Source organism: Schistocerca gregaria, chromosome 6 (genome assembly GCF_023897955.1).
Source record: "Schistocerca gregaria isolate iqSchGreg1 chromosome 6, iqSchGreg1.2, whole genome shotgun sequence".
Taxonomy (NCBI): domain Eukaryota; kingdom Metazoa; phylum Arthropoda; class Insecta; order Orthoptera; family Acrididae; genus Schistocerca; species Schistocerca gregaria.
The window spans coordinates 510,977,632-511,049,720 of record NC_064925.1 but is presented as its reverse complement, the minus strand read 5'-3'; positions in this window follow the sequence as shown (position 1 = coordinate 511,049,720).

Sequence of the window (72,089 nt, the reverse complement as noted above, 5' to 3'; positions counted from 1 at the left end):
GAAAAGCACGATCTGGAGGAAATCTGGTTGATCAATCCATTGTGGGAGCAACCACTAGCACAAAGTCATCGTTGGTGTAAAGTCAATCACAAGCATTGCATGGACTCGTTGTGGGCGATATCAGTGTAATTGTTGTTCTGGGAGTACTCGCCACACGCTACTATGTGCAGCGCTCATTCACGTGTAATACGACAAGAACTTTTAGTGCGGTCCGCTGCAATGTGTTCCATCACCTCCTCTTCAAAATCGCGTGTGCGATTGGTCCTCATGTTGCCAGGTCCCTTGTTTCTTCTTTCCAATGAACCAGTCTCCCGCATTCGTCAATCGAGAGATATAAACACCCGGTCGTGCCTGTCGTCCTTGCATGCCTTTCAGCTGCGAGAGCATTCCTGATATACAAGGTGCATGTCAGTGAGTTCTGCGAAACTGTACCGGTACTGCTCCACCGTTTGTTACTGTACGTCTCTAAATAGCACTTACTAATGAAAGCGTCTCTCGTAAATTCTTAGCACATACTGTCATAAGGCAATGTCAATACGATACAACAGAGCCAGCTTATACTAAACAGGCCATGAAGGCCCAACGGCGCCGACCGGCCGCCGTGCCATCCTCAGCCTGGATGCGTATATGGAGCATTTGGTCAGAACACCGCTCTCCCAGCCGTATGCCAGTTTACGAGGCCGGAGCCGCTACTTCTCAATCAAGCAGCACCTCAGTTTGCCTCACAAGGGCTGAGTGCACCCCGCTTGCCAACAGCGCTCGGCAGACCAGATGATCACCCATCCAAGTGCTAGCCCAGCCCGACAGCGCTGAACTCTGGTGATCTGACGGGAACTGGTGTTACCACTGCGGCAAGGCCATTAGCAGAGCCACCTTCTGGACAAGTACAATAAAAAAAAATCTGCATCATGAATTCCTAATTATCACGCTCGTCCTCCTTGTTTCCTTGAAGGAAATAAATAATGTACACGTAAATAAACAGCACAGTGCGTGTAAACTTGTACGTATGCTGGAAAACAGTAATCCCAGACAAAGCGGTAGACAAGTTTACTTCCATATCTCCTTAAGCTGGGTTCTCCCACCCCAGGTTCCCCACCACATTTTTTTCAGTGGAGCGTTCTCTGTGTCCTCTTCGATTTTTACACGCTCTTACGGAAACGACGTGTATGTTGTTCCTTTCGTTCCTAGGTATCGTGGCATATGTTCTAATTTTGCTAAAACCATCTTTCCACATTTCTGTCCATACCATTGTCTGCAGTACTTCACACATCCTTTATTTGTTCACTTAACTTTTTGCATGTTTCAAATATTTCACATTTTTTCTTGGCCTAACTTACGGTGGTGCACCTCTGACTGCCATAGAATTCTGTGCTGTAGACGTCCACATCCAGGAACTTCTTCCTCGTTTCCATACCAGTGTACGATAGCAGTAAAAATCTGTTACTGAAGAAAATTTTCTTCGCGTGTGACTATGTACTTCTGATATCTTCTTGACTTCGGCCGTCTTGTGTCATATTGTTTAATAGAATTCTTTGGAATCTTTCAATGAATTTATGTGAGCCAAGGCACTAAAATACACACACACACACACACACACACACACACTCACACACACACACACACACACACACACACACACACACACACACACACACACAAGCGCGCGCGCTCGCGCGCACGAGGTATTAAGTTAGGGAACTATGGATGGATAATTCAGGGAATGCATGTTATTTAGTGAATGTCTCTGTGTGATGACGGACGCGCGCGCTTGTGTCTGTGTGTGCGTATGTGTGTGTGTGCGCGCGCGCGCGTCACACAGATTAGCATGTCTCCCCTTCGGCAATCAGAGTTTTCCAGTCGTCATTTCAGTATTAACTCGAAACTGTGAGTATTTAGCTGTCCTCGTTCATATCCATAACTGTGTATGACAACCCATTAACGGAGATATATAGTTGGCCTGTCAGACTGCGGAAATGATTGGCTTCAAACACCGAGATTGCAGCTGTCGAACTTTCTGGCAGACTGCAAACGCACAATGCAATATTTTGTAGTCGAGAATTTCTGCTGATGAGTCATCCAATAGCGGAACACAAAAAAAAATTTGAGGTAAAGTCTACATACAAATCACGAGGGAGAGCTGCGTTTATTTTGCTACAGTTTTATACCCTCTCGGCCTCTATGGAAAGAAATAACGAACACTGTTGGTTACTCTTTTCCTCAGTTAACGAACCATAGCTATAATCCAAAAGCTGCGTGCACAAAATATGTGCGAAGTATGCAACACATATATTGTAACTCTCAGTGCAGAGTATGTAGCAAATTATTACTTAAAGGATGAGGTACTTAAGGCAAGCCATCCTAAATAATCCATATTTAGTAAATATATCGAACTGTGGGTTTCGCTAAGCCATAGTGGAAAAGACCAACTTTTTGACTTACGCAATTAATTTTTAACATTTATAGCTGCTGAATTATGAGACCGACCTTTTTTTTATAATAGGAACTTTATACATTCTCCCTGGCAAATGGGTCGTCTCCCTTACCCCTCCAGTATTAAAAATGGTTCAAATGGCTTTGAGCATTATGGGATTTAACATCTGAGGTCATCAGTCCCCAAGAACGTAGAACTACTTAAACCTAACTAATCTAAGGACATCACACACATCCGTGCCCGATGCAGGATTCGAACTTGCACCCAGAACCGCTAGGCCACCGCGGCCAGCCGTATTTAAAACAAGACACATCGGTTTACATCTATCGATCCATTGAGTTAGTGAGAGACAGAGAGAGAGAGAGAGAGAGAGAGAGAGAGAGAGAGAGAGAGAGAGAGAGAGAGTAACTGTCCAAATACTAAGCAACAAAGCACTATGGAGCATACGTACTGTACCAGGAAGGGGAAGATGATTTAGTTGATGGTTATGGCTTATCTCTTGGTGGTGCGTCCCAAAAATCTATTTACACATCCTCGACCTGTTAAACTTACCTGCAGTGCAAGTTGCCAGTATGCTGTGCCCCAACGTATAAACTCTGATGATGAATTAATGTAAGGCAACAGTACTATGGGCGATGTTGGTACAACCGTAGATGAACAGCTTACAGATCTGGTAAACTTTTTGCATATTGTTGAGAACCAGTGTGTCGCTTTCGAATTTATAAGTCTAAGCTGCCAGTGCACTTGTATAGTGTGCGGTATATATTTGATGCCCTCTTCCAAGCGGGATTTAAAACCACAATACCAGGATTGTTTCTGACCTGCTGACACTTTATGAACCACTATTCTCCATGACACAAAAATATCCAAGCTTGTTGTCATGACGGAGAAGTCATCAGAGACTATACAATTACAACACGGAAGCAGTAAAAAGCTAAAGAGAATGTAGCATTCCACTTGCTGACATGAGTTGGAGTGGTGACGTTTCGCAACGCATAAGCTTTGCTCAGTATCTCCAACCATCTAAGGCCCTGAAAATCGTCCCACACCAAAATACACTTTATCAACTCCAATCTAATTTACTGCCTACACGAATGTAGTTGATCAGACGTTGTCAACTGGACATGAGCAAAAACAAAGCTTATTACGCCACAAATGTGGGGCTGAGTACCGCAAATCTGACCTCTATCAACACCAGCCGTGTTCTTACTGCACAATGGGTTGCTTGCCACCCCCCACGGCTACTCTTCCTGGGCAACAGTGACGTCAGTCAACCAACTACGGGAATGTTAATCCTCCACACAATTTAATGATTCCTGGACTGCTGTTACTTCAGACCAGTAATTATAGGAATATTAATCCTCCACATAATTTAGCGGAGTGACTCTACAGTTGCAGAGGACGATACCTGATATAACATCTCTTATATCCTCTGGTGGAGTATTTTTCCTTTCCGCTTCTGCATTGCCATCGACTGTTGGGCCACATCGCAGCTGAAGGGTGTCCTTCAGAACGTACTATCTGTTCCGTGTTTTTACTTTTTGTTACTGTCACTAAACTTGCGCCAGACTTTCAGACTCACAGATGCCGTAGACAGAACATCCGTCATGCTGACTTGGGATTTTTGTGCGTGTCTTCGCCCTCCTGCTCAACAATGTCTTCTCGCGGAGGTTTTCAGCTACCGTGAATTCGGGGTATCATGATCTGTCAAACCTTAAATATCTGGTTATCCCAAGCTCGGTCACAATACAGTTTTCATCAATCTCAGTTTAGTGAAATTCCACCTGATTCCTTCTTTTCATCATTAATTTAATCCAACAACTTACGAGCTCTGAGATGAGTTTGCACAGTGAGAGAACATTCTACTGCCTCATCTCGCAAAGGCAAGAGCTTTCGAATGTACTTGAATAATAAAACATGTTTGGAATCTGATCAAAGAGTAACAAACCAAACGCACCGCAAACCACTGTTCCAGTCTGAGTTCAAGAGATTTCACAAACGTCATCCCTACAGTACCAAATGCAAGCAAACACGTAAGTCAGGTAGGGCTCGCGATTTTACTCCTGCCCTTGGAACCCATCAGTCTGTGCTCAGCTGTTGTAGCGATCAAGAAACTTGCTAGAGAGGTTATTCACACTTTAACCATACATATGACGTTGAAACCGTGGCGAATGTCACCGAAAGGTCAGAGCTGCTGTGCATTGTGTACTAAAACGTATCCTAATCTCACAGATTGAATGTGTTAATGTGATCAGCGAAAGGAAAGTTCTGCATAATTGAGATCAACAAGACAACCCCGACGATACTCGAACAACTATAGTGTAGTGGTGCGATTTACATCTACATCTACATGGTTACTCTGCAATTCACACTTAAATGCCTGGCAGAGGATTCATCGAACCATTTTCATACTACTTTTCTACCATTCCACTCTAGAATGGCGCGTGGGAAAAAGGAACACCTAAATCTTTCCGTTGGAGCTCTGATTTATCTTATTTTATTATGGTGATCATTTCTCCCTAAGTAAGTGGCTGTCTACAAAATATTTACGCATTCGGAAGAGAAAGTTGTGATTGAAATTTCATAAACAGATCTCGCCGCAAAGAAAACCGCCTTTGTTTCAGTGACTGCCACCCCAACTCGCGTATCATATCAGTGATACCCTCACCCTATTGCCCGTCGCGGTGGTCTCGCGGTTCCAGGCGCGCAGTCCGGAACCGTGCGACTGCTACGGTCGCAGGTTCGAATCCTGCCTCGGGCATGGATGTGTGTGATGTCCTTAGGTTAGTTAGGTTTAAGTAGTTCTAAGTTCTAGGGAACTGCCGACCACAGCTGTTAAGTCCCATAGTGCTCAGAGCCATTTGAACCATTTGAACCTCACCCTATTGCACGACAACAGGAAACGAGCTGCTTCTTTGCACTTTTCGATGACCTCCATCAACCAATATTCCAGTAGAGGACACACAAGCTACCGTATGTTACTGTCTGTCTAGAATGGTTTTATGGTATGTGCACTGTCCTGTCACATTAGTGAGACCACCTGTCAAAAGCCTAAATAGCCACCTTTGGCAGCCTGGACCGCTGCGAGACGTGCAAGTAGGTAGACAGTGAGGTTGTGAAATGTACTGACAGGGATGTGGAGCCATTCCGACTCCAGTACCATCTCTCGCTTGAGGATCCATGGCTCGAACGGCTCGATGGAGGTGGCAGCACAGATTCTGGATTGGACTGGTACAGTACAGAAAACTCATCCTGGTGCTCGTCGAACAACACACATACACTGCGAGCTATGTGACACGCCTTCATTAGACCATTTATGTCTACACATGCCACAAGACTATCTTGCATGTTAAAAAAGGGAGTCAGTTGTTGCTCTCTTCTGCGGGAGAATGAAATCTTAGTCTTAGCATTAGAAAACTCCAAATCTCTAATGAGATCACTTAATTCATCTTGAGACAGTTTTTGTGGATCAACAGTTGATGATATATTTGGAAGAAACTCTGGATCTAGTGATGTACATGGTTCAGGACATTCAGAATCCCCATCAGAAGTAATCTCGTACTTTGTCGGTGGTTCAGGTATTCGCAGCCCTTCCCGTGTAGAATTGGACATATGGCAAATGGAATGTTAGGATAGATTACTGCCCGCTTTTTCTTCTTAGATATTCGCTTCTTGGTAGGAGAAACCATACAAAAGTAGCAGTCACTGACATGGATAGTTGGCTTACGCCAGATCATGGGCACTGCAAATGGCATTGAACGTCCTTTCCCATGCATCCAGTACCTGAGGTTGCTGGCACAAGTGTTGCAGAACACATGTAGAGCCCAGAACATATCCTGATCACCTATTTTGCACCCAAAATAACAACTGTAACCTTTTTTAATCAGTGGAGTAATTTGCTGTTTTTGTGAGGCAAATTGCACTTCTCCCCGCACATAGCAAAATGTGTCAGCACTGTTAACAAAACCTTGAGGCATTTTTGTTCACCTCAGTAGCAGTCAACCTGAACAACTGGTAGTTAATCTGGAAACAAATGTGCAAACATTGCATTAATAAAGTCACAGAAGTTGAAGAGGAGGGAGACAATAAGATCACTAAAATTGGTAGGAAAATGTTTGTATCCAAATTATTGCACACAAGTAAGACCAGGGACAATAATATAATCCATTGTTGCTAGTTTGATTTTAAACTTAACTTGAAAATCCATATATAATTATCTCACGTAATAAAACAGTGTAAAATGAAAACTAGAGCTAATTTTGAATTGTCTTTGTAATATTCGCGATCAGCATATTATAGTTGATAGGAACTAAATATTTTCATTTGATTTCCATTTTCATTGTTGCGCAGTGTAGTTGGAGGGTTTTTCGACGTAGTGATCACACGACCTGATATCGTAGACAGCTCGTCGGTTTACAGTAGTTTTAAATAATAGAAAAGTAATTACATCCACTGAAATCACTAACGAAGCTAACACACAAGAAGAAACAGAATCGCATCTACATTCTCTGCTTAACTTTCTGCTACTGACTGTACAAGAAGTCACGAAGAAGTGAAGTCCTCTAACCACAGGGACAGAAGGAGCAAGGGAAGCTCACATCAGACCAGTGAGGAAGCTGATGACAACATCGTCATCTGGCCGAAGTAAATCTTCAGGCCATATGAGTTTATATGCCCAACATCACACCCGTTAAGGAAGTATTGGACCAGTTCGGAGTTGATCTATACTTAGTTTTCTAATTCGTTTGCTAGGTGAAATATAGTTTCGCAGATGGAATAGAAATACACCTGCAACAACCACTTCGAAGGTCAGGGTACAACAGAGAAGCGCTCGCGGTATAACAAGGATAAAGAAACTAAAGGAACGGTTGAAAGAGCAATGTAGACTTAACTGTTGATGAATGAGGAGATGTGCGTTTGCCCTTTTGGAATATTTTGTAAGAAACATGCATGTGACTGAGACGTGCTTTACGTTTAATTCTACTGTAGCACAATACTTTCTGATGTTCACCCATGCTCATAAATTGAGGATAATGCTGACACATGATTCAAATGGCTCTGAGCACTATGGGACTCAACTACTGTGGTCATTAGTCCCCTAGAACTTAGAACTACTTAAACCTAACTAACCTAAGGGCATCACATTCATCCATCGTGCGACTGCTACGGTTCCGGACTGCGCGCCTAGAACCGCGAGACCACCGCGGCCGGCGCTGATACATGGTGAAACACCGCTGTGATGGACAGTTTTCGGGTTTAAATCACCTCGGGGTATGACCATGCGGTGCATCTGACCTGCGGGCAACGCACGGTGGCGCTGGCAGCAGTCCACACACGCAGAGATTGGTTTATGTCACGGTACGGTGCAGCGAGCAAGTGTGCAGACGTTTTCAGACGTGCTAATGGTGACTGCGTGTTGAAAATTGCTCAAAGAACACATATAGATGACGTTAGGAGGGGTAGTATACTAGGGCGACTGGAGGCTGGTCAAACACTGCAGGTCGTAGCAAGGGCCCTCCGTGTGCCATAAAGTGTGATCTCAAGATAATGGCAAAGATTCCAGCAGACAGGAAACGTGTCCAGGCGCTACAGTACGGGACGTCTACAGTGTACAACACCACAAGAAGACCGATATCTCACCATCAGTGCCCGCAGACGGGCACGGAGTACTGCAGGTAGCCTTACTTGGGACCTTACTGCAACCACTGGAACAGTTGTCTCCATACACATAGTCTACAGACGACTGAACAGACATAATTTATTCGCTCGGAGACCTGCAAGGTGCATTCCACTGGTCACAGGAGAGCCCATAATAACTGGTTTCAAGAACACAGTACATGGTCATTGGAACAGTGGTCCCAGGCTATGCTCACGGACGAGTCCAGGTATAGTCTAAACAGTTATTCTCGCCGGATTTTCATCCGGCGTGAACCAGGAACCAGATATCAACCCCTTAATGTCCTTGAAAGGCACCTGTGTGGAAGTAATGGTTTGATGGTGTGGGGTGGGATTATGATTGGTGCACGTACACCCCTGCATGTCTATTGACAGAGAATCTGTAAAAGGTCAGATGTATCGGGACGTCATTTTGTACCAGTATGTCCACATTTTCAGTGGTTTAGTGGGACCCACCTTCCTCCTGATGGATGATAACGCACGGCCCCACCGATCTACCATCGGGGCGGAGTACCTTGAAACAGAATATATCAGGCGAATGGAGTAGCCTGCCTGTTATCCAGACCTAACCCCCATCGAGAACGTCTGGGATGCTCTCGGTCGACGAATCGGTGCACGTCTTCAAACCCCTACGTTACTTCAGGGCCTCCGACATTCACTAGTGCAAGAATGGGAGACTATACACCAGCCGCTGCTCGACCACCTGATCCAGAGTATGCCAACCCGTGGTGCGGCCTGTGTACATGTTCACAGTGATCATATGCCATATTGATGTCAGGGTTAATGCGCAGGAAACAGTGGCTTTTTGTAGCACATGTGTCTCGGGACGGTTTTCTCAACTTATCAACAATACCGTGGACTTACAGATCTGTGCCGTGTGTGTTCCCTATGTGCCTATGCTATTAGCACCAGTTTTGTGTAGTGCCACGTTGTGTGGCACCAAATTCTGAAATTATCCTTAAATTATGAGCGTGAGTGTAGCTTTACACTCAGTCGCAAAAGTATTCGGACAGCACGTAACGGCGCATAATTTTGCAGTTTGCCGCTTGAACAAAAAGAGAAACTGCACTTTGTAATGTATTTGGGACTCTGGGTACGATGCCGCAACGTGAAACACGCGTCAAATACGAAGAACTGTTGTTGGACATGTGTCTGTTACGTAATATTTCCTGAAAACGGCATGGGAAGGTGCAACAAAAGTATTCGGACAAAGGCGGACAACGTGAGAGAATAGTTCATTCCGAGACGCACAGAGGGTGAAGCGACTGCAGTGTGCCCGACATTTCCGCGAGACGATAGCGATGATTAGTAAACACGTATCGCGAGCCTGTGCAGGTCGACGATGCGAAGCAGAGGGAAGTGTTCTACGTTCGAGCAAAGGCAACTTGTCGTTTATCATCACGCGAAGGGGAAAACCTGCAGGGATATTGTCACAATAGTGAACATGAAGAAAAGTACAGTTCGCGACATTTTTAAACGGATCGAGAAAGAAGACCGACTGGAATTCTCTTGCAGTACAGGACGGCCACGGATATTTTCACAGAGAGATGAACGTGTGATTGTACGGAAGGTACAACAGAATCCGAAAATATCTGCCACACGAATTGCAAGTGAGGTGGAGGGAGACCTTGATGTAAAAGTTCAGCCCGGAGAGTACTACGACGATCGCAGTACCATGGTCAAGTGGCGCGGCGAAAGCCATTCATAAATGCAGTGAACCAGAAGAAACGTATGCAGTTTGCAAGGGAATACGCCGAATACGGTCAGGCTTGGTGCAATCGGGTGATGTTTTGCGACGAATGTAAATTTACATTATGGCAGAGCGACTGAAAGGCAAACGTGTGGCGAAAGACCAATGAAGAACAGAATCCCAACCAAACCAACAGTAAAGTTGGGAGCATCATGGTGTGGGGATGCATGTCGGGCAATGGTGTGGGTGGTTTAGTGCTCATTGAAGATACGATGAACAAGGAAGCGTACTTGAATTTACTGGGAGGACATTTGAAGCAGAGTGCACGAAATCTACGTATTACGAACATCTTTAATTTTTATCAGGATAATGATCCAAGTATACCGCGTATATTGTACAAATGTGGTTGCTCTTCAATTGCCCGAAAATATTGCACCCCCCTCCCCAATCACCACACCTTAACCTAATCGAACATTTGTGGGATAAATTGAAACGGACCCTCCACGCGGACAACATCTATACGAAGGAGACCTTGAAAGAGAAACTGCGCCATGAATGGGCAAATATAGGCCCAGATTTCACGAAAAAACTCGTGGAAAGTATGCCTAGTAGAAAGGTGGACCCACAAGGTATTGACATTTGCGTCGTACAACTTACGAACATTTATTGGACAGTGTCCGAATACTTTTGTAGCAGCAGGGTGTGCAGGATGTTTCATTTTTGTTGTTAATTTTTCTGTTATTTATGTTTTGGAAACGGAATAACACAATAGTTCTTCTGTAATTAATGTTGTTACTAAATATGTTAGGGTTTCATAGTCAGTGTTTCTCGAGTACTCATTGTGAAACTTCCCACTGTCCGAATACTTTTGCGACTGATTGTATGTCGTTTGGATCTGTAGGAAGGTACTCAGAACGTAAGCCAATGTGCTAATTAGTCACCAACGACCTGTAGTTATATGACTACATTCAAAACCTTCAGAGGGACGCGCGTACACACATTGCTCTGAAATCACAGCCTCGCTGCCGGCGCGGATTTCGGTATCATTTCGGCGGCATGGTCGCATCGTCAGACGCGGCAGGCGGTCGCCGCTGTCGGGCTGACTGATCTGAAGCCGGCCAAACAGCGGCTGTGTGTTCGCGGCGGCGCTGTGTAAACACGGCCTCTGACTCGCCGCCCCGCCGCGCCGTCTGGATTGTTGACAGCTTGCCAGCGGACAGCTGATTATACCGATGCTGAGTACACACTCTTGAAGGACGCGCGTCCCTGTTTGCCGCCACGCTTTTAGTGGCGATGCGCGGGTCGCCAGGGCAAACAGCAGCCAGTGTACGGTCCGCGATGGTGTCGCTACCGATAACCGGCCCCTCAGTCCCGTGGTACACGGGCCTGTCGGGCTGCACGAGGTCGTACGTGCGTGGTTTAAGGAGAACCGATCTAATATTGATACTAAAATACTGAGACAGAAGCTACTTAACAAAATAAATTACTATTTTAAAAGTGAAAAATGTGAAAGAATTAGCTCCACTCTAATGGTTACATGTCTAATTTAAAACAGCATGTTTCTATTGTAAATAAAAGTGTTTACAAACGTCAATATATCTCCTACTTTTGTATAGAATTTACTTATTTACAAATTATTTGTCATAATATCTCAAAAATGGCTATAAAACTAGCAAAAAGAGAAGCAAAAGCATTCCGGAGGACGACGGTTCAATCCCGCATCCGGCCATCCTGATTTAGGTTTTCCGTGCTTTCCTTATATCGCTCAAGGCAAATGCCGGGATGGTTCCTTTGAAAGGGCACGGTCGACTTCCTTCCCCGTCCTTCCCTAATCCGTTGAGAACTATGACCTCGCTGTCTGGTCTCTTCCCCAAAAGAACCCAACCCAACAACCCAACAAAAGCAAAACCAGGATAGTGGGATGTAGATGAGGGGGTTAGGGATGAGCTGAGGGAGTTAGTTTAGAAAATAAGACACTACAAATAGATAAGATGTTTTTGTGCTGAGTGCATAACACATGCTCTGAACTTGATATTGCAATTTTAAGTGATATCGTGTTACATAAAATAATCGTTTAACTATCTGATGGTGATCCACATGAGCCGGCCGCGGTGGTCTCGCGGTTCTAGGCGTGCAGTCCGGAACCGTGCGACTGCTACGGTCGCAGGTTCTAATCCTGCCTCGGGCATGGATGTGTGTGATGTCTTTAGGTTAGTTAGGTTTAAGTAGTTCTAAGTTCTAGGTGACTAATGACCACAGCAGTTGAGTCCCATAGTGCTCAGAGCCATTTGAACCATTTGATCCACATGAAACCAAGACGTAATCACAGATTTTACCTGATGAATGTAGCTCAAGGAAAGAAAAGGTGTCAACGTTCAAGTGAGTTTCAAAGACTTCAGATGACAAATATAAAATGACAGACCCTGAACTGAGCAGCATAACTGTGCTTACGAAATTTTGACGTAACCCAATTACAATCTTTCCCCCTGATGAAGCTAATATGAGTTTGCAGCTGTAATATAAATTATTGTAAATGGCGGTATGCCAAGGTTTAAGGCAGTGAACAGACTGCTAAAAAATATCAATAAATATGTAACTTCAATTTGGAACAATTTTGAAAATTTAAAAATACGAAAAAACGTCACCCACAGGCACACATCTCCGAAATGGTATATACTTAGAGGAACAGATTAACTCTATTAAAAGGCACATCAGTTCAATAGGACAGTTTAAAAAACAGTAATGGCAGCATGAAGAAAAAGAAGATATCTATTAGAAACTCTACCGTTCACAGAACTTGAATAGCAAATTAATAATTAATTAATAATTACAATTGACCAAATTAAACCACGATGAAACATTAAAAAATGAGAACAGTTTACTTCAGAGGGCGTTCGCAATGTGTTAAACAGAACAGAGAATTTGTTTAGAGATACGTGAAACTTTTTCTTTCACCACAAGCAACTCATATAAATATGCAAAGGGATACGCAGACGGCCGGGGTGGCGCTACAGTTTGGAACCACGAGACCTCTACGGTCGCAGGTTCGAATCCTGCCTCTGGCAGGGATGTGTGTGATGTCCTTCGGTTAGTTAGGTTTAAGTAGTTCTAAGTTCTAAGGGACTGATGACCTCAGAAGTTGAGTCCCATATTGCTCAGAGCCATTTGAACCAAAGGGATACGCTAAACGAGGATCGAATTGGAGGTATCTGTTACATACGATAGCCACTGATATAAAACGTAACAAAACGCGACCAACTTGAGGTCACGAGAGCGTGCAAAACTTGACTACAGTTGCACTACAGAAAGAACAATCGACTCAGAAACGGTTAGAGCCAGAAAGATACTGCGAATTGTACGAGACACTTAAATTATAGCAGCATGGATTTTAGACCAGTTAAGTAGGTATTATAACAGGTAGATAGGCTGTCGCCCTACTTATGCTTTAAGGTAGTAGTTCTTAAGAGACGACAACCCTGATTTATGATTTGAAACGTTATCACTTTATATTAAAATTGACCCTTATGTGAATTCAAGCAACCTGAACAACATTGTTTTTAAGTTTTGTAGTGCCAAGAAATTTCGGATAGCGAATTATTAAAGAGGGCTTTAACAAGAGTTACCTAAGACAAAACTGAAATTAGAGTTCTTGCTGCAGTCATCATGCCGTTACAAACTTTATTGTAACAATTATTAACAGTACGTGTAGAAGAACTCCATCTTATCGATGCAATTCGTGCATCGCAAAAGTTTTTGCAATATGTGCTCTACATCACCTGGTCGTACTCTGGAAACCATGAGCTACTGTGGTGGCAGAAATTATTTTCCTGCCTCCGACTCCTCTGGCTGGTGTCTCGAAATACAAGAGCAGCACAAACTTAACCGAATATCAGAAATTTTTATGTAATAAAACTAAAATCTTTGGTTAAAGTAGGATATTTCCGCACAGCTTCAAGCAAAATTCAAATTAATGTGGTAAGTTTGAGAAGGTGGTTTTTGAGTGAACTCATGTGAACATATGGAACATGTTGAGGTCAGTTTGAACAAAGACCATTAAGAGTGACAATAGGCAAGAAGAAATCCCTAATTATGATCGTCGTAATATAAGGACCAATATCTGAGTACGAAAGCACATACCTCATTTCCTGTTTAAATACGACTCACTGGAGCACGGGTCTTTATATATAAGCAAACTAAATCGCAACTTATTGGTATTAAATACTGAAACATCATTTTACGAGTGGAAAAGGAATGAGATTAGTCACTTGAGAATTGGATATTGATTCCCACGTGCTCTAAAGAAGTTTAACACGCAAACAAAGACCGATCGGAATGAAATTTTCACTCTGTAGCGACGTGTGGGCTGATATGAAACTTCTTGGCTGATTAAAGCAGAGTGTCGGATCGAGACTTGAACTAAGGACCTTTGGCTTTCGCGGACAAGTGCTCTACCATGGAGATGAGAGTCCGTCACTCAGTTTTAATCTGCCAAGAAGTTTCAACGATCTAACGTTTCCCATGTTAAACACGACTGCGAAATATCTCGAGGAAAGAAATCTAATGCTCCTAATATGAATAGCGACGTAACGTACGACCACCTAAATGCAGTGCAAATGTACCAGCAACAGTCTCATCATTATCCAGAACAAGGTTGGGTCAATGTTCTCACTATCATAAGACGAAACTTCAGTTCTACTACTTACATCAACACGTCGTTATCACGGCAGGAGGAAGAAGAGAACGTTTCTTTGTGTGCGGTCACGACTTCTCGTAAAAACGCCACCTAAGCTTTTCTAATGGTTGGCTTGCAACCCACCAAAGGAAAACTTGCAGTTTCCAACCAGAGATGAACCACTGCAACAGAGAGATATGTTGCTACAGATCTCTGACACAAACAAATGCCTATCGTCATGCGTACGAATACGCGACATGAAAGATATTTCGTGCAACAGCAGACGCCTTTCAAGATATGTGTACTTCAAACATTTGCTAAAGCTGCGTTGGTTGCTGTTATGAATGTTATAAGGATTTTTTTTAATTAGCTGCATGACGGCGGAGCGTCACAATTTGTTACTTATTGCAAAATAATTTTATTTTCGGTGACAACAATAAATAACTCTCAGATCAGTTAACTATTTGCACTGTTAAATGTTAGGGTAGCTAGCCCTCTTGATCCATCTGGGGTGTAATCTTGTGTAATATTCCTCAGGCTGAACATGAGATTGACTGTCAAACCTGTCAAGCAAGCCAGCAGGCACTTGTTTAATTTTGGAAATGTACCGCTTCGCAGTTGCTAGCTGAAACGTGTGTGTAGTGTTGTTATTTATTGATATTAGTACCAATTTCTAGATTATGTGTCAAACTGCTTTGTTCTAATGACCTGACAACAGACGAATCCTAAACCGTCTTACAACTGTAAGAAAATTACATTCATAGATAAAACCGTCAACTCAAATTGAAACGGTTCTCTCTTAATCTGAGGTCATATTGTATATCTATAAATTCAGTGTACTAACAAACCATATCTTCATTCGTAGGAAACGAAAGCTATTTAAATCTCATGTGATCACTTTTGACACGCTTCGGAATCGTTGACACTGAAATATGACAAAATGTAATTATAATCTAATAATACATTACGTCAAAAGTAGACTAAAAATTACAGTGTTCACACTAACAGTGTTAGCAGTTGGTTTCCATCTTCAGATGTAATTAATACGCCAAGAGCTTCGCCGAGACGAATAACAATTCCGGTTAAGCATTCTGAGCGTTGCGAAGGCATTTAAAGTATCTCAATGAATTGTACATCATATTGTCGCATATTAAAAGACACTGATCAAACTTCGTGATGTTCAGACTGCTGAATTGGTATTGTTGTAAGACTTGAAGAAGCTCTTAGAGGATTAATCACAGCTGAACATAGCAGTGAAGTCCTGAAACTGGTAATCACCGTTTTGTGTGTGTGTGTGTGTGTGTGTGTGTGTGTTGGTGTATATTGAGTAAAGTGTTATGAAGCAATGTGTATATAGTGTGTGCTGTGACTGATAACGAGATATGAGTGAACAATGTGGCATTACATCATTTAATAAGTTATTTGCGAAAAAAGTATTCTATACCAGGAGTAATCCAATGATTGTCTGTAACTAGAAGTCTGTAAATATATGTGTATACGAATTAGCTTATTTTAAATTGATCTAAATTTATAAATACTTTGACATGTCCTACATCCTAGTAAAAAAATCTATGGATGAATAAAGCTACTACTACTACTACTATTACTAATGTGACCACTGCAATTTTTATGCGATCTTGCCTGTAATAAATTTTTATATAATTATTTCAGAGGATTTTACTTCATTTTGACAATATTTCAGTTATTATAATACAGTAATTACACACAACTGAAAAAGGAAACTTCAAAATTTGGACCCTATGATGAGACATGCTGAGAGGTACAGTCCCCTACACATCTAGGAAAATAGACTTCTACCATATTACGCAGAAACAGAATATTATATCTCAGACGTTTTTTGGCAACGAATGATTACATGTCTTCTTTAAAAATGTAGCTAGTTCTTCTTACAGCTATCAATCGATTAAGTGTCTTGCATCCCCTGTTGTAGACTTCCTGTGAAACTAGACAGCAAACTTAACTGAAATAGGCAGACGGACGATTCCGAGGTAACTTAAAACATCATGAATCGATTACTTTTTTGCTCGTTTTCGAGAAATCAGAACTCTGGGAACATTTCTAAGGGCATGAATGTAAGTTTTAGTGATTTAACTAATGCTAACTTTAGCTTCTCTGTTAAGGGCTAAGTTTCTATCCAGGCACGGATGTAGCTTACGACCGAAGGTGCAGCAAACTACGCCAGCAGTTCCGCCAGTTAAGATGTTGTTACGAGCTGTTTACTACTGGTACTGACCACTTCTAACATAATGAAACATCCTGTAGCAGCAAAAGAGCTTTCGTAAGAGGTAAAGAGCTCATAATTGAATGCTACGACGCTCTCGGGGAAAGCAAAGCTAGTAAGGCTTAACGGGAACTAGGAAACTAACAATAAAGACGGCAGCTTCTCTTAAGGTAACACCAAATACAGGTGCGCATCTTGTTCTCAGTTAGGAAAACAAAAGTGTGTTTAGAGCATGTTAGTACGTTCCTCCAGATGTGTTCAGATTGATATGCGAAATGTGATGATTACATTCACGACGACTACAGTTCTCAACAGACCCCTTCTGCAAGCAGTAGATTCAATTGCAACCTCGTAGATCGGAATAATGTTCCCTGGGTTTCCGGTAGGGATAGGTTCAGCCGCCTGATCAAGAACTATTCCCTTCCTCCGCTCACTACAAAGCTCTTGCAGGTAATGATTCAAATGGCTCTGAGCACTATCTCTGAGCACTATGTGACTGAACAGCTAAGGTCATCAGTCCCCTAGAACTCAGAACTACGTAAACCTAACTACCCTATGGACATCACATACATCCATGCCCTAGGCAGGATTCGAACCTGCGACCGTAGCGGTCGCGCGGTTCCAGTCTAAAGCGCCTAGAACTGCTCGGCCACCACGTAATGTAGGAGAGTTATGTTTTAAGTGTATCTGTTGAATGTATATAACATTAGGGGATATTGTGGAGTCACGTTTCTTTTGTATGATGATGAAAGAGGCAGGAGAGGGTGAAACCTTGCGCAGGTATAAACTAAACTTCTCTAAAATTGCTCGAAAGGGAAACTAGGATTTAACGTCCCATCCGATGGACGGACAGCCATCAACAGTCACATACCTTCACTCCATGACACAGTATACAGAGGTTTGGAATTTAGATAATTGAAACGACTGCCGTAGATCTGGAGCTATATGTCACCCATTCTTCTTTACTTCTCGGAGGGGAAAACTTCTTCCACCACCAGAATTCGAATCCGCTAACTGCGAGACGAGCGCCACCCCCAAAGACGTGCCTTAAACCGTCGTTACACTGAGCGGGAAAGCATCCATGGACGAGGAGATTCACAGCCTGGAATTTCATGTTCCACAGCAATCCGTGTCCTGAGAAATAGTTGTCAGACAACGCTTGAACCTGTGTTCAGTGTATGCTGCCTTCAGCATCTGAAGATGGTCATTGTATGGCCGAAACCAGTTATGACTGTGTCATAAACATGTGATTGTGTCAATAAATAAACCAAAAAAATTGAAGCAAAGGCATAAGACGTATTGTTCCTGGTCCCATTTGTTATAACTGTCAGTTCATAATACATCGGCAATTAAAGCCTTCAGGGGAGCCTAACATGCAAATATAGTCGCATGTTACACACTCTGAGTGGAGTCTTGTGCATAGGGTCTTTTAATTCACGTCCTGCTTTTTTTAAACAAGAAGAGCACATAATTCTTTATTTCGTTTGCTCTAAAAGTATATGGGGTTCGCTTATTTAACAGAAGTATGTCCTGTAATATTCTATGGTATGTAAATACAAGGGCGCTCTCTCTCAGGAGTGTGTATGTTCAGTTTTGTGAAGATGGCAAAGTACATGGACCAACGAATTGCAAGAGTACTTTCTTACGTCACTGCCTGATTCGATCGCAATTCAGTATTCATTTATCTACCAAACTAACGTTCTAGATTTTTGGGATAAATAATTCATTTATAAATATTGCTTATGACTGTGTGCATGATAACATACACACACACACACACACACACACACACACACACACACACAAGCGCGAGCGCGCGCGCGCGCGCGCTTATATTAATCACAGAAAATATTGCTACCAGAAAGCTTGTACAACTTCCAGAACCATGTTTTACACTTTCCAGCTTCAAGCCTTGTGTTCCGCCTGTTCTAACAATCTGCAGCCCTACAGAAATGGTGATCAAGTACGAATGACCTTAAGGATTTCCTAAAAGGTGATAATTGTGAAATAACTTTAGTTATATGTTGGAGAATACTGTAAATTATTTCTTACTGTTTGTCATCGAACTGTTATTAGTCGATATTCGTACTGACTGCGCACGGAACTTCCCTGTGACCGTAGATATGTTCGCTGGTATTGCAGTTTTTATTTTTGTGTGCTACAAAAAGGATAACATAAACTGTGCAAGGCGTGGGAGGAAATGATAAATCGTGATATTACAGCTGACAACTGCAGCTGCAACCACAATGAAATCACTTCTGGCTTTAGTCTTGTTAATAACGGAGACAGATCTGAAGAAGAGATTCTTGGAAATTATCGATCGAGAGGATGGACCACCCCAAATTCTTTGACAGACCTTGAAATTCATTTCGACATTTTTTTGTGGTAGTGTGACGGCAGAAACAGTACACTATGAACTGGAAAATCATTCAGATAGGATGTGATTCAGAGTCCCATGTACCATTTAAATTTGATTATTAAGTTATTCAAGTACAGACATTTTGTTGCTGTCATCTAGCCACACCCCTTCACTAAGGATTGAACCATAGGGATAATTTAGACATTATTCAAACTGAAATACATATATGTTCATCCAAATATAGCTTCGAACATATCTCGGATAAGCACCGTTCTATTATTTGGGTGGAAAGGATTCTGAATTCCGGTCCGGTGAACTAGGTTTTTCGTTTTCTGAACCTCTTATGGTAACCATGATGATTCCTTCCCCATCCATCCCCAAATCCGTCTTTTCGCTTTGTCTCTAATGACCTTGTCGTTGTCGATACAGAGACGTTAAACATCCTCCTTTTCTTCCGTCCAATTCGTATTCTATTCTGGAGACTCTACCCGCCCGCCAGCGACGCCATTTATCAATCTCGAGGGTAAACATCAACTTACAGTTACTCAAACACGTCTCTAGGTTTTTCTAAATATGTTATCCTAACAATGCACAAAAGAGTTACTTAATACAATTAAGGTCCTACTTTAGCTCTATATGCTTACGCTATTAGCTGCATGGTAAATAATACTAATGAAAAATTTTGCTAAAGTACAGAAATGCAGAGCTCACTCAGACACAAGTCTATATTCTCTAGGGGCCAAGTGCCAAGTGACAAAGCACCCTAGTGTCGTACTGAACAAAGGGTGCTCACTTTGTGCCATACCCCTTTTCGCTTGTCTTTGGGTTGACATACACTAATCTAAGTAGGTTTTGTTTAGAATTGCAGTTTTCCTTTTGGATAAAGGATCAGTTCGATCCAATGCTCGTGCGTTCATAAAGTGTTCCCACCTCTCAACAAGTAAGAGTACATCCAGTATTGTCGAACATGATCGTTTAGAAGATAGTCGAGGAGCTGGAGCGTGGGAAACTATAGTATTGCGCGTACTGACCTCAAATCAGAATCTTCGAATACGTCACATGCAATAGTCACTGTTATTGTAGCACTAAGCTCCTTTGCCATATCCCTATTTTCAGTGGTACATTCGACCCTAACTTTATTTTTGTAGATTACGATGCACGACCGAATCGAGCAACGCAGGTGGAGTAACTCTTAGAACGAGAGGATATTCAGCGAATACATAACTTTCCCGCCTTAAGTCCCATAGGGGCACTTGTGGGATGCGTTTGGAACACGTATCTCAGTACGTCCACATGAACCAACTAGCATAAAGCATTCAGCAATTCTCAACCGCGCGGGTGGAAGAGTGGAACTTTTCTTTCGGTTGTGCCCTTGTCCCGCAGGTACACAGGGTCAGCATGGTTAATCGGATTTGGCAATGTTAGATTAAGGAGTGACCGGATGCCCTTCCTGCCGCCACCTCGAACCCCCCCCTCCCCCCCCCCCCCCCGACGGAATTAGTGTACCCAAACTCCCTGCAACTAGTGTAATCCATGGAACAATGCGAAAGTGTTCAGATGTCTGCGAGCCAGGTAACTCAGGCGGGACGTAGGGACCAGCCCGGTATTCACCTAGGGGGATGTGGAAAACCGCCTAAACACCACATCCAGACCGGCCGGCACACCTACCGTCGTCGTTAATCTTCCGGGCGGATTCGATCCAGGGCCGGCGCGATTACCCGCGTCCACGAAGCAGCGCATTAGCGCTCTCGGCTAGCGTGGTGGGTGTGGTAGTGTGGAACTCCCTTCCCCAACAACTCCTTACCATCCTTGTGACCACCAAAGGAGTACTTTGCAGGACACGCACTGCTGCCCGTGGTGATCACACACTCTATTAGAACGATGTCCCACCATTTGTAATGTCTAGGGGCCATCGAGATTCGCAGTGGCACCAGAGTAATTGTTATCTTTGGATAACTCATTTCTTTCGTCTTACTGCGAATTTCTTTCGGTTATCTTCTGTACTACCTTGCAGCCGTTCTTTCTGTGTATGGTCCAAGTTTCATCGAGCTATGTTCCATGGCAGTTACACACAAGGCGCAAATTACTTCCTACTTTAAGTGTGGCACACCAGCTCATGTCTTCCACACGCACAAAATTAGATCAAACAAAAATGAGCGGTACTGGTACTAGACATAGAGAACATGGGAAGATCCCTGTAACAATTAGGGGCTGATAAAAATGTGAATAATGGCAATGAACAAAATGTCGTAGGATGACTGTGATTATCCTATTTACTTTTCTATCCATATTCCATAAAGGGAGGGCACTCCAAGACTAGAGTACTTGTATATCATTCATTTGACATCCCCACTACTACTTGTTCCTAATCTGAAATAACCACGTTCTAACTGTATCGTCTTGTCACTCTCTCCCTGTCTCTTGGAATATGGCAAATTAAAAATAATCTGATTACATGTATCAGTCTCCTGCATTACACATTCAGTATGGTTGTAATTAAACACTGAACGGCTGAGATCAAAAGTATTAGCTGATGCTCTTTAATTGTTTATTTTCATCTCAGAAACGTCACAAACATATGATTCTTGAGTTTCTCCCTGCGTATTTGATAATCAAAATATCCACGGGTGTACTGCCGGTCTATAGTGTCCAACAGGCACAATATTTCGGCGATCAAACATGTCGCCATCATCAGGTGAACTGACGGACTGAGCTCCTGTGAACGTGCCGGCACGGAGATCCGTACGCTATGGCTGCTCAGGGGGAACTGGGTTCGGTCACTGCGGCGCGCTCCCTCCGCCGTCCGCGCGCCGCGGGCGGAGGGTATTTAAGTCGGCCTCCGCCGCGACCGAACCCAGTTCCCCCTGAGCAGCCATAGCGTACGGATCTCCGTGCCGGCACGTTCACAGAAGCTCAGTCCGTCAGTTCACCTGATGATGGCGACATGTTTGATCGCCGAAATATTGTGCCCGTTGTACACTATAGACCGGCAGTACACCCGTGGATATTTTGATTGTCACAAACATAGTTTTGAAATGCCTATGTAGTTCACCAGAGCAGTCCTTTTTTTTTTTTTTTTTGTCTGTTCATACACTGATTGGCATCAACACCCTAAAATATAGAGATCCCACGACTGTTATATGGCTGCCTTTATTAACTGGTTCTTTTTCCATGTCATGATTATACATTTCTTCATTCTTATCGTAACTGATTTTCAGGTCTATCTCCGATGCATATGAATGAAACACCTTCACTGGTGAAATTTATCTGCAGTAATGACAAGTAGTACAGCGATGTCAATAAAATGAAGGAGGTTTACAGCCATTTAACACGTGTCTAGCCATATTTTATTAGGTTTCATCAGAAAATGTAGAAAGTGTTACGCTGCTGTGCACCAGTAATCAGGTAGGGTCGGTAGAAATCCGCATCCGATAGAGAGAGAAATGGTAATGGAGCTTGAGAACGGAGGCTTGAGGAGAGATAGTGTAGTTCTGGACCCGACACAGAAACGGCGATTCACACTGGGAAACTTGGTGCCAAATACATAACTTTCTTTGTTGATATTAACTATTTAAGTGTTTATATACGACTGCAAATAGATTGTCGACATTCCCCACACTGACAGCTTCATAATAATGATTTCAGTAACTCCAAAATCAATTTCACAGTTTAATTCCACTTTTATTTAATACCGTCTGTCATTGTCCGAGTAAAATTACCAACCACTTACGCGCCATGTGCAGGCAGGCGCGAAATGTGAAGGTAATTCGCTCCAACCAAACGTCTACTGACCACCAATGGTCTGCAGGAGCTAAAATACGGTCGGCCAAAGACATAAAGTTTCGACTTTTATTTGTTAAACAAATTCAGAGGGGAGCTTGAGTTGTTTCGAGGTGAGAAAAAAAACTCCAAGAATTAAATGAAAAGTTTTTAATATGACATCTCAGGTGCATTTTCTTGTCGATATTTTCAATGTATGAAAAATTTGAATTGGCTATTGCAAGATACCGGGAACACACATTTAGAAGGCGTTGTAAACATATCTTTGAAGGCAGCCGGCTGGGGTGGCCGAGCGGTTCTAGGCGCTACAGTCTGGAACCGCGCGACCGCTGCGGTAGCAGATTCGAATCCTGCCTCGGGCATGGATGTGTGTGCTGTCCTTAGGTTAGTTAGGTTTAAGTAGTCCTAAGTTCTAGAGGACTGATGACCTCAGATGTTAAGTCCCATAGTGCTAAGAGCCATTTTGAAGACAAACTTCGTGTCTTTATTTGCAAACTTCAGTTATGGCTAGGTGAAACTGACGAAAATAATTATCCTGCATTGGTGACATTCATATCATTCGATGATAAGAAGTATGACGCTATTAGGGAAAACATACAATAAAACATTAGTTCTGTATGTAAATGCTGGATGACGAATTCAGTTATTATCAAACTAAGTTGACCAAAGATTGATTGCATCCTTTTTAGAACTAAAGCACTAAAACTCACAGACGAAATACGGGGAGAGCTCATTCGAGTCCAGAATAGCAGAAACTGCATGGACGTTTTTGATTATGATTTTCTTGAGCGGTTTTGGTGTGGAAAAGTAATTTCGTACACGAAAATTAGAAAAACACCCGTGCTATGCATCTCTTCATTCAAAGTAGGTGACGATATGTGTGTAATAGTTTTAAACAATAATATTAGCCTCAGGTCAACCAAACTTCTACAGATGATGGGAGTTCAAAAAGCAGCTTGAAGCAAACTGAATATAATTTTTACTAAAACGTTGTGATATGTATTATATTAGAACTGCTAATGCATGTTGCTTTTGGGTTTAACGAATATGTTAAGAGTTTTGATTATAATTAATTTTTAGATAAGCACAGCTTATTTTTTTTAACCTCTGCTAACAACAAAGAAATCATAGTAGTCCATGCTCACAAATGGTTGAGAGCAACACCACTAAGCAGCTTTCATGTGGACAGTATGTGTGTATCACAATTTGTCATTTTATACATTCAAAAATAATTTAGTTGGGAAAACTGCGTCGAAGAACTTTTACACACGAATTCTCGAGTGTGCGACTTCGAACTGTCTTAAAGTCGTATGTAAATAAGTTTACGAACTTGAAATGGTGCTCTATGTGGACGGGTAGATTCAGTGACCTTACGTCCAAGTGTTACCGTTAGAAAGTCTCTAAAATGGCTTATTGCTTGTTTTATTTATTTATTTACTTCTTTATTTAATTATCAAAAACAAAATCACATCCTGTTATTTCGAGACTTTCATTGAAGTAGCGCTGAGACTTTGACACTAGCCATTCTGTTACTCATAATAGCACATTTGCATTGTAGGACACACGACTGACGAAAAAGAAGACCTGTTGAGACATCGACTTTCGGGAACCTGCAGACCTACTTAACTTGTTGGTCACTGTAGCCCTCCGCATGCAAAAAATCGCCAAGACCAACTTACCCTGTTAGCTGTATTACGCTATGTGATCAAAAGGATCGGGAAACCTGGTTGAAAATGACTTACAAGTTGGTGGCGCCTTCCATCGGTAATGCTGGAATTCACCATGGTGTTGGCCCAACCTTAGAATTGATGACAGCTTCCGCCCTCGCAGGCGTACGTTGAATTAGGTGCTGGAAGGTTTCTTGGGGAAATGGCAGCCCATTCTTCAAGGAGTGCTGCACTGAGGAGAGGTATCGATGTCGTTCGGTGAGCCGTGGCACGAGGTTGGCGTTCCAAAGCTTCCCAAGGGTCTTCTGTAGGATTCGGGTCAGGATTCTGTGCAGGTCAGTCCATTACAGGGAGGTTATTTTTGTGTAATTACTCCGCCACAGGCCGCGTATTATGAACAGGTGCCCGATCGTGTTGAAAGATGCAGTCGACATCCCCGAATAGCTCTTCAATAGTGAGAAGCAAGAAGGTGCTTACAAGGTCAGTGTAGGCCTGTGCTGTGATAGTGCCGCGCTATACAACAAGGGGTGCAAGTCCCCCTCCATGAAAAGCACGACCACACCAAAACACCACCGCCTCCGAATTTTACTGTTGCCACTGCACACGCTGGCAGATGAAGTTCGAAGGGCATTCGCCATACAAACACCATGACATCGGATAGCCACATTGAATATCGTAATTTCTCACTCCACAAAACGTTTCTCCACAGTACAATTGTCCAATGTTTACGCTCCATACACCTATCGAGGGGTCGTTTGGTATTTACCGGCGTGATGTGTGACTTATGAGCAGTCGCTCGACTCTGAAATCCAAGTTTTCTCACCCCCCGCCTAACTGTCAAAGTACTTGCAGTGGATTCTGATGCAGTTTGGAATTCCAGTGTGATGGTCTGGATAGATGTCTGCCTACTACACACTACGACTCTCTTCAACTGGCGGTCTCTTTAAGTCATAAGACGAGGTCGGCCTGTATGATTTTGTGCGGCACGTGTCCCTTCACATTTCCACTTCATTATTACGTCGAAAACAGTGGACCTAGGGATGTTTAGGAGTGTGGAAATCTCTCGTACAGACGTATGACACTAGTGGCAACCAATCACCTGACCACGTTCGAAGTCCGTGATTGCCGCGGAGCGCTCCGTTCTGCTCTCTCACGATGTCCAATGACTACTGAGATCGCTGATATGGAGTACCTGGCTGTAGGTGGCAGCACAATGCACGCAATATGAAAAACGTATGTTTGGGGAGGAGGTGGTGACCCGATACTTTTGATCACATAGTGTATGTCATGGTAGCACTCCCTTTTTTACCCTTGTTAATTAATTAGTTAGTGAAGCAGAGAAGTGTTAGGGTGTATGAATACTTTTTGGCGGGAGAAGAATATTTCCAACAGCAATAAGAGAACACTAGGTAAGAAAATGATTGAATCACTGCTATGCTACGGATCAGAACTATATATATGTTAAATGCGGATAACAAAAGAAGACTGATAACAGTGGAAATGTATTATTTGCGTAGGAGTGACAGAATATCAATAATCAAAACAAAAACTAATGATGAAGTACGAGCTAGAATGAAGGCAAATGATACAGTGATAGATAAATTGAAAAAAATAATTAAAATGGTACGGACATGTGATGAGAATGCCAGATCATCGGTGGCCAAAGAAAATTTATGAATGGAAACCACCCGGCTGACGTAAGTGCGTAAGAACGCCACGTTCTTTGACAGTCCTCGTAGCTGGAGTAATGGAACATCGCAGCATCGACACGGAAGACTCAATGGATAAAGAGGCTTGGCAGAGTATAACAGGAATACAAAAAGATGTTGTTATTAATTAATCTCTGTATTGATTAAACCTGTAATAACGATAATCAGACTAGTAAAAATTATTCAGAGAGCAGTTGCTGTAGTATTTCCTTTCCTTTTCCTATTTAGCTTTGTGAAAACAACTTGTAATGCTGTTGAAGATAGTTTGCATTATGTAGAACCTCGGTGTTTAATTCCTTTAATTTTTGAGTGTTTTACTAACCTGTTACAGTCTAGTGGTAGAGGCACGCAGACTTCATTTTGGATTTCAAAAATACGTTTACATCGAATTTTCGTACTTATAATAATGTGAAATAATGTGAAAATTCAACTGCGCAATAATTCGTTCCCTGTGCACAGCTTGATTTCGCCTGGGGAACAAAATTAAGAATTATTTTGATGACGTCGAGTGATATCGAAGCATTTCCGCCGCGATAGCAAGCAGCAAACCTCTGTACAGCTTATCGACTCACATGGTTGGTCCTAGCATTGTTTCTTTTTTTTTTAATTTTTCCAATTTCCTATGGGACCAACTGCTGAGGTCATGTTTCCCTAGACTTACGAACTACTTAATCTAACTTAAACTAACTTACGCCTAGGACAAGACACCAAGACACTCGTGCCCGAAGGACGACTCGAACTCCGACGGGTGGGGGGGGGGGGGGGGGGGGGGGGGAGCAGCGCGAACCGCGGCAAGGAGCCCTTAGCCCTTGATAGCGCACGGTGTCCCAGAGATACTGTAATTTGAAAACAAGAGACAAAGAAAGGCGTAGTTCGGCATTAAGGAAAGGCAGAGCTCAGGACACGAGGCCACGAATAGTGGGTTCATTTGGCGATGACAACAGTTACTGAGAACTAAAAACGTGATTCATCACTGAAACAAGATACTCTGTGAAATCATTTAAATATGGCTCTCCCCCCTCCTCCAAAAACAAAGGACAAAAAGTAAAAGCTGGAAGACGGTCATCGAACGAATCATGAGGTGTACCCGACATGTCAAGCACGAGGACCTGTCATGAGCAGTTCTCAAATGACATTAAAGGAGAGACTCTGACAGAAATTAATGGTCGTCTTAATTGGTTTAATGTAGTCTGTTGTTCTTCATTTGTAGCTATTCAGTCTACATCTACATCTACATCCATACTCCGCAAGCCACCTGACGGTGTTTGGCGGAGGGTACCCTGAGTGCCTCTATCGGTTCTCCCTTCTATTCCAGTCTCGTATTGTACGTGTAAAGAAGGATTGTCGGTATGCTTCTGTGTGGGCTCTAATCTCTCTGATTTTATCCTCATGGTCTCTGCGCGAGATATACGTAGGAGGGAGCAATATACTGCTTGACTCTTCGGTGAAGGTATGTTCTCGGAGCTTTAACAAAAGCCCATACCGAGCTACTGAGCGTCTCTCCTGCAGAGTCTTCCACTGGAGTTTATCTATCATCTCCGTAACGCTTTCGCGATTACTAAATGATCCTGTAACGAAGCGCGCTGCTCTCCGTTGGATCATCTCTACCTCTTCTATCAAATCTATCTGGTGCGGATCTCACACTGCTGAGCAGTATTCAAGCAGTGGGCGAACAATCGTACTGTAACCTACTTCCTTTGTTGTCGGATTGCATTTCCTTAGGATTCTTCCAATGAATCTCAGTCTGGCATCTGCTTTACCGACGATCAACTTTATATGATCATTCCATTTTAAATCACTCCTAATACGTACTCCAAGATAATTTATGGAATTAACTGCTTCCAGTTGCTGACCTGCTATTTTGTAGCTAAATGATAAGTGCCTATCTTTCTATGTATTCGCATCACATTACACTTGTCTACATTGAGATTCAATTGCCATTCCGTGCACCAAGCGTCAATTCGCTGCAGATCCTTCTGCATTTCAGTACAATTTTCCACTGTTGCAACCTCTCGATACACCACAGCATCATGTGCAAAAAGCCTCAGTGAACTTCCGATGTCATCCACCAGGTCATTTATGTATATTGTGAATAGCAACGGTCCTATGACACTCCCCTGCGGCACACCTGAAATCACTCTTACTTCGGAAGATTAAGAATAACATTCATGATTATAGTTCTATGAGTAACTCTCAGGTTCAAGTTTTGTATTGTTTCCTCAGTATCCCTACATTTATGTCGAATGCACCGTTTAAACACCTGAGAGTTAAGACTTCGATTCACATTTTCGCTTCAGTTCTTCAAAGCAAAGGACTCACATTCAGGAGGTTCGGTGTTCAAATTTTCTTCCTGTTTCTGGATTCCTGGAGTCGAATGTGGCGCATCTTGGAATAATTCGTTTTTTAAAAAAAAAAAAAAAAAACACGACCGATTGCCTTTCATTTGTTGTACACTACAGGGACAAATGTATCCGGACACCCCTATTTTATGCGGAAATGACCACACAACTTCACATGGGTGGACATGCCAGTTTGAAAGAGGCGAAGAATATCGTGTAGCGACGCAGTAACATCAGACTGGCTCGGTCAGGAGAGCTGAGAGACTTCGAAAATGGCCTAGTCATTGGATGTCACCTGAGCAACGCACGGGTATTTCAACCCTTCTAAACCTACCCAAGTCTGTGGTTGGTGACGTGAGCGTGGAGCAGAAACGGGAAGGAATAGCCACACAACTAAACCAAGCACAGCCAGAACTCATGAACTAATGAACAGGGTTCGTCGAGGATTATTGGGACTGGTTATAAAAAAGAGCATGAAATCAAAGGAATGAATCAGAGGGAAGCCTAAAGTGTCACATGCATCCTAGCTGGCACAATGAGTGTATGGGGAGTTAGAGAAATGGGTTACATGGTCGAGCCGCTCCCCATAAGACATACAGTTTGGTAGTCAGTGCTGAGCAGCACTTGAGGTGACGTAAAGAGCGACGCCGCTGAACAATTGAATGCTGAAAACAAGTACTATGGAGTGATGAATCGCGCTATACTCTGCTGCAAACTGATGGAAGTGTTGGCGTTCCACGATCGCCTCGAGAAAGTTGCCTGCCGTGATTTGTAGTACCAACAGTGAAGTACGGAAGAGCTGCTGATGCAGCGTGGAGCAGTTTTCTGCCGTGAGGGAGATTAGCTTCAGAAAACGATAAATGAGGAAAGCAATGTGTGCTGCTTACAGCAAGGGAACAATTTGGCGATAGCTTGACACTGCACCTTGTAACAAAGCAGCATCTGTGAAACTATGGTTTGTGAGCAATAATATTCTTGAAAGGGACTGACCTTCCCAGAGTCCCTATATGAACAAAGTGGAATACCTTCTGGAGGAGTTGCACAGTATACTTTCCTCCTGACCGCCAGATCAGTACCTTCTCTGGTTTCGGCTCTTGAGGAAAAATGGGCTACCACTCCTTCACAGACATTCTGACACCTTATTGCAAATATCTGCAGCAGAGTTCAAGACATCATAAAGGTAGACACACCCCATGATAATGTACCTGTATGCTAATAGGTGTCTGCATGCTTTAGATCACGTAGTTCATATGAACTCATACTTCTATAATCGTCGATTGACGTGGCCTCCAGGGAATGAAGGAGAGGCAGTAAGGAACCTTTCCTATTTCCGGTAGTACTGGAAATTTTACGGGAGCCTCGCCACCCGGGGTGGCCGAGCGGCTCTACGCGCTACAGTCTGGAACCGCGCGACCGCTACGGTCGCAGGTTCGAATCCTGCCTCGAGCATGGATGTGTGTGATGTCCTTCGGTTAGTTAGGTTCAAGTAGTTCTAAGTTCTAGGCGACTGATGACCTCAGTAGTTAAGTCCCATAGTGCTCAGAGCGATTTGAACCATTTTTTACCGGAGCCTCTTCAAGATCAGCTGGCTGATTAGTAACGTCTACATCAACATCCATACTCAGCAAAACACTGTGAATACCCTAGCAGACGATCCTTCACAATATAAAACTTGATAAGGTTTCTTATATTCCCACACCACTATAGGGCGTTGAAAAAAACGCATGCTGAAATGTCTCAGTGTGCTGTCTTATTAGTGTTATTTCTTTTTCGCGTTAGGTCCATCGTGCAACGAGTCGAAGACAAAATTAGTAAACTGTAATAAGACTTTGTGGTCTCGTGTTCAAGGACAGGTTTGATGAAGCATTCAGCGTTAGTCTATCCTCTGCAAGTCACCTCATCTCTGTACAACTACTGCAGCCTACATTAATTTGTTTCTGCTTATTTTATTTAAGCCTTTGTCACTCTACAACTTTTACTCCCCACTCTTCCAGTTCCTTGATGTTAAGAACGTAACCCATAATCTATGCCTCCTTTTAGTGGCGTTGTGCCACAAATTTCTTTTCTTCTCGATTTGGTTCAGTGCTTCGTTACTAGTCACTGAATCTACCAGTTTAAGTTTCAACGTTCCTCTGTAGTACCACATTTCAAAAGTTTCTATTCTCTTCTTCTCAGAACTGCTTTAGCCCATACTTCACATCCGTTCAAGGATACAATCCAGAAAAACATCTTCAGATAATACTTTCTAACACTTAAATTTATATTAGATTTAAAAAAAATTCTTTTCAGAAATGCTCTTCTTACTGTAGTCATATTGCTTTGCATACCCTTTCTACTTCGGCCATTTTAGTTATTTTGCTGTCAATGTCTATCAGCTTCACATGATTTTATTCTATTGTATTCCGTTATTCATGTTTAACATTTGTTGATATTCGTCTTACAACCCCTATCCATTCCGTTCAACTGCTGTCACAGTTGTTTGCCATCCGTGACAGAACTTCATTGTCATCGGCCGAGCAGAAAATTTTTATTGCTTATAACAGAACTACAATTCTGTTTCGATATTGCTACTTCGGACTTGTTTGAATATGAATAACTGAACAGCGGGCCAGTTTGATACGAATTTCTACATACGTCTTTGTTGAAAACAGTAATGGGAGAAAGAGTGAAGGAGATGATTACAAGGGCTGCCTTAAATAATAATAGATGAAGATGACTGTTGGTAATTTAGGATATAGCAGTTACGCTGAAATGAAGAGTATGTTGGCAAACGTCATATGTCATCAGATCGGCTTTGCGAAAGATGGCCAACACCGCGCCATATTTTGTGTCTGTTCAACTCCCTTGAAAAAAAAGAAAAAAGATTTTAATGGCTCTAAGCACTATAGGACCTAACATCTGAGGTCATCAGTCCCCTAAACGTAGAACTACTTAAACCTGACTAACCTAAGGACATCACACACATCCATGTCCGAGGCAGGATTCGAACCTACGACAGTAGCAGTAGCGCAGTTCCGGACTAAAGCGCCTAGAACTGCTCGGCCACAAGGGATGGCCGCTTCCCACACTTCGGTAGATATTTTTCAGTATGACTGCAGTATTATAACCTCGCCTATCGTCCATCCCTCCCCTTCACCCCTCTCCACGTTTGCGTCGTCTGTTGTCTTACTCAAGAGCTGACAGTCGATTCGCAAAGTATTGTAACTAAATACGGTTTTCGATTACCACAATTTTGTTTTCCCGTTCTGAAATGAAGACAGCAACGCTTGGTATCCTGTAATACTGACGTCGTCCATAATCCAACAGAATCGCCAGGAATAGAAATTATTTATCATCATTCAGGCTGTCAATGACGAAACAAGATTTACGTAAATTTCAGCCGCGTAGTACGAAGTTCGTTGTAACCGAGTTTTGTTAATTAACGGTAACTACATATCTGATGCACAGGAACTTGTCGGAAACGCATGCAGAGCGTGTTGGACGTATTGTGTGGCCTGTCGCCCAGGGATGCGTATCGCATTCCCATTGTGTCCTACTGACCGCTGATATTCTGTGATAAATTGTCGCGCGGGATACGGTGTCACCCCCCTGTTGTATTGTTCACAGCGCAATCTTGCAAATACACTGAGTCTAACAGCAGGGGAGGAAAGGGTGGGTGAATTACGCTGTTTCTACAACTTTTGTCTGCCTTGTATTCTACTCCATTTTACGTACGCTGCATAGCGATGGCCTTTTTTTTGAGTTAGTGTGACATTTCTCTGAAATACCATGAAAGAGAAACGACCGAAAGCAAAAGACACTATTGTTTGCGCTGGGTCAATAAGAATTAAGTACCCTCTGTATGGTATGTGCTGTGGTTAATAATTTATGTCAATAAATATAATAAATTAAAGTCCGTCGCTCGTTTTTCTCTCTGTATGTCGAGGTGAATCAGTGCGACTACAGCAGAGATTTAGAAACGGTTTTCACTAATATACTGACCGACGAGGAAGGTTCGTGTCCGTAATTTTATAATTATAGTAATGATGAGTGTAAAATATATGTATGTTTACCTTTTCCGTATTTCACTGGCTCATGGAGCTATGTCTCGTTACAATGATAGGACATGCAAACTTCTCATTTACTGGGAAGGCTGTATTTGTCGGAAAAAGAGTAAACACAACCGCACCTCCAGAGAGCAACGAAACTTGAGCAGAAAGAATCTACACGTCTTATTTGTATCTTTCATTCCTTCTGCTAAGGGTGGGCTGGACCCAGAGCTTAGCTCTTTTCAGCCATAGGTGCCTTTATTCCATTTTTATTGCGCCATTAAGTTCATTAATTCATGTCTTCTATATTATATTATCTTCTTCGCCCTTCACCCTTCTTGCTTCTTCTTCTTTGCATCCTGAAGGGAATGATATTTATCCCGGCATTCGTGTTACAGGTAGGAGAAAGTCCTCTCAAACCCCACCCAGGATAATCTGTCTTATGATCCATTTATCTTGAACTTATATTTATATTCTACTCGTGGTATTTAATTAAATTTTCTATTATTATTTGCACCTAAGCTTTCCGTAAGTACGAGGGTCAGTCAAAAAGTAATGCCTCCTATTTTTTTCTACGTTTAATTGTCAGGAAATTTAAATGCAATTACATAGGTTGAAATCCACAACATTGAGGATCATTTTGTCATTTTTCAATGTAATCTCCGCCCATCTCTACAGTTTTGGTCCATCTTTGAACAAGGGCATGTATCCCAGCACGGTAAAAATCACAGCGATGCTTCCTAAGCCATTGACGCACGGATGTTTTGACGGCCTCCTCATCTTCAAAATGAATCCCACGATGAGCTTCTTTTAGTGGCCCGAACAGATGGAAGTCTGATGGTGCCAGGTCAGGGTTTTATGGGGGATGAGGCAAAACTTCCCATCCAATTTTGACAATCTCGTCAGAGGTGTGACGACTGGTGTGTGGTCTTGCATTATCATGCAAAAGAAGAACGTCTGCGATTGATTTTGTTGGGCGAACTCGCTGAAGACGTGCTTTAAGTTTTTTGAGGGTTGTGACGTATTGAATAGAATTTATTGTGCATCCCTGCTCCAAAAAATCAACCAGAATCACACCCTCTGTATCCCAGAAAACTGTTGCCATAACTTTCCCTGCCGATCGCACAGTTTTGAATTTTTTCTTCCTCGGCGAGCTTGTGTGACGCCACTCCCTTGACTGCCTCTTTGATTCGGGTTCAAAAAAATGCACCCATGTTTCGTCCCCGGTCACAATTTTTTTCAGAAACTAATCTCCCTCCAAACGGAAGCGCTGCAAGTGTTGGGAGGCTATTGTTTTCCTTGCCTCTTTATTCTGATCGGTTAACATTCTTGGAACCCACCGTGCACAAACTTTTGAGTACCCCAATTGTTTAACAATCGTGATCACACTGCCTTTACTAAGAGAAATAATGCGACACACTTCATCTGCAGTCACCCGACGGTCACCACGAATGATGTCATCAACTTGCTGAATGTTGTGTGGAGTCACTGCACTCACCGGCCTGCCGCTCCGCTTTTCGTCAGTCAACGGTGTTTGCCCTTCAGCTTCCTTACAACGACGAACCCATCGTCTAACAGTGCTGACATCCACTGTCACAACACCATATACCTTCTTCAGTCTTTCATGAATGCGTATGGGCGTTTCACCTTCTGCATTCAAGAATTCAATCACACAACGCTGTCTCAAACGAACATCGATGTCGGTCATCTTACAAACTTCTGCTGTGCTGCCACCTGTTGACACAGAAAGTTACTACTGCAGTGGATTGCAGAAGAAGGTTTGAGGAATGGCGCCAAATTCAAATTTTTCACTTAACTTAATTTTTTTAAGTAGAAAAAAAATGGGAGGCATTACTTTTTGACCGACCCTCGTAGATGGCTGATATTATTGGATGCTCCACTGGAATTGTTTCGTCAATTTCTTTGTTAATTTCTCTAATACGTTATGCTATGGTATGTGATAGGTATTTATACTGATAACGTGGAAAGTTAAAATACTTAAATTCTTGTTTTAACGTTTTGGTTGTTTGAGTTTTGAAGTGAAAACTATATGTCCTATATTGCTGGTAAGCTCGATGAACCGCCGCTGTAGTGGTAGTATGTTTACAGAATTATAAATATCATGATTTGTAGTAGGTAGACTTGATCTGGTGGTAATTCGCAGGATTTTCCATTCTGTCGTTAAAACTCTTTCTGTCTGATATTTATTTCACATCCATACTGGTGCACCATGTCCGAGAACTAGCCTTATAAATACTTTATACGTGTAGATTAGTGTTTTGTTGCTCGCTGTTCTTATCTGTCTTCTGATTAACTTCAGAAGCCTTACTCTTGTCCTTGCCTTTGCTATGTCATTATCTAGTCAAAGCTTCCATGATAGAGTGGTATCCATCGTAAGACCTAAATAATTTGCATTTTACTGTGGTAGAGTTTCTTCTTCTCAGAGTTTTAATTTAACTTTGTCTGGTGTTTATCATTCGATGGTCATAAAATTTCTTTGTCCTAATATTACCAAATGACTTTTCTGAGCATTGGGTTTAACATGTCAGGTGCTAAGCCATTTTTCTAATTTTTAAAGATATTGTGTACTAGTATGATTCAGGTATTCTGCTGTTTTCTCATGACACCAATACACTGTGTCATACGCATAAAGGGCCAAACCCTTATTCCAATGGGTGGGCTGTGGAATATCGGCTGTATATAAGCTATATAGCAAAGGAGCAAAGGTGAAAGAATAGCACCCTGTCGCACACCAGCTTCTGGAAAGAAAGGTTTAGAAAGTTTATCACTGACCGATACATGTGTAGGTCTATTGCTAATGATCGAGCTGAGAAGTGTAATGAATTGAATGGGAACACCAAAATTAAAAAGTTTGTAATATAATCTTTGCCGCCACACCCTTTCGAACGCTTTCTCTATATCCAACGCTGTTGCACAATCTGTACTATTTAACGCTTTGGTGATGTTACTAAATTTTTTCATGATGGGGTGTATGGTTAAATGTTGCTTTCTAAAGCCCGCTTGTGTATCTAGTATCGTCTGCAAATTTATGTAGCCATCTTTTTAATATGGACTAAAAGCGTTTTCCAGTAATTGATAATAATGTTATGGGGCGATAAGATTTCTGAGTGTTTATTCTTTTTGCTTGGTTTGGTATCATCATTACTTCAGCTGTCTTCCATTGCTGGGGTATCTGTTTTAATTTTAGTGTGTTTTTGTAAAGGCAATGTAATGTTCTGATTATTTCTTTCCTTGGAGCTGCTCTGAGGTGTAGTCGACAACTTCCATCCATTCCCGGTGCCGTGTTTTTACCAGTATTTATTGCTGTTCGTAGTTCCGCTTTTGTGATTTTTTGAATAAGCATTAGATGTCTTTCATTTAGTGCTTCGGGAGCTATTAGAGTCATTGACATCCCGTCTTTTATTTTTTTGTTTATGTGTACCATTGAAGAGGGGATCGTTGGTTATTTTGTGAGTTTCTTCTAAAATATCACTGAAGACTTGAGCTTTTGTTTGGCTGTCAGTTATTACGTTCCCGTTGTATTGCAGTGGAGTATCTGTTTTTATTATATCGCCTGTGATGAGTTGAAGAGTACTCCACACCCTGTTCGACTGTTTGTTGTCTAGCGTTTCGCACATCTTGGCGCAACTTTGCGAACAAAAACCTGCAAGTATCTTGTTTACAAGGAAATTCAGCCAATAATTAAGTTAAATTCGCAGCCAACATTTTTTTCGCCTGCGAGTGAAGGCTAACCTCAGCAATTAGACACGATTTTCAGCAACAGGCAGACTGATTCATCAGAAAGAGCTATGTATATCATGTAATACAGCTACGCCACATATGTTACGCAGACATTATTACTTATAGGTACCTGTGCGAAGAACGGGAGGGTCGCTAGTAATGTGTACATGCAAAATGTGTTTGGACAGTCCAAGAAAGCAGAATCAAGTATTCTTACTATACGGACAAGGAACTAAGACCCATTATTCCACTGCGCCAAATTAATGCTCGCAAGAGCGGACCCAGAGTGTAAGCTAGACGTGCATCCACATGACTAGGCTGCAGTTCACAATTAAGTGCCTGGCTGAGGATGCATCGAACAATCTTCAAGTTATCTTTCTACCGCTCCACTCTAAAAAATACACAGTATGAACGAACACCTAAGACTTTTCGTATGAACTCTGAGTTCTCCCACTTTATTACAATGATCGTTTCTCCCTATGTAGACTACCGGTTAAACGTTTTCGATCATTCGTGATAAAAACTACATATACTTTATTTCGACGTACAAACTAAACAAGCAAACAAATATTTTCTGTCTCTATCATTAAGTACAATTAAATGGTTTAGATTTTAGCCTCTCCAAACAATCCACCCTCTGCCCACAGAACGAATGCACAAATTCTTGGTATCCTGGAGATAAGATTTTCTCGTGTTCTTGCCGATATTGCAGTCCAACACGTCTGTAAATTATTACACAGATCTTGAATGATAGATGACCTCAGTCTTCTGATCTTCCTGTCCAGTTCAACCCATAAGAGTTCAATGGAGTTTAGTCAGGGGATGACTTGGTCAAATCATGTTCCCCACTTTTCTCTGCACAATTAAGTAGCATGTTTGGTATCATTTTGCAGCTCCTGAACAAACCCAAGACCAATTTGTCTTTTGCCAGAAGAAACTCCATTGCGGATCATTATCCTGGGATATCATTCCTTCTTTGTTCCATTAATTTCCTCTAAATTGCTGACTTTATCACCCGCAAAACATTGTCACAACATGGCTGGTCCTCGGCCATGCTTCACGATTGGTTTCACACACTGACTCATTATACGTTCTCCTCGAAGTCTACAAACAACCATTTGACGATAGCTTCGAAATGCTTCAAACTTAGATTCATCCATGAATAACACCTAGTAAAATTGCTTCACGCTCCACTTTATATTTTTCTGTGCCCATTGCAATCTTTTCACTTTATTTTTTTCGTAATAAAAGTTTCCGGGCTCTGCGGACCCCTTTAAACATTGTTCATGAAGACAGCATTCAAAGAGAGAGATTGTAGTTGGTCCCCATACTATTTACTTCCTAGCGAATTTCAGGTGCAGTACCTGTCCTTTGAAGTTTACTTTGTACATATGTGAACTGATGCCGACGATGTCACTCAGCTCGCGAAACACTTGCTTTGACATCAGTTTACTTGAACCGCTGCATTGTACATACTACTGTACATTTGGCTACACCAACTTCTGATGCTGTTGTCCTACCGGAATAGCCTTCCTAATGCGCAACTACAATTACAGCATGTCTTTCACGTCAGATCACCTTCTTCCACCCCCTTTGGATGTAGTGTGGTTTGAGCACGATGCGATATGCGAACACATTGTTAGATGCGCGCAATGTGGTACACCAATGGGAACTGATTTATATACAGAAAACTGTAGATATGACGTCTATTATAATGCAATTGTCTTAGATAAAGACACGCCATGTTGTTGTGGATACTCACACAGATATAAATTTCGATGCATCTGGAATTTACAAAATTACCTGCCGTCAATGCAACAAATATTATACAGGCCAAACAGCCAAAAACTTCTGAACTCGATTTAAAGGCCATATAGACTGCTGTAGATCTGACAGATGTCACGAATCAGCAACTGGAGCACAATCAGAGACGCACGCCACCCTTTGAAAATCGAAGAAAACTTTTACAATTTGTACAAAATCAGAAAAAGTGAAAGAAATGTAAATCATCATTCATAATACAAGATGTGGGAATAAAATTCTTAATGAGATAACCGATTTCAAAAACTTAAATTTCTTCGGTAGTATTATGCCAGTTCTAATGCAATAGGTTTAAGATGTGCCAATGCAAAAATAAAGTAAAATAAATAAGTAACTAAACAAAACTAAACTTCTCCCAGGCTGTCACTGTTGTCAATAGCGCTGTAAAATATGATAATCGATACTCATCCACGGTACAATAACGCCCCATATTATTAAGTGTACAGTTTTTACGTGTACATGTATGAAGTGAAACTCGTTCAGTGAATTACGTCAAAAACATTGACAAAATCAATAGTACAAAGTGTAACGTTACGCAACCACTCCGACAGGGTACCAAAGTTGAGAAACATAGCCTTAGGACGCCACAACTGTACGTGAACAACTGTCATATACAGAAATGCACCAGACCATTTTCACAACATGATAACTGACGCAAAATTATCTGCACACCGCACAGGCTGTAGCGTCGACCATAATAAACATCGAGACACAGCAGAAAACATCCCTTCACATCAGTTCCTGGCCAACCACTGAGCCCTCTCCATACAAATACCCCAACAGCCACTCCAACAGCCAACAGTAAACTAAAACTACTATGCTTATTTTGTTTAAGACAATTTATTTTTAGTAACAATTTTCTGTATGCATAAACATCTGAGGATGTTAAGAAAGTACTCGAAATGCATTGTGTTGTGCTAAATTAAAAAATAAAACAAATAAAGTGACTGAAAGCAGAAAATACAAACCAGTAGTTATTCCACTAACTTACGGTTCCCAAACGTAGACACCATTAATTATAATGTACTTTTTAAAAGAATTTTCTTATTGTTAATAAAATTATGATTTTTTTTTCTAACTGAACGCTTGTATTGTCGATGAATGGCCGCTTTTCTGTGGGACATACTGTGTTCCGTGCCGTTCATGACTCAATGTTTCCCGTAATCAGGCTCCCTAATGGATATTAATATAATAGCCCCTCCCCGTCATCGCTGAATGGTTGCATAAACATATAAACACCGTAGAAACTTTGTCTATAGTATTTGTCCTATGTGCTGTTATACGGTTATTAACCACTTCTATGATAGCCGGGTTGCGAGACAGTGATAGAATTTAGATGCCTCGAGAAACTTTATGTACTTATCAGTTAAACAGTACTTTACTTTAAGCAGCGTTCAGCTACTGTAGTTGAGTGGAGTGCTGTACAGTTGGTGGAGTGGATGGAATTTTCAGTCTGGCTTTAGCTGTTGCCGCGGTCGCGCGCTCCTCAAGTTTGCTCCGTGAACGTTGAGTGTTTCCGCCAGTGTTTTCGTGTTTCGCGGTTGTTTATTGGCGTTTTGCACGTGAATTAAGCGTTATCAATTGAGCTATTGGTCTTCGTTCGTCTCGTCTTTCTACGTAGTGCCGTTGGGATTTCGGTGTTGTCCGAAATTTCTTCGCTGCAGAACACCATGGCAAACTCCGTGAGAAGAAACACCGTGATTTTCACCTTCGACAAATGCAACCGTCGAGTACAGCCCTCTGCACTTGAAATACACGACTGGATTACCAGGACAATTGGCCTTCATTCTGAGTATGTTCATACCATGCAGCTAGACTTTGATGAATACTGCATTTTTGTAAAGTTTAACGATTCCGTGAGTGTAGATTGCTTTCGGGAAAAATTTGGTTATGAAACGGAATTTATACACCGTGATGGTACTAAAAGTACTGTAAAACTCCGGAATTCCGAGTCTGTAATTAGATATGTTAGGGTTTTGAATATTCCCATAGAAGTAGACAACTCAAAATTGAAGATGTCGTTTCAAAGTATGGTGTTGTCAGGCAAATACTCAACTAAAAGTGGGCCTCGCATTTCAAGCTGCAGTGCTTTAACGGCATTCGCTCCGTGGAGATGGAAGTGAAGGAAAACATTCCCTCCCACATCTTTGTTGACGGGCACAAGGCGCATGTTATTTACACAGGGCAAACCCCTACATGTCATGTATGTAACGAGTCTGGTCACCTTCGTCATAACTGCCCTCGCCGTGATTTTGTGCTAAAAAACAACCTTACGCCACACCGGAAACTAACACTCAACTATTTGTTGCCAGCCAGTAATACAACAGAGCCGGCGGCTGTCGTGAATCCTGTTACTACCTCTGAAAATGTTGCATTTAATGAATTTCCGTCTTTAAAACCTGCATTAACTGCTGAAATTCCGTCCCGTGACAGCGAGATTCCCACTAAAAAGCGTCCTCTAGAGGACACTGAGAAAAATGTTAATGAGGACTCTTCCTGTGAAACACCCGTTGCCAGGAAGCTGAAGCCCAGTCCGGAAAAAAAAAGAAAAAATAGTTCAAATGGCACTGAGCACTACGGGACTTAACATCTATGGTCATCAGTCCCCTAGAACTTAGAAGGACTTAAACCTAACGAACCTAAGGATATCACACAACACCCAGCCATCACGAGGCAGAGAAAATCCCTGACCCCGCCGGGAAACGAACCCGGGTACCCGGGCGTGGGAAGCGAGAACGCTACCGCACGACCACGAGATGCGGTCCCCAGTCCTGAAATCTGTTGGAAGTGGAAAAAGGAGATGAAATGCAGGTCGATGTGGCTCCCACTTCCGCACAAGGAACTATACCGCCACGAACAGATAGTGACGCATCTGGTAGTGACCTTTCACGGAAATGTGACCCTGAGGTTACAGCTGCAATAACCGCATCAAGTGCACAGCCCATACAGTGCAAACAGTACGAGGAAGTACCAAGTAAACAACCTGCTGACTCCGAAGCGCAACACCGCGCCGAAGGAAGAAATAAACAATCATTACCGCCGCGCCAGCAAGACAACACAACAGACAAAACGCCGGAGCCAAATATTGACTACTCGCAAGCCAACGCCGTTACGCCAGACGGCCACCGTCGGAGGCTGCGACCGAAACCAGGTCTTGCTGACACGCTTCATCAAGCGAAAGCCACACCAGAGAAGAAAGACGTCAAGAAAAAGAATATTAAATATGAAGTCATCAGGGCCAACACTGACGACGAGAAAGAGAGAGACCACAGTGACTTATAGCAATGCATTGTCAGGATTTCAGGATAATTTTCTTCTCAAGCACTTTGTTTAAAAGCAGTAAATTTTTTTCTAGGAAGTTAGTACATGTAATGGGCACACAGCTCGTAAAGATGGTGACTTGTAGAGAAGCACGTTGCTGCTATAATCCTCATCCCAAATAGCTTCTTCTGGTATGTCTGTGATGCAAGCTTATAGCATTACTACTATTAACATTAATAAAATACAGTCACCCTTGAAATTGGCAACACTAAAAGAATTCTTGTACCAGTCTGGGACAGATATCGCGTTGCTACAAGAAGTTGCGATAACGGAATTTCGGATCCCAGGCTTTTTTCAAATTGTTAATGTTTCTACGGAAGCCAACATCGGAACGGCCATTTTTATAAGGGAAGGCATTCCGGTGACTGAAATCAAACGACTAGAATCAGGAAGAGCCATAGGCAAAAAAATTTTCGATGTGACCGTGCTTAACCTTTACGCTCCATCAGGAAATTCCCATAAATGGGATCGTGCGAAGTTTTTTCAAGATGAACTGATTTATTTATTGAGGAAAAATCCGTATTCTCATATCATAGGTGGAGAGTTTAACTGTGTTTTAAACCAGAAAGATCAACAACCCAGTTTCAACTACCTCCCACAGTTAAAAAAAGTTAGTAAGTGATCTACAACTTAAGGATGTGTGGGAACTTCAGCACCAGACGTCAGTTGGGTTCACGTATATAACCAGCCACTCCTGCTTCAGACTAGATAGAATTTACGTGTCACCAAATTTGCAAAAATTTTTATTAAACGTTGAAACTATTCCCCTATATTTTAGCGATCACAGTACACTTTTAACTTGTTTTAATTTAAGTGTACAGCCAATCCGTCGATTCAGAGGCCAATGGAATTTGAATATCTCTGTTTTAACTGACGAAAAACTGGAACAGGAAATAAGTGGCGTGGACCATGTGCCCACGCACAGCAGACAAGCACCCAACAGTCATTGACTGGTGGACTAGGAGGGCTAAACCGAGGCTGCGGAACGTTGTAATGCCGTTTAGTACAGCGAGGCACAGGGAGTTGAGGAATACAATGGAGTTTTATTATAAAGTTTTAAGAGACTTATATCAACAGGCACATGATGACGTAATTCGTCTGAATGGTCAAAAAAAAAAATAAAAGCCACGTTATTAAGCATTAAACGGCAACAGATGGAGGGACTAAAAATTAAATCGAAAGCCACATCAGTCGTAGCAGATGAATCAGCTTCTCTGTATCACTTGGTGCGGCATGCTAAAAGCAGACGTCAAACTTTTATTGATGAAGTCCAGACGCATACTGGTACGAGGCTCACATGCCAGAAAGAAATACTGGACGAAGTCCACAGGTACTATGAAACCTTATGTGCCCCTACCACAGTGGAAGATGCAGCTCTTGAGGACTTTCTCACAATTTTAGGTCCTCAATTGTCGGGAACAGACAACGCTGACATCCTGTCACCTATTACTACAGATGAAGTGCATGAGGCAGTACGTAACTCACCTCTCAAAAAATATCCGGGACTTGATGGCCTTTCCTGCGGAGTTTTATGCCCGCTACTGGTCTATAATTGGGGACAAGATCACTTCCGTGACGAATGAGATCCTGAACGGAAAAACGGTCCCTGCAGAGTTTAAGGAAAGTAAATAGTACAAATTCCTAAGAGTAAAGGCAAAACTAACTTAAACAATTTTCGCGCTCTTTCGCTACTAAATTATGATTACAAAATAACTTCGCGTATTATCAACAAAAGACTCTCTGCCTTTTCCAACAAAATATTGAGTCATCATCAATCTTGTTCTCCGATCAGAACGATATTCGAAAGTCTATCTGCATACAGAGACGTCATTGCAATTACCTCAGTGACAAGTATAAAATGTGCTTTAATCTTTATAGATTTCAACAACGCTTTTGACCGCGTTAGTCATAGATACCTCTTTGCGAAGCTGTCAAGAATGGCTTTCCACTCTCAGATTGTCAACATGCTAAGAAATATTGCAACAGGTATAAATGCGAAAATAGCAATCAATGGCCAAACATCTAAACCCATACAGATACGGCGACGGGTTCCACAGGGCAATCCCTTATCTATGTTTTTATTTTCTGTAACATTAGAGCCCTTTCTCCGCACTGTCCACGCAAGATTAACAGGCATGACATTGAGTGGTGAGGAAACTGTCATACGAGCTTATACTGATGACGTGGGTGTTGTAATAAGGAATAAGGAGGAGACAGTTACACTGGAAAGAGAAATCCAAAAGTATTGTCTAGCGTCGGGAGCGACAACAAATGAAAACAAAAGTAAAATATTGAATCTACGGGGAAAGTTCATGGTGCTGTAATGGAGAACATCATTAGGACTATGGACCTGGTGCAAAACGTCAGATTCATCAACTCCTGCGTTTTGTCTAAAGCATATTCACTCCGCAGATATTTCCAATCCCTAAACTAGTAGCGAAAGGGATCATGTCCACTGCTACCAATTATTTATGGTGAGGAGACATATTCAGGGTTGGTGCGACTACCGTTATCCTGGATGTCAGAAACTGGGGCCTCGGTTTGGTGGATTTTCGAAATAAAGCCTCTGCTCTGTTCCTCTAACGGACTTTCCATATACTCAGAGAACTTCTACAATTTATAACTGCAAAGCTCTTTCAGGCTGTGACACCCCATAGCCTGCAAGCACCGATTGATGTGCGAAGAAGTAATGCGCGTCTGCAATATGTGAGGAACTTTTTCCTCGAAGCAAGTTATCTTAGTGATGAAATCAGAAGCAACACATGTATCACAGCGCGCGACATCATTCTTGAAAGGAAGTTAAATGAGGGCAGAAACGAAATTGAAACAGAATTCTCTAATTTTGACTGGAAAGCTGTATGGCGGAACATCAACTATGCCGGGCTATCTAAAGACGCAATTTCCGCATGGTACAAAACAGTTAACAACGTCATGAGCACCAACGAGAGACTATATGGTATCGGTTTAAGCCAGACACACCTTTGTGGAAAATGCAATCTGGTGGATACACTCATCCACAGATTCACCTGTGGCGGCAATGTGAATAACTGGAATTGCATCAGGCAACAAATCGCCTTTCGCACCAGATCTTCGACGGAATATATAACGGCATCGCTCCTCCGGAGACCAGACATGACATAGTTTCCAGAATTAAAAACCAGCGCCATTAGCTAGATACTGGGAAAATATGTTAGCTACGTCATCAACAAACTTGGGTCGGACAACGAGATAGAATTCCGCGTTTACATGAAGTGTGAATATGCAAAAGTCAGCACGTATCGCAACCACAAGAAGCACTATGGCAACATGCTGAAGATCATTTTTGAAAGAATGGGTGTCGGTTAAATATGTGGAACCACTACAACACCTTGAACGAGAACGAACAGAACAAAATGTTTGTGTGGTCTTCATCATCGTTATTTCATCCTCATTGTCGCACAGGTCCGCTCAGTAGCGTCACCTGAAAAGGCTTGCACCAGGCGATCCGCTCTACCAGCTGGGAGGCCCTCGGCTCACGACATTTCATTCACTTTAAGCAATGTCGAGCTCCAGTTGACCCATGGATTCACACTTAAATGTTCTCCAGAACACAATGGAGCCACCACCTGTTGTTTCCTTCTCCCAGTACAGGTGTCAAGGAGGTGTACCCCTGGAAGGCGATACTTTCGCACCCTCCCATTGGCATGATGAGAAAGGAATCAGCGTGTATCATACCATGCAACTCTCTGCCACCACATCACTGTCTAGTGCCGATGGCCACGGGCCCATTTCACTCTTAGTTGCCTATGTCGTGGTGTTAACATTGGTACATGCATGAATCGCTGGCTGTGGAGGCCCGTCGTTAGGAGTGTTCAGTACGGCTTTCAGACAAACTTGCACTCCGTCAAGCATTACAGTTAAATGTTAGTTCCGTCCCAGTTAGCCACCTGTCCTGTTTTACCAGTCTGTTGAGCCTACGACTTCCGAGACATGTACTGAGTGGTGCCCGCCCGACCCCACGACATCTGGACATGGTTTCACCTTTGTTTCGCCAAGTGGTCAACACACCCGCCACCGCACTTCTCCAGCATCCGAAAACTTTTGCACTGTAACTTCCTGGCAGATTAAACCTGTGTGCCGGACCGAGACTCGAACTCGGGACCTTTTGCCTTTCACGGGCAAGTGCTCTACCATCTGAGCCACCCAGCCACGACTCACGCCCCGTCCTCACAGTTTTACTTCCACCAGTACCACGTCTCCAACTTTTGGAAGTTGTGCACTTCCCCAAATGTTGAGCCGATCCTCTGGACCTTCATAATCAACCCTCGGTCGAACTCAGACGGACCACACGCATTCCCAATTCTACACACACCGTGCGTATGTCGGACTGGCAGTCATTCCTCACCAGGTGACGCTACTATCACCTGGACGTGTTTATATCGATAGCAGTTCGGTTGTCATAATTTTCTGGCTCATCGGTGTGTATCGCAAATACTGTTACGTTGCTGTAACTGGTTTCCGTATGCGTATTTTCAGTTCATTAGCGACATCTCTTGTCTCCTGGAAAGTACTGGATCATGATATATAGAAATGTAAGTTTGTAGCGTTTTCCCTTAAGTGTAATAAACGCAACAGACAAAGATTTTAGTCTCAATAACATACTCACCATCACTATTTATAACAGTCTGCCAACCATGGGATGACTCCTCGATTCAGCGACTGTGGAAATCGTGCTGTTTTGAGGCAAACAATTCGTCGAGTCATGTTCGGAGCCCATTTTCATCTGGAAAAGAAGTTCCTAGAAGGTTGTTTGGTACAGAGCGGAAAAGGTGAAAATCTGAAGGCGGATGATCAGGTGGATAACGTCGGTTCGGAGTGACTACCCAACCCATATCCTGTATAGTGTTTCTATCAGTGCAGCAGCATGCGGGCGGGTGTTATTGTGGAATAGCATCACTTAAAGCCGTCGTCCTGGTCACTGTTATTGGCAGCAAGACGTCCCAGGAGCTGATGATAAATGTCAGCGGTGATTATTACACCCCTGAGAAGCAATTTGTTGTACACCACACCGTCGATGTTCCACCACACGCATAACATTTTCTTTTTTGGATGCCTACTGGGGATTGTACGGGGATTTGCTGCTTCGTTTCGGCTCAGCCATTCATTTCTCATCCTTATGTTTGCGTAAATATACAATTTCTCGTCACCAGTAACGATACAGGATAGGAATGCTCGTTGCTCTACAAGAGCCAATTGATAACGAACAAGCTACACAAACAGGCACCCCTTTCTTTCCCATTCCAAGCAGATGTTGTACGCTGGTGGAAGGATCAGAATTCATCACATCTTCCAGTTCTCGAAGATACTGAAGCGGATCATTGTGATTAATGCGTTTAAGCGATCTCCATCAAACCGTGGAGGTCTTCCTGAGCCTGTTTAGCCACTAATGTCAAAACGATACTACTTAAAAATATAAAACCATTATCTTTCCTTGTTCTGTCCAGTAGCCTTATCCCCATACACGACGCAAATGTTTCTAGGTATTTCCGCTGTTGTCACCCCTCGACTGAACTGAAGCAGAAGAATAAATCGGAAATTTCCCGATTTCTCCACACGGGTAATCCATTTCCTAGCGTCCACAGCTCCACTCACCATCTCCAAAAGCCGAAATGACAATACGTAAACTCAAATGGCAACCGCGAACTACAAATAAAAATGACAATCGATAAATAAACCCATAGCAACAGACAAATAAACGTGCAAGACAAGAACACTATGGACTTACACACCCACCAAATATTTCTTCTGCTACCGCATTCTTTTCTCACTGCGGTAAAGCTGCCAAAATATTCGACGCCAGTGGAGCTGTGCTCTCTAAAGTGTGCGCTTATCTCGCGCACCGTCCAATTACTCCCCGGTTACATTAACAACTTCTGTTGTACCATACTGCACCACGGTCCTGTGTTGTCCCGTGTATCTAATTAATTCCGTTTATCTCTGATCGCCAGTTTAATGGTTGTGCTAACATTAAATAATTGCTCTTAACTCTCCGTTCGGTGCATCAGTTTCAATATAATATTATAGAGCGATGGATCGCTTTAATCCAACGAATTATTCCAGGTAGCTGCACAATTTCATTGCGGAAAAAGTAGTACAGACAGTACTGAATATTGGTGAAAAAAGCCACAGTATTAAATTGAAATACAACATTCGGTACGGAACACATACACACACATGAAATATATATTTATAAAAGAGCAATGAAATCATCCATAAATAGATTGTTTGTGATAGGAACCTATTTTCGAATCCTTTGCTGTACCTCAATTCTCTGCTTTTTCTTGTCCGAGCGATTTTTCAGCCATTATCTCTATTGCTCGTTATATCTTCTGAAACATTCGGCCCTGTATTGGTCGATGACAATAACTCATCGTGTCCTAGCCGTAGATCTTTGAGGGTTCACCTCTGATACTACAATCTAATGAGTGCGTCATATTCTGCAGCTCACGAAACTTGCTGAAAAAGTCGCTTTCAGTATGTAGCTCCCTCCTTGTGCTGTACAACCTTGTCCAGCCTTGCATACATGTCACACATTGCATAATCTATTACCCTTCTTACATTTTTAATCTTTTTCTTTCCGCTTGCTTCATCATCATACAGGCAAGAGTTTGACTGCATCGAATGCACGTCCTACAAAAATGCTAATATCTTACGATAAACTGACTTACCTCGAGGAATAATATTCATTATACATACATCCATATGGTAGTGTCTAATGCACTTATCTTGCTGCCGACAATTCTCTGCGATTCTATCCAAGAATTTAGATGAACTATACGTGACTGTGTTTATAACAAGGCTAAATGCGTTTTGAATACCAGTTAATTTAAAGTAAAAACGCAAATTTAGATTTTTTATGTCTGAGAGAACATTACCTTTATTCAAAATTCAAAATTTTAATAATACTTTTTCTTTTCTCGGCAGCATATTGAAATCACATCCATTGTATTACAAAGTGCGTGTACCTGACCTTGCGTTTCGCGACACTAAACTCACCTTTGTACCTCTGTGCAGTAACAGGATTCTTCGACACTCGAATGACCCAGTGAACGGCATTATCCTCGTACTATGAGGTACCTAGTATCCCATTTCCACAACCACAACCTTCCTCCCACTCCACTGTCTTCTTTTTCCCTTCAGAAGGGTGTCCCGTGGTCTTAGTATGACAGCTAAATTTGGGACTCTTTTATTGTGGTCTTTTAAATTCAATACAACTCATTCTGCAGTCAAGTTCTTTTGCACGCAACTGAGCGGAACACGTAATTCTGGGCTCCTGAAACTAAGACTGACTGCTCCGACTCTCCGATACAATGTTTATCTGGTAGAACTACACCTTATGTAGCTGTACTGTGTGGAGACGCTGTTAAACTCCATAGTACACTTCAGGCAGGATAACGGTGCTGCTGTATAGTGGCTGCACATGGCAGAACATAGTGGCCTAAGACCAATATTTTCTGTTTCCATTGGGAGAAAATCCACGAAATGGGACTGTGGTACACCCCACATTATTTTCACGTGCTTCAGTGAATCCTTGGATTCTATTCTGCAAAACTAGTTTCACATTACAACCTTGAGACTTCAAATCACAATTTTCACTGCCCTATTCTGTCCTCTCGACAGAAGTGGAATCGTGACAGCCGGCCGGAGTGGCCGTGCGGTTCTAGGCGCTACAGTCTGGAACCGAGCGACCGCTACGGTCGCAGGTTCGAATCTTGCCTCGGGCATGAATGTGTGTGATGTCCTTAGGTTAGTTAAGTTTTATTAGTTCTAAGTTCTAGGCGACTGATGACCTCAGAAGTTAAGTCGCATAGTGCTCAGAGCCATTTGAATCGTGACACCGCCAAATTAGTGTAACACTCAGAAGACGTGATTGGATTACTATGCAACTTAGTACATGCACACACCTTCGATAGATACGTAAATGATTAGGGTTGAAGATCACTGTGAGAAGTATAGTGGACACAAGAGCCCATTATTATTGTCCGTGTTTAGTGTTGTTACCAGACCTGCTAAAGGCATCTGCAATATCAGGTGTTGAGTGATCGCAGTGAACAATACGGAGAAGCAACGTACTCGTGTGAGACCGCGTTGTCGCAACTTGACAATTTTAAAGGAGAGCGATTGTGGGCCTCCATTTGGCCAACTGGTCGAAACGTGCCGCATTCAGGTCTGTGGGGCATGCGGATGTGACAGACACCTGATGGTGGACTGAATGGGGACGTGAAGGAAGACACATTCGTCGTCAAAGTTCCGGCCAACTACATCAGATTAGCAAAAGCAAGAGTTGCCATCTTGTGCAGTGAGGACATCCTAATCCCCTTATATCTGCACCTGCCATCCAAGAACCCTGTAACATTCTGTGCCGTCCTGCGTCATTGATCGGAGACTGGCAGAAGCCGTACAAGGGAAATAACGTCTCACGCGTAGGCTGCATTTAACACTCCAGGCGTCATGGTGTTTTGATCTAGCTCGGATGCATTCATGGTAGAACATGCGTGACCGAGCGAGGTGACGCAGTGGTTAGCATACTGGACTCGCATTCTGGAGGACGACAGTTCAAATCCGCGTCCGGTCATTCTGATTTAGGCGTTCCGTGATTGCCGTAAATCGCTTCAGGCCTTTGAAAGGGTACGGCCCACTTCCTCCCAACCCTTCCCTAATCCAATAGGACCCATGGCCTCGTTGTATGGTCACCTCCACCAAATGAACCAACCCAGAACATGTATGGGTCCAGCTCGGACGTCAACTCCTTGCCATTTCCAATATCCAGGCTGGCATGTGTTGCCGAGCGGTTCTAGGCGCTACAGTCTGGAACCGCGCGACCGCTGCGGTTGCATATTCCAATCCTGCCTCGGGCATGGGTGTGTGTGATGTCCTTAGGTTAGTTAGGTTTAAGTACTTCTAAGCTCTAGGGGACAGATGACCTCAGAAGTTAAGTCCCAGAGTGCTCAGAGCCATTTGAACCAGTATCCAGGATGTCAGGGACCACTCGCAGCTGTTGCGGTCCAGCTTGCATGAGGAGAGGTTACAATGAATTTATGGTGCACTTCTCAACTGAAAGACTGCGTGAGTCCCAGTCAGAGGGGATGCAACGCCATACTGATAAGTGGACTCTCATTACCAAGTTAGCAAATTTATGTAGTGAGCACTTAAATAAAGTTATATACTCTGTCAGCATTTCGTTTCCAACCACTCTGGGCGTCTCACATTTTTGTCATTCAGTGTAGATATAATTCGCTAATGTCAGCCGGGTGTTCTCATTTCGATACAGATCGCATCATTCTGCGTTTTGAAGAGCTCTTGATGCTGAATTATAACATTTATCCAACATTTATGTTTCACTTTTTCCGTAATACGTTGACGAGGACAACAGTGAATATCAGAGCCGCGAATTAACTACAACTGCATCTACATTTACATATACAGGGTGGACCATTGATCGTGACCGGGCCCAATATCACACGAAATAAGCGTCAAACGAAAAAAAACTATAAAGAACGAAACTTGTCTAGCTTGAAGGGGGAAACCAGATGGCGCTATGGTTGTCACCGTAGATGGCGCTGCCATTGGTCAAACGGATATGAACTACGTTTCTTAAACATAGGAAGCCCCATTTTTTATTACACATTCATGTAGTACGTAACGAAACATGAATGTTTTAGTTGGACCACTTTATTCGCTTTATGACAGATGGCGCTGTAACAGTGAGAAACATATGGCTCACAATTTTAGACTTCTTTTTTATTTGTCATCAGTCTACTGACTGGTTTGATGCGGCCCGCCACGAATTCCTTTCCTGTGCTAACCTCTTCATCTCAGAGTAGCACATGCAACCTACGTTCTCAATTATTTGCTTGACGTATTCCAATCTCTGTCTTCCTCTACAGTTTTTGCCCTCTGCAGCTCCCTCTAGTACCATGGAAGTCATTCCCTCATGTCTTAGCAGATGTCCTATCATCCTGTCCCTTCTCCTTATCAGTGTTTTCCACATATTCCTTTCCTCTCCGATTCTGCGTAGAACCTCCTCATTCCTTACCTTATCAGTCCACCTAATTTTCAACATTCGTCTATAGCACCACATCTCAAATGCTTCGATTCTCTTCTGTTTCCCACAGTCCATGTTTCACTACCATACAATGTTGTACATCCTCAGAAATTTCTTCCTCAAATTAAGGCCGGTATTTGATATTAGTAGACTTCTATTGGTCAGAAATGCCTTTTTTGCCATAGCGAGTCTGCTTCTGATGTCCTCCTTGCTCCGTCCGACATTAGTTATTTTATGCCTAGGTAGCAGAATTCCTTAACTTCATTGACTTCGTGACCATCAATCCTGATGTTAAGTTTCTCCTTGTTCTCATTTCTACTACTTTTCATCACCTTCGTCTTTCTCCGATTTGCTCTCAAACCATACTGTGTACTCATTAGACTGTTCATTCCGTTCAGCAGATCATTTAATTCTTCTTCACTTTCACTCAGGATAGCAATGTCATCAGCGAATCGTATCACTGATATCCTTTCACCTTCTATTTTAATTTCACTTCTGAACCTTTCTTTTATTTCCATCATTGCTTCCTCGATTTAGACTAACAGCTGGTAACACACAGGTGTTTTAAATTTAAATGCATAACGGAGCTACGTTCGAACATTTTATTTCGGTTGTTCCAATGTTATGCATGTACCTTTCTGAACTTATCATTTCTGAGAACGTATGCTGTTACAGCATGACTACCTGTAAATACCACATTAATGCAATAAATGCTCAAACTGATGACCGTCAACCTCAATGCAGTTGGCAATACGTGTAACGACACTCCTCTCAACAGCGAGTAGTTCGCATTCCGTAATGTTCGCATATGCATTGACAATGCGCTGACGCATGAAGTCAGGCGTTGTCGGTGGTTCATTATAGCAAATATCCTTCAACGTTCCCCATAGATCCGGTGGCCGTGCGAGCCATGATGTGGTGCTTGTACTTCTAACAAACCTCTCATGAAATACGCTATTCAGTACCGCTTCAACCGCACGCGAGCTATGTGCCGGACGTCCATCATGTTGGAAGTACATCGCCATTCTGTCATTCAGTGAAACATCTTGTAGTAACATCGGTAGAGCATTACGAAGGAAATCAGCACACACTGCACCATATAGATTGCCATCGATAATATGGCGGCCAATTGTCCTTCCTGCCATAATGCCGCACCATATATTAACCCGCCAATGTCGCTTATGTTCCATTTGTCACGGATTTTCCGTTGCCCAATAGTGCATATTATGCCGGTTCATGTTACCTCTGTTGGTGAATGACGCTTCGTCGCTAAATAGAACGCGTGCAAAAAATCGGTCAACGTCCCGTATTTTATCTTGTGCCCAGTGGCAGAACTGTACGCCACGTTCAAAGTCGTCGCCATGCAATTCCTGGTGCATAGAAATATGGTACGGGTGCAATCGATATTGATATAGCATTCTCAACACCAACGTTTTTGAGATTCCCGATTCTCGCGCAATTTGTCTGCTACTAATGTGCGGATCAGCCTCGACAGCAACTAAAACGCCTACTTGGTCATCATCATTTGTTGCAGGTCGTGGTTGACGTTTCACATGTGGCTGAACAATTCCTGTTTCCTTAAATAACGTAAGTATCCGGCGAATGGTCCGGACACTTGGATGATTTCGTCCAGGATACCGAGCAGCATACATAGCACAAGCCTATTGGGCATTTTCATCACAATAACCATACATCAACGCGCTATCTACGTTTTCCGCGATTTGAAAACGGACCATTTTAACACCGGTAATGTATCACGAAACAAGTACCGTCCGCACTGGCGGAATGTTACGTGATACCATGTACTTATACGTTTGTGACTACTACAGCGCCATCTATCAAAACAGCGGAAGAAGTGGTGCAAGTAAAACATTCACATTTCTTTACGTACTGTGCGAATATGCAATAAAAATGAGGGTTCCTATTTCAAAAAAAAAAATCTAGGTTCATATCCGTTTGACCTATGGCAGTGCCATCTAGCGGGCCAACCATAGCTTCATCTGGTTTCTTCCTTTAAGCTAGACGAGTTTCGTTTGATGCTTATTTCGGGAGAAATTTAGCCCGGTCACTATCAACAGACCACACTGTATAGACCGCAAGCCACTGTGGGGTGTAAGGCGCAGGGTGTCCTGTACCACTGTTATTCATATCATGCCCCCTTCCAATCCAACAAATAGAGCGAGGGAAACTTGTCTATATGCCTTCATACGAGCCCTAAGTTACCTTATCGTCGTAGTCCTTAAGCTAAATTTACATTGTTGGCGGTATACCCATTCTAGAGTCATCTTCAAATGCTAGTTCTCGTAATTTTCACAGCACCCGTAGGAGACCTAACTTATCTCCGTAGTCCTTAAGCGAAATGCAAGTTGGCGGAAGTAGAGACTTTCTGTAGCCACCTTAAAATGCCGGTTCTAGTAATTTGCACCGCCAATGCATTCCACGTTCTTCTTATTAAGCAGTACTCGTACATATGAATAAGAAACAAAGTCACTCAGTACCGTAAACGACTACATGAAGATAAAATCTGAAGACAATAAAACTAAACTCGAGGATCCACCATGTCCTTTCCACCCCGTGGTAATTTTCAGTACGGGAAGTAATTAACATGCAAATTCCAATGTGACTGTGAACCACCGTGCTAGAAGACCAAATTTTGCTGAAGGAGAAGAAGTTGAGGGACACTAAATTCCTCAGCCATGTCCAGATACCGTTCCGGTTGTGTCTGCTCGATGAAGAAAAATGATCTTACTATATCGTCTTCCATCATCGCACACCACAGATTATTCTTTCTGCCGTCACTCACATATTCCGTAAAAATGTGGAGTTTATCGAAACCATGCCGGCCGCGGTGGCCGTGCGGTTCTAGGCGCTCCAGTCCGGAGCCGCGCTGCTGCTACGGTCGCAGGTTCGAATCCTGCCTCGGGCATGGGTGTGTGTGATGTCCTTAGGTTAGTTAGGTTTAAGTAGTTCTAAGTTCTAGGGGACTGATGACCACAGCAGTTGAGTCCCATAGTGCTCAGAGCCATTTTTTTTTATCCAAACCCCAAATGCGAGTGCTCCACTGATTAACTTTCCCACATGCATGGAACTTACTTCACCCGAGAAAACAACATTTTTAGACAGTTTAGAGTTTGCCCAGTGCAGTCTAGCGCGGTCCCTGCGGTGCAAAGAAAACAATAGAAATAATTTAGACATATACAGAGACGAAACTCTTTGAGTTGCTTAACATATCCCAGCATCTCAATAGCAAATTCGTGGTGAAGCTAGAGCTCGTATCGCTTCAGTGTTTTTACAAACTGAACTTGACGAGCATCCAAGCAAAGTTTATTATGTAGCATCTTATGAACTCTTGAACGAGGGACTTTCAACTCCAACGATACTCGGAGAAAAGACTTTGATGGGCTTCTTTGAAAGCTCTTCCTTTCTCCTCTACCATCTTACCAGATACGCGTTTTGAACGAAAACCTTACTGTTCTTTTACGCATCCAGGAGCTAGAAGTATATCATATCACACTTTAATAGTATTAAGGCCCAGCTGCACTCTTTGCAATTCACATCTGAAATTTCTGTTGTTAGCAATGGGGGACACATTGCGTTCTCTCTTGAAGTGTATTCATTTTTGGCAATTACGAGTATTTAGTACCCAAAACAAAACTAAAAATTGGGATTTTGTGGTACGTTCCTATGGGACCAAACTGCTGAGGTCATCTGTCCCTAGGCTTACACACTACTTAATCTAACTTTAACTTACGCTTAGGACAACACATGCCTGAGGGAGGACTCTTAACCTCCGACGGGGGCGAGCCGCGTGAACCGTAGTAAGGCGTCCAAGACCGTGCAGCTACCACGCGCGGCAAACAAAACAAAATATCTTTTAGGCATATATGTACAAAAACTTTTTGAGTTGTTTAACATATCCCACAAACCACAGTTATCAGTGGCTCATATATATTTTTAAGACCGCATTTAGGAATCAAGAAGGTTTCAGGTGGACACACTATACCGTAATGCAATTAATTTTTTTTCTCATTCGTTCCTGGATCGAGATAATACAATGAATTATGGTAATGAATATCAAAAAAATTCATACAAACTCTAGGTGCTTGAGCATGGTTTTTCTTTTAATTACAGATCCGTTCATGTATTTTTAGCAGTGTTTCTTCTCTGTGCTGTAAATCGGACTTCATGACAAAAAGAACAAACTAAAAGCAGCACCCGAAGACTACGGTAGATCGCGCTTTACGACATTTTGCTTAGAAGTACGGAACCTTTTGCCATGGCAAGTCACCCAACAATCTTACAATGACAAGATAAAAAATAAAACATAAATATGTTAGAAATAAGAGTATACTCTGAAATAAAAACACAGTTTACAGTAAGACACTTACATTATGCAATTACGAGTGACGTTTGGTAGTAATTCGTGAATAAATAAAATAATGCAGTATTAATGGCGGTGTACCACATACGTCCGACCTGGAGAATACGTACAAAACAACAGGTGACTCTTACTCTAATGATATGACGATCAAAAACCTTTAAACGTTTCCAGCGGCTGCATACAATATGTTTACAGCCGTGAACTATATCTATGGCTCAAATTATTTCTTTATTTCTTTACTTACAAGGGTCACTCCAAAAGAAATGCGCACTATTTTTGTAAAAACACAGTTATCATTCCGCATGTGTGAAAGTTTTATCTTGTATAGATACATCCTTCCCGCTTGTTTTCATACTTAGTTCAACCTGTTCCCATGAGTGGTGCCGTCACAGCAAGTCTTCAAGACGGCTGCTACACTTGACGTTCGTCAGAAGCAATGTGCTGCCATAGAATTCCTGTGCTATGAAAACGAGACAGTGGGAAACATCCACAAGAGGTTGAAAAAGGTGTATGGAGATGCTGCTGTCGATTGCAGTACAGTTAGTCGGTGGGCAAGTAGGTTACGTGATGAAAGCGGGCACGGCAATATTGAGGATTGCCCTCGCAGCGGCAGGCTTCGTACTGCACACACTCCAGACAATGTTCAGAGAGTTAACGAAATGGTGACTGCTAACAGACGTATCACAATGGAAGGAAGAGTTTGGAACATACTGAAAGTATTGGCGTTAAAAAAAGTTTGTGCTAGGTGGGTTCCCGGGATGTTGACAGTGGCTCACAAAGAAACAAAGAAAGAAGGTATCCGGCGAACGTTTGGAACAGTACGAGACTGGTGGAAATGAATTTCTTCGAAGAATTGTGACAGGTGATAAACATGGCTCCATCGTTTTTCACCAGAGACGAAGAGGCAATCAATGGAGTGGCATCATGCAAATTTACCCAAGAAAAAAAATTCAAAACCACACCTTCTGCTGGAAAAGTTATGGCTACGGTGTTTTTCGATTCCGAAGAACGCTTGCTTCTGGATATCATGTCAAGTGGAACCACCATAATTTCTGATGCGTATGTGACGGCACTGAAGAAACTTCAAGTTCGATTGAGTCGTGTTCGACGACATTGGCAAAAGCAGGATGTTTTGCTGTTTCTCGACAATGCACGGCCACATGTCAGTCAAAAAACGATGGAATCAATCACAAAAACCTCGGATGGACAACACTGAAACACCCACCTTACAGCCCTGACCTGGCTCCATGTGCCTATCATCTGTTTGGGAAACTGAACAACTCTCTTCGTGGAATAAGGTTTGAAGATGATGACTTCCTTGTGCACGCTGCCAAACAGTGGCTCCAATACGTTGGTCCAGAATTTTACCGTGCGGGTGTAAAGGCACTGGTTCCAAGATGGCGTGAGGCAGTTGAGAGCGATGGAAATTATGTGGAGAAATGAAAATATTGTTCCTAAAGGATGTATCTACACACTGTAAAACTTTCAAACATGTAGAATAAAAGATGGATTTAAAGAAAAGACAGTGTGCATTTATTTTGGAGCGCCCCCGTATAATTACGTTTTCTGCTACTAAATGCTTAGCATGCAAATGTGCCTTTGAGCTACTATAACATGTACATTGTCGATCTTTTTCTCTGGGATGTTCAGTCACACATAACATTAAAAAGTTGTTTCACATTTATCAGCATTAGTATATTCAGTCGTATTTCTACTCATTAATATAGGAACTTGAATCCAGAGGGACATGGACTTGTGCCGAACAAGGTGTTACTCGAATTAGGAAACTGTAAATTACAGAGAGAAGTTGGTCCACCGCGAGAGGCTGATATGTGTGGGGAAGTTAATAAATTGCCACAGCAGTCATTTAGCGTGTTAGTGCGTTCCGAGCGAACGCCGCGGGTGATCCATCAGCACTGGAGCACCGCTTCCGACACGCCGCGGTTCCGTGCCCGTGACGTCACGCCATCTCGGCCGTTCCGGAAGCGCTGCCCGTGCTGCCTGGATCGATGACTGCTGTCTGCCCGCTTCCGATATCTGGAGCAGAAGATTGCCATCATATTTGCGTGAGAGGGTTCACATCGCCCTCGTGACTGCCCTGTCCGGGCAGAAACACGCTTTCCGCAATATGCGCGAAGACTCCGTCAGCAAACCCAGCAAGGAGATTCCTGCAGACTGCTAAAAGAGATCAGGGTAACCTTTCACCAACCACATATTATAGCCCGAATAGAATATTGGTTTGGTGTGCCTGCCGTCAGCTTTTTCCTCCTGCCCTCTTTTGTTTGTTTCGGCTGTATCTCTCAACTACCCAAACGTCTTATTCACACTAGTATGACCAAACTTACAATCGAATGGTTGGTTTACTACAGGATAAATGGAAACTGCAATGTTGATTTAAATTTCTCTTCGATTAAAAAAAAATACAATCACAACATTTTTCAGGTTACATTTTTGTGTTATATTAACAGAATGTAAGGAAGGACGTAAGGGTTTATATTTCTCGTGGTAACACAGTATTCGGATGAAGAAAAATTTTGATTTCGGGCTTATCTGTAATTTTCCTTTTAATTTTGTTATTAAGGTGGGTAGGACGTCAAACGGGCCGATTTGGAGCAGGAGAAGCACCGCAGGACATTTTTATTTCCACTGTCTATACTTTTACAAATAAATTCATAAAACTTTGAAAGCATGATCAGGAAGGATTCAGGATTCATACTCACAGCAGTAGAAGCTCAAAAACGTAACAAAATAATTTTTTTACATGTGAAATTTCATCATTTTTCTACTTACTAATGGCTGCATTTGTTGCTATAGGTACATTTTTCTTCAGAAGTAAGAGAGATTCTTCGATGAATTTTGCACAGCATACAAACTATAGTAACGTGTACGAAACTCTAGAGTTTATTTAATTTATCAAAAAAAAAAGGAATTAACTGTTACATTTTAAACTTCATGTTTAAAAAAAACACAAATTTTATAGTTAATTATCTCAATTTTTACCCCTGTTTTTAATAGATTTAGAAAATTCTACAGTTTCATACACCTGTAAGTACTGCTTGTATGCTGTGCAAAATTCATCGAAGAATCTCTCTTACTTAGGAAGAAAAGTGTACCTACAGAAACAAATGCAGCCACTAGTAAGTGAAAAGAGGTTGAAATTTCACATGTAAAGAAAATGTATTTTGCTACGTTTTTGAACTTGCACTGCTATGGGTGTGAGTCCTCAATCCTTCCTGGTCGTGCTGACAATGTTTTATGAATTTATTTGTAAAAGTATAGACAGTAGAAATTAAAATGTCCCGTGGTTCTAAGTTCTAGGGGACTGATGACCTTAGAAGTTAAGTCCCATAGTGCTCAGAGCCATTTGAACCATAATTTATAAACAGATTAGCGAACCCGGCAATGCTTCGCAATTATTAAATATGTGTGGGCTCTGGATGTATTTCCTCATCTCATCCTGCCCCCTCTCCCTCTATGCCTCTGCTCCTTCCACCTCCCTTTGTGCGCCTCCATCTCCTCTTCCTAACTCTATCCATCACATTTCTTCCTCTATCCACACATCTCTTGCCTCACACTCTGTCCACTCAATTTCCACTTCACGTATTTTATCTGTCCATATCCTCCTTTCCCATCTTTATATTCATTTATTCCCCGTTCTCTGTCCAATTCCTCCACCATCTCTTCTGTTCTTATTGACCTTGATTGGCAACATAAATCAAAATGAATGGGTGAACCGGTTGGACTCATTAGCACACTGGGTACGTGAGAGACCTTTCCACCTGCTGGATCTGTGGTGATAGTAGCTATAATGACAGTATTTCGCATGGTTTTAATTAATGTACGAGTAGGATTATGAAGTCAGTTATAAACACAATTTCCTGTTTTCTGTTGAAATGCCTCGAAAAGATTATCATGTTCTTTCTTGCAGCCAGTTTAACAAAAAGTGCTTATTGTATAGTTCTATAGTTCTCACTCGATTTGCCAATTACAGTCGTCTAAGGCCTTCGGTAGTCTCGTTGATTCGGCAGTAACGTATATGGCGTGCGTCGCGTGTACGCCGACCGATATTACAATGTCTCACTGGTGGCATTTTTTCTGCAGAAATAAATCACGAAACGAACACACTGAATTACTAGGCACTGCCATCAAATCGATCTGTGCAAAGCATCACAGATGTGATAGTCATCAGTAACAATCGGAAATATCGTTTTAAGTTGCATTCTTTTTTTCGCAAAATATGAATATTCAATGCGGAATTATTTGTCATTATGAAAACATGCGACATTAGAACTGTCAAACTGAAGGTTACATTTTAAAAAAATGAAAACACGTGACAGCAGAACTGTCACACTGACCCTCACATTTCGTCATTAAGATTTTCAGACGAAAATTCCATCCAAATTTCCGACTTCTCCACTGGATTTCCCAAAAGTTTTCTTTAATACAGATCTTGTCCTCCCAGTTACGAATACAACAGGAAAAAATCAGCCACGTCGGTCGAGCCGTTCTTAAGTGATGATCTTTCATCAATGCGGTAGTTTATTTTCATTTATATGGATATACTGTACTTCAAGACTACGGTGAGAACCGAGACAGTTTTGATATTGCTGAAGATCTCAAACGCATTTTCCTAGGGATTTGTAAGTAAAGTGCCCTAAACATTCGTAATACTCAATCCAAGAAATTGTACCGATTCGCTGCAGATCATCTGTCCTCACGTCTTTCATCCGTCTTCTTCATGTTCGTGTAGAGCTACAGCCGATACCTTTTATAACTTTATCTATGTTCTTCAGGCAAAGTGTTCCTCTAACTTTTTTCAACTGACACTTACATTTTTGATTTACGGGCCCCATGATGTGTGAGTAGATGCCCAATAATCTGCACTCTTATTCTACAATCGTGTTCCATGAACTCTTCTTTTGTTCCACAGCTATAAAGGCTTAGTGAATACAGGAACAAAATGTGTTTTCCCTGTAACATCTGTATGAAAATCTTATAACATTTTGCAATCCGATGAAGAGAGCCGAAATGAAAATGACAGTTTTTCCTTATTATATCCGTTGTTCCTAATGTAGTAACTCGGCGACGTAAGTCGGAGAGCTATTGTGGTTCGTCAAATGTAGAGACCCGGTTGTTCCAGGACTGTTTGCTAGATAAACTTGGATAGCTCAGCAGGTAGTAAAGGAAGTTCATGGTCTGACGTCCTGTGAACGATGAGTTCGTAATACGTGGACCATAAACTACGGTATAGGCTGGTTTCTTTTAAAAGAAGCAATTGCGGCATACGCCTTAACCGATTTATGAAAACACTTATGAAGTCCATAAAATAAAGTACTATTATAAATGATTCTTTCGTTTTCAATTTTCTCTAATTTCCAAAGATGTAAACATGATTGGTGCATGAAGAGATTCGTGGCTACCGGCTGTCGTTATGAATGCAGTGTCTTGGCAGAATGGCCGAGTAAGCAAAGAAAGAAATTTTATGTATTGGAATACGAGAGATGTTTATCTTTTACAATAGGGCAGTGTGCATTCGGAAGGAATTGTCGAAAATGACAGCCATGTAAGCAGAGTACTGTGCGTTGGTATCGACAATTTAGGAGAACTGTTTGACTTTTCAGATAGATCGAGTGTGCCAAATGTAACAGTCCGGTGGCCGAAAGAAAGTTTCCTACGAAGTCCGATCAATGGTCAGCTCAAGCCAAGAACTTGGGATACCGCAACAGACTGTGTGTAAGATTTTGCGCCGGCGTTTACATTTCATAACACACTGTCTGTGGCTCTGGCAACAGCTCAAAAGGAAGATTATGGCCGGTGCTTCCAATTTTGCATTAAAAAGGGTGTCCGCTCCGATAGTTGAATGGTCAGCGTGACGGATTGCCGTCCTACGGGCCCTGGGTCGGAGATTTTCTCCGCTCAGGGACTTGGTGTTGTGTTGTCTCCATCATCATTTCAACCCCATCGGGCGCGCAGGTCTCCCAATGTAGCATCGATTGTAATAAGACCTGCACCAAGGCGGCCGGACATGCCCCGTAAGGGGCCTCCCGGCCAATGACGCTAAACGTTCATTTCCATTTCCATTACAAAGCGTGAAGATTTTGAGGATAAACATTTCGCCTCCAACTGGTATTCAGTGACGAAGCTGTCTTCCATGTACCCAGAAATACAAATGAGGATAAATGAGCCCGATTCTCCGTAAGGTTATTTTTTTCTTCGCACGGTCACAGACCACTCCGTATTGGCCACTATGCGTCTGTAACAAGACTGTGACGGGTATCTCTTACATTGATATCTTCTAGTTGTGGTTAGTTCCACATCTGACTACGGAGTCCGAAATCTGGATTGGACGCAGCAGTGAATATGATGTAGCTCTGTTGCCTAGGCCCCCAGGTCGCCTGACTTAACGTCATGTGACTTCTTCGTTTGTGGGGCGCATTAACGATCGTGTTTACGGACACGTAATGCCAAGAACTCCGGAATCGCTCAGATAATATACACAAATGATCAGGCGGAGATGGTCAGCAGCAATTTGTGTCTGTATGGTGATGCTCTATTCTACGGGAAAGTGTCGTCGTTTAGTGACTGCAGGAAGATACAAGATGACTGAGACTGAATTTCTAGTTAGAGTGATGAATGACAGCTTGCTCTAAAAGTAGAAAAAAGTAAGTAAAAGCAGACATAATATTCCAGTTCAGCATTAGTAGGGTGCTGCTCGATTAAATATTTAGGCGTAACGTTACCAAATGATATGAAATGGAATGCGCATGTAAGGATTGTAGTAAGGAAGGCGAATGGTGGACTTCTGTCTACTGGCAAAATTTTAGGGAAGTCTGGTCCTGCAAAGGAGACCGCATACAGGACATTAGAGCGACCCATTCATGAGTACTATTAGAGTGTCTGAGATCCATACCAGGTCTAATTAAAGGAAGACATCGAATTGAGAGGCGGGCTGCTAGATATGTAGCAGCAGGTTCTAACAACAGGCATGTATTACGTAAATGCTTAGGGAAATGAAATGGGAATCCCAGGATGGAAGGCGAGAAGCACTGCTGAGAAAATTAAGAGAACCGGCATTTTGCGTAAGGACCACAAAGATAAGCCAAGAGAAACTGTTGCCCGTACGAAGATATGTAGATAGTCATTTTTCCCTCGGTCCGTTTCCGAGTGGAACAGGAATGTAAATGCTTCCTGGTAGTACGGGGTTCCCTCCATCTCCAACCGTAAGGTGGTTTGCGGAATATGGACGTGGATGTAGATGAAGAAAGCATCAGTGCTGCTGTAATGACCTCTGACAAGATGTTGCTACATGAGGTATGCAACGAACTTGACCACAGCAAGGACGCTTCTCGTGTTACCAGAGGGGCACTCAAAGGATATTTGTAGAGTACAAAATGCGAACTTGGTGAGTTTACGGTACTATTCACGCCTGAATGGTTCAAAAAAAATGGTTCCAATGGCTCTGAGCACTATGGGACTTAACATCTGAGGTCATCAGTCCCCTAGAACTTAGAACTACTTAAATCTAACTAACCTAACATCACACACATCCATGCCCGAGGCAGGATTCGAACCTGCGACCGTAGCGGTCGAGTGGTTCCAGACTGAAGCGCCTAGAACCGCTCGGCCACACCGGCCGGCGCCTGAATTGTATTCGTACATGAAACAGTTTGGAAAATATAGAGCTTTGAAAACGAATGATTCATTTGTTTTAGCCGTGTATTTCCCTTAAATTTAGCAACCTTTTGTCGTCAACTTTCCGAATGGCTAGTATTGTCTGCTAGAGTGTAACCTGGCTTCGACTTTCAGCTGTTATTGTAGTGTAACCCACACATTTGAAAATACTAATACAATTAACGTTTAATACTTTTAAGCACTTATTTTTCTCATACAAATTTTTGATAGAAGTTAACCTTGTGTAGAACCCGTTTGACTATTCCAAAGGGTATCGACTTTCAGCTGGCTTCGACTTTCAGCTGTTATTGTAGTGTAACCCACACATTTGAAAATACTAATACAATTAACGTTCAATACCTTTAAGCACTTATTTTTCTCATACAAATTTTTGATAGGAGTTAACCTTATGTAGAACCCGTTTCACTATTCCAAAGGGTATCGTTGTGATGCGGAACATAAGGTGGATTTCTGGGGAGTCGTTATACAGGGTGAAGAGAAACTCACGCACTTGTACTCCGCAGCGCGATTCCATACATAATGGAAACAGAAAAACGTCTCTCACAAAATTTCGTCCTGCGCATATATCGGGAAGTAAGTGGACGTTAAACATTGGCAGTCCGCCAACACTGTGATCACGTGTACGGTAACTACATTTGTAAGGATATAACACAAGTGCTGTGCAGCTGGAGCATGGGATAGAGTTTTGGGTAGCTATTCTGGGTAGACGCTAATTTATTTTATATTCTAAAAGTAGATGTCCTGGTAAGGAACATGGCGTCTTAATCGCCATACAGCGATTACAGTGAGTCTTCTACAAAACATTTGCTGTTGCCTATTATGAACGTAGAAATCGAAGTACAATCGTTGTCACTGGCCAGCTTTTAGACATGCGTTTGGCACGTTGAGGACGCGAGTTGTTTCGCGCCACAGCATGTACTTGATCATAAACCTGTTTTCTGTGTACCTTCCCCCAATGGTCCCATCGACATTGTTTTCAAAGCCCTTCGCTAGCCCTACGTAGGGCTCTAACGAAATGTAGTGGTCCTGCACCTGGCAAGAAAAATAGTTGATATTAATCGACGGGACCGTTAGGAGAGGGTACACACAAAACAAAGTTCGTAATCTCGTAATGCAGTGATGTGAATCAATTCGCACCCACGACGTGTAACAGGCTTCTTTAAAAGCTGTCCAGTGAAAGCGATTGTATTTCCATTTCTGTGTTCATAGCACGTAATTGCAAATGATTTGTGGAAGCCCCACAGTAATCGCTATGTGACGATTAAGATACCAGATACCGGACGACGTAGACTCCGTTTAGCAAATAAAAAGAATTAAACCTCGACGCAGAAACGAACCTCGATCCCCTGTGTGCTAACCCAGAACATTATCCAGTGCACCAACCGCACAGCACAGAGCTCTCTTTACCGAACATATACTAATCTTACATATGATTACAGTGTTGCCAGATTGCCAATCTTTAAAGTCCATTTACAGCCCGAAATATGTGCAGGACGAAGTTTTATGAGAAACGTATTTGTATTGCCAGTATATATGGAATCACTCTGCGAAGTTCGAGTGCGCGAATTTTTCTTCACCCCGTATAAAGAATCAAACACTTTTCGATGTACTTCAGTGCTTATATTATCTGTCGTTTTTAAGACTCAGTACAGTAGACTAAGCCGCAGTACCAGTATTTTCATATGGCCAAGGAACTATAGAATTACTTTTTAACCTCCAGGCTAAAATATTTCGAATAATTATTCTTTTTTTACTTATGCCACATTTAAAATAAAAAAATTAGACTTTAATCACTTGATGTCTTAATACCAGTGTATCCTTCTAAGAAAGACGAGCCTATTAGGCTACTCGTGGGGTACTTTACCCTTTTTTATTAAGCACATGTTTTAGTTTAAATTGTCACTTCCGTACTTACTTACTTTCGTCATCTTGTCACAGTAGAAGCAACACGTAAGCTTTGTGTACTGTCCCCTTATCTAATAGCAAGATGAAAATTAATTATGTAACAGCGCTTAGCCGGCCGGTGTGGCCGGCGCTTCAGCCCGGTACCGCGCGACAGCTACGTCCGCAGATTCGAATCCTCCCTCAGGCATGTATTAGTGTGGTATCCTTAGGTTAGTTAGGTTTAAGTAGTTCTAGGTTCTAGGGGACTGATGAACTTAGAAGTTAAGTCCCATGGTGCTCAGAGCCATTTCGACCATTTTGTAATTGTGCTCCGTCGTTAATCATTCTCTCAAAAGGAAAAGAGCTTATCTTCGTCAACTTTGGAGTGAGATTACATTAATTTCTGCGTTTTTCACGAATTTTATTAAACTTCCACGATCGAGAGTGGCTGAACAAAGACTGCAGGTAACAAAATGCATTAGCCTGAAATATTATTATTATATTTTTTATGTCGATAGGAATAACCATTACCGATTAAAAAAAATACTTTTTAACTCAGTAAAGAATTCTTATAAAAGGCATTGATGCCGTTTATACGCATTAAGGGCACTCTCATAGTCGTTGAAAGTCGCCTTCTTGACGAGACAAAATACGCAAGCGAAACTTCTAAAGCATTCGCATTTTCAGTATCGTTTAGCTGGAGGATTGTTCCTTTCAGAAACTTTCTCCATTGAGGAGGCCCATTTCAAAACCAATACAAACTCACTTTGAGTATTTTATTTATGGAAATGAATAATAATATCTATAGAATTCTGTTGCCAGTTCTGAAGGGACAAATTTGGGGAACAGTCCTTTTCATTGAACGTGAAATCGTTATCGATTTTTTCTTAATAGAATTCAACTGTGATAAAAAATGAAACTCGCAAGACTTTAATGTTGATCACTTCTCCAATCACAAAGGGCAGCTATTCAAATAGAAACGGTGTTCACAGGGCGTTGTGTGTAGCACGCAGCTAGGAGGATAAATAGCCGTTCCCAGGCAGTGTTTGGCTATAGTTGACGTAATGTAAGTTCTACGCTAAGTTGATCGTTGTGCGTAAATATGGTGCATTTTACAGAGAGAAAGTCTGTGCATATTCTCCAGTAAATGGTTTTACTATCGCATAAAACGTTAACACTGCAACACGCTGACCGCACTGGCATTGTCCGCCTCTTTAAACCTGGTTGTTTCAGAAAGTTATCTTTTGTACGAGAGCTTCATAAAAGTGTTTCTTTTGACCCGTGTGACATGATCAAAGCAATGATGACTCCTCGAGGTTCACAAATTGATTACGGGTACCATAGGATACTGACCACTGCGCACCACCACCTCGCTCACATTTATGGATAACAATATTAGCTGTGAAGCTGTGTACGTCATTAACATTACACGCAATAGTGTATTTGTAGGGGAAACAGACCATAATATATGAACAATAGGAAACTTTGACTATAGATGGCTCAGTCATCTGGTGACACAGTCATGTGTTCTATCAACAGTTTTAATAATAAACGTACAAACCACTGCAGAACTATCTTTGACATAGTTGTATAACTTTTAGTAGATAGTGTAACTGCTCCATGTCCCGGTCTCTTCTGATGAAAACCAAACGTCATAGGCAATCTTCCTGCCCCGATGGATTACTGTACGTAAATATGCGAAAACCGAAAGTTATCCCTTACGTGAACCTACACATGGAGGGCCACCGCTGGATGAAGTGCAAGTGTAAATCTTATCAGACTGCCTTCGATGCTGCGCTGTTCTTGAAGAAGTATGCTAACATCGTATTATCCATAGCTGACTTGTTGTCCGCGATGGATTTTTCTCGATAGACCACGGCTTCGAAAATTACTATTTTGATAGTGAAATTTATTGTGGATTGCCACTGCAGTCACTGTAATAGCATCCCAAGTCTTCAAGGAAAAAAACATACCACATTTTTTTTATTTATTGAGATGAAATGATAGTGGCATATGTGATGAGCATGTCAACGGTACCGTCAGTAGTTATTTCTAGCAGATGAAACCTGGTGTTGGCGCTGCATCTTCATTTAAGTACAGTATGTGATCAAAAGTATCCGGACATCTGGCTGAAAATGATTAAAAGTTACCCTCCATCGGCAATTCTGGAATCCAGTATGGTTTTGGCCCACCCTTAGCCTTCGATGACAGCTTGCACTCACGCAGGCATACGGTCAATGACTCTGAGCACTACGGGACTTAACATCTGAGGTCATTAGTCCCCTAGAACTTAGAACTACTTAAACCTAACTAAAATAAGGACATCAAACACACCCGTGCATGAGGCGGAATATCAAACTGCGACCGTAGTGGTCGCGTGGTTCCAGACTGAGGAACCTAGAATCGCTCGGCCACATTGGCCGGCCATACGGTCAATCAGGGGCCAGAATTTATCTTGTGGAATGGCAGCCCATTCTTCACGGAGTGCTGCACTGAGGAGAGACATCGATGTCGGTTGATGAGGCCTGGCACAAAGTTGGTGTTCCAAAATATCCCAAAGGTGCTCTGTAGGATTCATGTCAGATCCCTGTGCAGGTCACTCCATTGCAGGGATGTTATTGTCGTGTAACCACTCCACTACATGCTGTGCACTATGACCAGGTTCTTGATCGTGTTGAAACGTGCAATCGCCATTTCCGAATTGCTAGTCAACAGGGGGAAGCAAGATCGTGCTTAAAACATCAGTATAAACCTGTGCTGGGATAGTGCCCAGCAAAACAGCAAGGGGTGCAAGCTCCCTCCATGAAAAACACAACTACACCGTAACTCCACAGCCTCCGAATTTTAGTGCTGGCACTACAGACGTTGACAAATCACGTTCACCGTGCATTCGCTATGCTTACACCCTGCCATCGGATCGCCACATTGTGTACCGTGATTCTTCACTCCACACAACGTGTTTCCACTGTTCAATCGTCCAATGTTTACGCTCCTTACACCAAGCGAGGCGTCGTTTGGCATTTACCGGCGTGATGTGTGGCATATGAGCAGCAGCTCGACGATGAAATCCGTTTTCTGGCCTCCCGCCTAACTTTAATAGTACTTGCTGTGGATACTGATACACTTTGGAATTCCTATATGATCATCTGGAAAGATGTCTGCATATTAAACATTACGACCCTCTTTAACTGTTGGAGGTCTCTATCAGTCAACAGACAAGGTCGTCCTGTACGCTTTTGGGCTGTACTCGTTCCTTCACGTTTCCACTTCACTAACACATTGGAAACAGTAGACACAGGGATTTTTAGGAGTGTGGAAATCTCATGTACAGACGTATGACGCAAGCGATATCCAATCACATGAGCACGTTCGAAGTCGGGGGAGCATCCCATTCTGCTCTCTCACGATATCTAGTGAGTATTAGGTCACTGATATGGAGTACCTGGCAGTAGGTGGCAGCACAATGCACGTAAAATGAAAAACGTATGTTCTGGGAGGTGTCCGGATCCTTATTTGGCCTCTCGAGGCTGAGTGGGCCCTGTTCTCAGAAACATGTGAGGAGCTACAAAGAATCGAAGGAAGCAAGATTGTAGTTTAACGACCCGTCGACATCGAGGTCAGTAGATAGAGAGCGTAAGCTCGGTATGTTTCTAGGATGGGGAAGAATATCGGCCGTGTTCTTTTGTCTATAACCATCCTGGCATTTGCATGGAGTGGTTTAGCCAGTCATCGAACACGGGTCTTTCCGTACTGAAGGCAGCTACGCTAACAATTTTCTCGTCTTCCTAGTTTAGGTCTGTAATTTCGTCGTTTTTTCGTCCCTGGTTCTGTGGGGATGCTGCATGATGTCATTCAAATTCCAGCGATGAAAACCACGGTGGGTGGTCAGTCACCTGTGCAAATACGCTGAGCTCCCTGTTGGTAACCATTCGACTAAGGTACACAATGCGTCTTTCAGTAACCCAACAATCAATCCATCGTGAGAGCAAGTCAAAAGCGTAAAAAAATGTAATGATCGTGGGGCTGATAATACTATCTTGAGCACTACAAATATTAAACATAACTTCATTACTTTTCGTCCAATACTTTTCAGAGCAAATTAACGTTTCCCAGAACAAGATTTTACCACTTCCACTTACATGAAAGCCGGCCACGGTGGCCGAGCGGTTCTAGGCGCTTCCCTCCGGAACGGCGCGAGTCCTACGTTCGCAGGTTCGAATCCTGCCTCAGGCATGGATGTGTGTGGTGTCCTTAGGTTATTTAGGTTTAAGAAGTTCTACGTTATAGAGGACTGATGACCTCCGATGTTAAGTCCTATAGTGCTCAGAGCCATTTGAACCACCTTACATGAAACTAAATAGACTGTTTGACCAAGAGTGATACGTATTCGCATCATCGAGGCTGACTGATGAATCTCCCATTAGGAACGAGAAATGAGCTACGTATACTCGCTTTAAAGTCGCCAGCTGATCCTGTGACGTCTTCTCCGAACTCGCCGTATGCGTATGCCCGTACACCCCACTCGTGACTCGCTCAGAAGAGAGAGCGATTATACGAGATGGAAAGTATAACCACGGAAGCGCGGCATTCCATTAAACTGTAAATTACTGCAGTAGTCATTTATTTCACACAATCATGATTCAAGTTTTGCAGCAATTCTCAAGTGCAATGTCAATTTAGACAAAATGGTACATGGAGCACATACGATTTGCGGCTATAATTTGATTAAGACAACAGTCGTGATCACAATAACATTTCTGTATTGCGATCGGTTTCGGCTTATGTTGAGGCCGTCCTCAGATTTTTTGCGCCCCCTATTGTTGTTGCGGGAGGATCCTTGGTTCTTCACGTGACGCAACGATCGTCGTGTCACACGATAAATCGAGGATCCAGCTGCACCGACCACAGAGGGCCCAAAAAATCTGAGGACTACTTTAACATAAGCCGAAACAGGTCAGAATAGAGAAGGGTTATTGCGATCTCGACTTTTGTTTTAGTCAAAAAGTCATGTGCAAGTTGAAATATTAGAAAATGTCCGACATCCAATATGATGACTGTTCAGTTGGCGGTGAATATTTTTCTGTTTATACATTCATACAGATATATCTTTTTCGAAGTCTGCTGTAAATTTATTTTAATATCTAGTATCTATTCAGGGAATGTAGAACAAATACGTTTACGTATACACACTTTCCACGTGTTACCTAGTCTGTAACGTGAGTACCAGAAAAAAATGTAAGAATATACAGCCTACAGTTGCAGGTTAACTTTATCGTTTACCTAGGTTTCAACGTTAGTAATAACGTCTACTTCAGAACTTGCAAAAAGTTAATATTATAATGTACTAGTACATTATATTAGACATGGTCATCCTACAGGATGCAACGTGTAGTACTTACATAAAATATTATTTAAATGTTTGCCTAAAATAAGCCATGTCCTAAATCAACTTTATAAAACTTGATGCATAACCTTAAGGTTTTGTCATTCCTATTGAACAAGCTGTAGCACAATCACTTTAAGCCCGTTGAATGGACCTCGTATTGTGAGTAGAGACTGCGGACCGCGAGGGCTTCGCGGTCTGCTTCAAAGAAGGCGGCGCGCATGCGCGAGACGTATAGAATTATACTCTTATTACGCAGGCGTCAGATAAGATTTTTGCTATCAATTAATTTATACTTTATAATTCTAAGTTAATTACAGTATCCAGCGTGACTACGTTTTACATTCTACTACAGACCCTTATAAACTGACCAACAAATCTCGTATGAACATCTGTAGGAAAGGTTCTATAATTACAGAAACTGTAATGGTCACATGCATTATGAATTATTGCAAATCTAATACAGGCTGTAAATCTTCGAAGTATGTCTCCCGGCCGATTTAACCCACCTTCAAACGCATAAAATGGTGTTTTTCTGTTTTAGTATCCATCGGGCGATTTATATTCCGTTATCACCTGTCAACCTCTAAAAAGTATTGCACAGAATAATGGCTACGATCCTAAGATAGTGAGGCAATTATATCATTAGAAAACGCGAAAAAGGACGGCGACTTCAGTGAACACAAATACTCAAACCCAAGATCAGACGAAGAAATGGTTATCGGTTCCTTATATAGTTAATGTCTCCGACAAGATAAGTCGCCTGTTGAAAAATTCAGGTTTTAAAATTTCCTTCTCGACGAGTAGTAGTTTAAAGCAAAATATGGTTCATCCCCTTGAGAAAGACTGTGATAAGTCAGCGAAATCAGGCGTATATAAGATTATGTGTGATGATTGCTCATGTTATTACAAAGGTCAAACAGGCAGAGCTATAGCACTAAGGTTTAAAGAACATCTTCCAATGAAGGGCGTAAGAACACGGGGGTCAGCCCACGCTTCAGTAAGAGAGAACGAGTCTACGAATATGAAGCGACCGCTGCGCCACAGTTCTCAGATTCGTCATACTCGCGAACCTACAGCGGGAGGGAAGGTAGCCCGTTAGCACCCATGTAACAGTGGCGCCTTCATTTGTGAAGAATGCAGTTCGAATGTTTGAAAGATTCATGTAAAACTTATAACCCATGTTTGT